General features: G+C 38.6%; 2 protein-coding genes across 2 annotated transcripts; one reads left to right on the top strand and one right to left on the bottom strand.

The window, feature by feature from the left end:
* Positions 1–12,354: 12,354 nt before the first annotated feature.
* ECI2 (enoyl-CoA delta isomerase 2) lies at positions 12,355–33,864 on the top strand. The gene is made up of 11 exons (XM_010287181.1): positions 12,355–12,372; positions 13,288–13,343; positions 18,125–18,287; positions 19,552–19,650; positions 21,668–21,859; positions 22,686–22,755; positions 24,621–24,723; positions 26,348–26,468; positions 29,631–29,720; positions 32,383–32,526; positions 33,315–33,864. The coding sequence occupies exons 1-11, from the start codon at positions 12,355–12,357 to the stop codon at positions 33,468–33,470; spliced, it is 1,212 nt and encodes a 403-aa protein (XP_010285483.1). The 3' UTR covers positions 33,471–33,864.
* Positions 33,865–52,413: 18,549 nt separating this feature from the next.
* PRPF4B (pre-mRNA processing factor 4B) lies at positions 52,414–71,767 on the bottom strand. The gene is made up of 15 exons (XM_010287193.1): positions 71,715–71,767; positions 69,533–70,726; positions 66,293–66,466; positions 65,882–66,037; positions 65,066–65,147; positions 63,254–63,464; positions 60,792–60,865; positions 59,215–59,305; positions 58,703–58,850; positions 57,315–57,452; positions 55,956–56,109; positions 54,857–54,971; positions 54,200–54,351; positions 53,646–53,732; positions 52,414–52,952 (listed from the first exon to the last, which is right to left on the bottom strand). Exons 1-15 carry the CDS (start codon positions 71,765–71,767, stop codon positions 52,749–52,751), a joined length of 3,033 nt encoding a protein of 1,010 aa, XP_010285495.1. The 3' UTR covers positions 52,414–52,748.
* Between the last annotated feature and the right edge of the window lie 322 nt (positions 71,768–72,089).

Here is a 72,089-nt window from a genome sequence, read left to right as displayed (position 1 = left end):
ATTACATATTGCTTTTAAGCTCTTTCCAAATAAAGTGGCATGTGCAGTAGTGTGCACTGTGGCAGCTCTGCACCTCCAGCATTAGTAGGGCAGTGGGACGCAGAAGGGATCGCTTGACTTGCAAGTAGACTTAGAATTGCGGGATTAATGTTTTTATTGAAAATGGTTAAATTGGAAATTCTGCTATAAAATTGCTTGTGTATGAGTAAGAATCACAAAGTATGTAAATTTGTAGAATTTCCTTTTCCTATCAAAAATAGCTTAATAAATACTCAAAGAAAAGTAAGCATTTAGTGTGTTATGTATACTCAGTAAGCAAGTTCTGAAGTACAATAGTGAAACAAGCATCATCATACCAATAGATTAAAGACCTGCGGTACTCTGATTGTTAACAACATGCAGATTTGACTGTTACAATGCACACTTACATAAGTTAAATGCTTTTACTCAAGTATCTCCATTAGTCATGAGTGCATCTTGTTGTCACTGTTGTCACTTATGCATTAAATTGTAATATTTTTCTCCCAGAGCTTTGTGAGAAATTATTTGAAGTATGTACGTGAACTTCTTAAGATACAGGGAGAAACAAGGAGAATACAAATTGTGCAATCAGAATGACTTCTGCCCATGACTTCTGCCCTCATTTCAAAAAAAGAACTCTTTAGGCAAGCTTTCTACAGGTAAATAATATTAATTTAATATAGCTAAGTTGTTACAGTGAAAGGGAGGGAAAGCAATTCTAAATTGGAAACCATGTAAAAGACTGACATGCTGGACATCAATAGGCTAGTGGAGTCAGATGTGTTTGAAATGGCAAGATTCAGTATATGAAATAAGGTCATAAATCAATATTAATAATGGCTTAATGTTTTTAATATATAATCAGGTATAATACAAAAAAAATGGTGCAGCTTTTCCAATGGTGGAACATCAGACAGGTGGGCTTTATTTTCTATATCAGCAGTATACTAGTGGAATTATGTCAAAGACACTGGCAGCCTTGCTGTGACAATGCATTTAGGAAGCTCTTTTTTTCAGTCTAAACTCAAAAAAAGAGGCATACCTTTGGAGCACTGGGAGAGGAAGACTTGTACAAATATAAGGGCAAAATGCAAGAATTTCTCTTCTTTGTTTTGTTTGTTTCTTTTTCTAACCAGGACATTCCTAATCCTTTCCGGCAGGGAGTTGTAAGTTCCACAGGCACTTCTCTCACATGCCCACTTCTTGTCCTGCCCTGTTGCAATATGTAATTTTCCCAAGTCTGAATTTGTCTGAGGAGGGGGGATGGTGAGACAAATGCACATTCAGAAGAGTCTTACTGAGGCTGTAGCCATTTGACTGGCTTTGCATTCAGCTGTTTGGGATCGGAGGCCCCACAACTCCGCTGCTGTGGGGCTGTATCTGCATTTACAGCAGGTCAGACCATGGAGCAGAACGTTTGCCGCTGGGAAAACCACATCCACACCATACTTGCTTTCGGGGTTTCCTTCAGGCGAGTTGTAGTATGATCCCAACACTGAATGCCTATCAGCGGCTGGAGAACAGCTCCTGATTTTATGTAATCTAGAAGTGATCTAACTTGTAAGTGCCAAAATGGCTCTGCAGCACAAATCAGGGGAATGGAGTTGGCAACAACTTGGAGACTTGCTCCAAGAGCACTCTCCTGGTCCAAACTAAGATGGTATCACAGTCACATCCTAACTTCCTAGTTGGTACAGTTATCTCAGCAACTTTAAAGGAGGTCACATCTTACCAAAGACCAGTCTTTTCCTGAGCTGCTCTTTTATTTCTCAGCAGCTCTGAAGAACCTTTTTCAGAGGAGCACTATTAAATGCTGGTCTTGAAATAAAATTGATTGAAAAATGGTTAATTTTCTCACTTATGTGGCCTTGTTGGTCTTTGACCGTGCCTGGAATACTTTCTGCTTACAGTAAATCTGTCTTTACTACAGTATCTGCTCTTCAGCTTGGGAGGCAACAGCCTTAAGGGTTCAAGTTCACTTCCACCTTGGCTCTTGAGCAGTGTCCCAAATCTCTTCTTGGCTTCCCTTCATCGTCTCATGACAAGACATCTGCATGTTTACAGGCCACCCACACGGCAGGAGCTCAGTTGCTGTTAAGTCCCAGCACAATATGCAACAGTCCTTATTCAGTCTCTGCAGCCCTTTTCTGTTTTGTTTTGGGAATTAATTGAACCTGCTCCCTGAATTGCTTATCCTTTACTTGGTAGTGCAGTTGCATTCTTTGGCCCTTATATCAAGGGCCCTTTGATACATTTTCAGCTAAGGAGGACATTGTAACCCTTGCATCTCTTCCTTTTTCTGTCTCTGACTGCAGACCTTATTGGCCTTTTCTGCCTACCCTCCCACTAAGCCAGTCAGATGTAAGGTCCTGGGAAAAGGCGCAGGGGGGTTGCCTTTGCCCTGGAACTGTGTGTGTTATAAGGAGTCTCCTCCATTGAGGGTGGAGGAAGAACTGATCTCTTGCAGCTGAGAGATTATTTCTGGCTTCATCGAATGGCTGTGCTCTCGGGCCTCTCTCAGTGAGAAGAGGCTCAATATTCCAGGTCATTCCCTGAAAATACTTCTTTCTTGCTGTTAACTGTTTATGGATTGCATGGTGAGTCTTTGCTTGTTTTTAGTATGTGAGGAGGATGTAAACACAGTCTTCCACTGCTACAGATACGCAATAAAGCTTCCTGCATTTGGGGATAATTGCAGATGTCAGCACACCCAAGAGTGCATGGTAAGCCTTGCCTTGTGGAAAACCTCTTTGAGGCTACTGTTATCCTCAAGATGACCAGTAAGTTTGGTGGAATTCTTTCTTCTGTCCTGTTTCTTTTTTCCACATTTGGCCATGACAAGCTAATTGGCCTCAGAGGGAGACTGCCTTGTATCCCTGTAGTGAGAAATGTCTGGTCCTTTCTGTCAGTGCTATTCAGATAACTGTGGTTGGATACGGACATACAAATTTTAGTAGCTTTGTTCTCATATTTTCCTGCCGGCTGAGCAAAAAGGATACTATTGCTTCTTTGCTTCTCATCCACTTTCCCACTGCCAGGCATTGCAGCAGCAATGTATTGTTTTGCAATTTCTATATTGCAGCAGCAGCAGCTTTCCTTCTCTTTCCTACTGTCCACTGTCACCCCCAGTCTGATCCCCTTTTGTAAGGAGGAGGACTGGATTTTTGTAGTGTTGCTTTCAAGTAATATATCAGACTATATTCTTAAAAACTCTGTTTGCTAATACTTCTGAGTCTTCTGTGGGTCTGTACCAAAACCTCTGGTGGTGGCAGTACAAGTTGCTTTTATGTCTGAAACTTTTGGCTGGATGTTAGATCTTGCCTAAGTTGGGTGTGCTTCCCCTCCTGGTCCAAGTGTGGCATAGGCAGCAGGTGTCCTGCAGCCTCCTGAATGTCTGCCCACTGACTTGCTTGCCTGTTAGCAGTTGGATGGGAATGCAGCCTGGCACGTTGACGTAGAAAATGTGTCCATGTACAGGGTTGTGTTTTATCCACAGCACAAAACGCATACTCTGATCCTACACCAGGGAGGCCCTGTGGAGTATGCTTTTTACTCCCTGTTACTGTCTTACGTGGGCTCTTGTGTTTTGGTTTCTGAGTCTCTTAAGTCATGCCTCTTGGTGGTGTGTGTTAGGCTTGCCTTGCTCAGCTGTTCGCTACTCCTGAACAGCCAGCCACACCTTTTTTCTGTGACAGGTTTCTGTCTATCAGCTCTCCTTGGCTTGTGCTGGATTCTGCAGGTCTCGGGTACTTTGCTCTGTTCCTCCTGCTGGAGATAACTGTGCTTGTCTTTTCAAACTTCCCTCTGGTAGGTCAGGCCTTCAGTTCTAGTTGATGCTTGTAAGCCAAGTTGTCTTGGCCAACCTTTGACTAACTGTGGACTGCAGATCCTTGCCTGACCACCAGAAAAGCAAGCAGAGCACATGACTGACTTGACTTTTAAACCTTTTTTTTTTGTTTGTTTGTTTTTTTTTGTTCTCTCCCAAGCTTAGTCTTTTCTGTTTTGGTGCAGGTCAATAAAAAGTTTAGAGAGCTCATCATATTTCCCTTATTTTTAAGTAGTAGTAATTTTCTCTTTATATTTAAAAACCACTTTCCTTTCTTGAAACCTTGCCCATATTGACTTTTGCAGTAACTTTTTGCAAAATACTGGTAAAATCAGCTTCCCCTAACATTGTGACTGTAAGGTAACAGAAAGGCTTTTCATACCACCAATGAATCTTCATTTTCTCCTTTTCTTTAAGGGTTAGGATTCTGAAACATAGCTATTAGAGTAAACTCATCCACTGTCTTTTGAATACTGAGCCTAACTAGTCAATGGGAAATGAACAATTAAATCTCTTAATGGCAGGCTTTTTCTGCAAATATTAATATTAGTTGCATGAGTTACTACATTGTGTTTGCACATGCTGGTTTACCAATACAACTTAGAAGACAAAAGGTAATGGTGAAGTGATTGAACAATTCTCCAGAAAAGCATCAGTATGTCCTTAAGTAGCCTCTTAAACTGTTTTGAACAGAAATAGATGCAGCAGTTAAAATCAACAAAACAAAATCTGGAGCAGCAAGCTCACTAACTGTATGTAATTGAGCCAGCTTTGACAGTTCAGAGCTAATATCACGCCAAGGTGTCTGGAAGTCTTGAAGATGGATTAGCTTGGAACACAGCTTTCTGTTGTAGTTAATTTGCTTTGAAGCAGCTGTTCATTACAGTCAGTGTGACCTTGTCAGCTTTGCCTGCTTAAGTCAGTGATCACTAGGTCTTTCTGTAGCAGCTTTGCTGCCGAGTTCAAAAGAATCTGATACTGTGAATGCAAACAAGGTGATGGTAAACTGCACTTTTTGTTGTTGAATTTTGCTAGGCTTCAACAGCCATCCTCTCCAAAGTGGGCTCTCAAGGAGCTCCCACTTGACATGAGCAACCACAGTTTCTTTCTGCCCTTGCTTTTTAAGATTTCTCTCCCCATCAGAAGTTAGTTACGAGTTTCTCAAGTAGAATGTATATACATCTTCAAATGTTTGGGGTTTTTTGAATTTATTATGGTGCTAGGAATTAATTTTGAGCTTTTGCTAAGATTGAACCAGTTATGTCAGTCTCTTGTTTTTTCCACTTTTATTGTTGTATTCAGCATAAGTATATTCGTGATTTTTTCCTATTTTCTGACTTCTATTTTAAAAGAATAATTTAAATGTTGATCAATGTGAAATAATCTGCCTAAAACTATTCTATATTGATATTCAGTTCAGATTGGATGTTTCTTCATTATTCTGATGTAGCAAATGATTGCGCCTTTCTATTGTGATGAGCACACTGATTACAGTGAACATTTTTCAGCTTCCCTTGAAGTTCATTATAATAAAATTTAGACTGTAATCAGTAAACTCCAGCAAAAACGGTGAGCTAAGATTTTAAAGGTATCATTAAACCATCCTTTATTTCACAGAGAAACAAAAACCATTGCCAAGTAATTCAGTACTAGATGCTCCACCAAAAGAGAGGAAGCAGAAACTCTTTTGGAGTGAGTTCTCATGAAGGCTTCTTTCTTCCATCAAAACTCAGCCTTTAAGTCACTGAATAAGTCACTAAATAATGTTTGTTTTGCTTTGGAGAGGTCTGGCAGTGATTAACATGTAGCAACTTGATAATTTGCCAACATCCTGGATTTTAAATTATCCTGGCGGTAGTCTTTTATCACTGAAAGCAATGATATTAAAGAAAAAAAATCACACTTACAATTGTCAGAATAGTATTTTATCAGCTAGTACTTTTAATACGAACAGTGTTAAGTAATGCAGGTTAGCTAGCCACAGAAAGGAGACTATAAGCATTATTGGGGTGCTAATAATGTCATTATTTTGTCCATAAGCTACTGACTTTTCATGTTGACATGAATACTTACAGAAAGGATAACAGCGCTAGAGAGAGATTTTTATTTGTGCTGAAATCCAGAGAGAATTTGTATAATATTTTATGTTGTTGTTTTGCTGTGTGTATGAAGCTACCTTTTTTCTCATAATGTGGAGTACTCCAAGTGGAAACTTCTGTGATCCAGTCAGTGAGTGAAGGCTATTTTAATCGAAGATTAAATGGAAATTATCACTCTGTTTGGTTTAGAAACAAGTAAACACAACTGTGCCCTCAGTGGTGTCTGAACACATAGTTCATAGTACCTTTTTGACCATGGTAGTGCAAAGCCACATTTAAAACCAAACAAATAAAAAACCCCCCACCCCCAGAACCAAAAACTTCCTCCTATCTGAATATGGTAGAGTCCTTTTAACCTGCTCACAAAAGTGTCATCTTCTATAGGTATCTGACTCCCCAGAGGGAAATGCTTTTTTTCCTCTTCTCTCTTCTTTCCTTTCCCTTCGCCTTTTTTTTTTTTTTTAATATCTTTTTCCCCAGTAATATTATTGCTCTGCCAAAACTAAGGTTGGGTAGGAGAAGGAAGCCACACAAAAGTTGTTCCTTGTAGGTCCTGGTGTCATTCTTGGTATTTCACATACTTTGTCTGTATCTACGGTAGCTTGCAGATTAACTTCTTTCCTTGTGGCAGAGGGCATGTGCACCCGCCCTTCATCCCAGCCTGGTCTGTGGTTGTCTAAGCAATGGCACAGGGAGGAACTTTGCTTTTAGCAAGTGTTACAATTTCAAGGGGTTTATAGTGTACTTTGCTCTGTGAAAGATCTCTACTAATTTAGGCTATCAGTAGTTTGGGGGATTTTTTTCTGTCATGATTCTGCAGATTGGTCTTTGAGTGGACTTCCTGGTAACAAAGACTGGATGTGTACATTCATCTCAGTCCTGTTTTTGTCCTTGAATGTAGATTGATTTACAGAGTGAGCCTGCCAGCTGAGAATTTAAACAGTCACAATTCAATAACAAATGTAGTCTTCCTATTTTCTGAGTGTCCTAGAACAGATCATTCTGATTCCTCCCCTGAAACAGACTCTGACGGGTTTCACATAAAGGCTAGAAGACCTATAGCTTCAAAGTCTAGTCTAGAGATGAATTGTTAAAGTTAGTGGGCAGCTTGTGTACTGCTTCAATATAGCTAGCAGGTTAAATGTGTTTGTTTTTCACAGACTCAGCCCGGTTGAGGATGGAAGGGTCCTCTCTCTGGAGGTCATCTGGTTCAACCCCCCTGCTCAAGCAGGGCAACCTAGAGCTGGTTGCCCAGGACCATGTCTGGACAGCTTTTTTTTAATACCTCCAAGGATGGAGGCTCTACCACCCCTCTAGGCAACCTGTGCCAGTGCTCGGTCACCCTCACAGTAAGAAAGTGTTCCCTCATGTTCAGAGGGAACCTCCTGTGTTTCAGTTTGTGCCCATTGCCTCTGGTTCTGTGGCTGGACACCACTGGAAGTAGCCTGGCTCTGTCTTACTTTTACCCTCCCTTTGGATATTTATATACGTTAATAAGATCCCCTTGAGCCTGTTCTTCTCTAGGCTGAACAGTCCCAGCTCTCTCAGCCACCCTTCATATGTGAGATGCTCCAGTGCTTCAGTCATCTTCACGGCCCTTCACTGGACTCTTTCTGGTATGTCTGGTCTCACGTATCGGGGAGCAGAGGGCTGCCATAGTAATCCAGATGTGGCCTCCCCAGTGCTGAGTAAAGGGGATTCCATTTTTAATTGGGAATAAAAATGATTTCTTGAGGATTAGATTAATTGTGTTGTATGGATTCTTTGCTGACACTCTGGCCCTCCAAAAAAGTGGCTACTGTTTTTGTAGTAATGTGCTCTGATAATATTTATTCTGAATATATGGTATAAGAGGTATATAACTTGTAGAATGCACAATAATTCTTGAATAATTTGGTCCTTGGAAGCCAACCTTTAAAACGGAGTAAAATTTTTATTTCAAATATGCTGTCATTTTATACCATGGTAAATGTGCTTGTAAAATGTTTACAGCTTCAAACACATCAGTATAGCAATGTTCCTGAAGCAAAAGAACCTTTCTGGTTGGTTTTGTGATGTTTTTCTTAATTGCCAGTAAGATGCCAGATGAAACACACTTTTATTTTGGGGAAGAACTTCCAAGTTATTTGGGTTGTCAGCCGCTTTCCCAGACCAATAGTTCTTCATAATCTTAACAATGATAGTAAAAGCCAATACGACTCTGTACATGTTGCATCCCCACTAATAACTACCACAATCCAACGTGAGCCACTGACCTCTGTCTTGAGAGCTGCTGCTATAGGTGCAGCCTTCTAAATGCCATGATTTAAGCTTTTTACGGTTTTTCAGTAAGACGTGACTTGCAGCCCCTTGGAACGTGTGTAATTTTTATTTCTAAAAGTGCCAAACATTCTCAGTGCTTTATTTCATACGCAGGGCTTAGTAGTGTGTCACATCTACAAGCTTATCTGTTTCTGTGATAAAATGAAGAGCAAGATCTATTACAGAGGCTATCTAAAGAGAAAGTTATTAGTTGGAAATTGATAAAACTTTTCAATAACATTGTTATTCATAGAGCAGCTGTAAATTCTGCTTTGACACAAATGTACTTGCAAGTCTTGCATGTATGTGAGAACTTTAGCTCTAACCCCAAGTCACCATCAGATTTTTATCGAGTAAATTGGCCCAGGTCTTTTCAGGACACCTGTAAGTTTTTCTGGTTGTGGATATTGGAAATAGTGTCAAAACCAAGAGCAGTGTTCTACTTTGTGTTTAGACCTATTTTGTTTAATTCTAAATTATCTGAAAGAGTTCTCGATTTGGACAGGATAAACCATTGACAAATACTGCTTCATTATTGTCATATAGCTTGTTGAGTATTCTTTGTGTCCATCCCCATTGTATCTAGGTGTCATGAATTCAGGAGAGAAAGTAAGCTTCAGACAAATTGTTTGTCGTCTTTCACTTGTTCAGCTGAACTAGCAATGTCAGTAGGTTTTCTAATGCGGATGGGAGATCCAGCAGCTGGTTATATCCTTGTCAGAAACCTACCTACTCTTGGCCAAAAGCCATTAACAACTAAGTGTCCACTTTCTTATTCTCCATACAGTCAGCAGGATTTGTCCCCAGAAGCCAAATAAAAACAGCTTTTTACATTATCCATTAGCAACAAAATTATTTTGAGTGTTTGTTCATAACTGTTTTGTTAAAGTGACTTTGGATAAGGATGTATAAAGAACCCATTTCAGTTTGCTGCTTTCCAAATACCACAATAAACTTTGAGTGATTCTCAGCAAAAGTCACATGTACGAGTATCACAGCTCTATATTTTTCTGCTAACATTCATGTTTATAACTTCTGAATGTGTTTCAGAGGATATCTGTCTGTAAATCTTCCTGCTTGCAGAGTTGTCTTACATGGACTGAGGATGTACAGGAAATTGTCTCATGCTTTAGTCATTCACCATGTCTAGTTAAGTCTGCTGGAAGGAGAGAGTTCTTGCAGAGATTTCAGGAGATGATCCCAGTTTCCCTCCCAGCAGCTGTGATGAGAGGATATTAACTGTGCCTGTATAGAGCACAATGAGCAGACCATTTCAGATCTCAGTGTATGGTAATCTAGATCTTTGTGTCTTAGCTATTCTTGAATATTGAAAAAATAAAACCAACTATCAAGCACAGCTGAGCCAATTACAGTAAACAACAGTGATTCAGCACTTCAATTTGCCAACAGACACATCATTATCTTCTAGTTTTTATATGTCAAAACAGTGTAGGAGTGTAAAATAGTAAAAGCTGATAAGGATTTGTACATCAAACTTGTGTTTAGAACAACCATTGAAATGTTCTAATGTGAAGGAGGAAGTAATTTGACTTTCATTTCTTTCTGTTTATTAAAGCAGCAGTAAGCAAATTGGTTATAGAGTATTTGCACTGATCTTTTCTGCTAGCTAGATATATTGGAAATCCCATAACACTAGAAACATTCCTATTACCTGATGGCAATACATTTTAATTACTCCACACTAGCTACAGTACAATGGGGTACTGCCAGGGACTGTGTAGGTAGAACAAGGAGAGTGAGTTATTTTTGTATGTTTTTTAGGAAAAATGGAGTTCTGTTTGCTGAGTCATCAACACCTCCATGTTATCACCATGGTTAATAAAACCTTGTATTTCCCCAAATGAACCAAATGTTTTGATTTCTGCAGAATAACCTTGGTTCTGATAAGACTTCCTTAGGCTACTGGTTTGTGGTCTGAGGGGTGATGCACTTGTTCCAATAGATCTGTGCAGGAGCTTGGTGAACGGTAGCGCTCCTTTACTAAACAAACATGTACATTGGTTCTTGCTGCACGAAGAAATAAAATTACTTTGGCTGCTAAGCTGGTGTTGACCTACTGCTAACCGGCTGCGACCTACTAACTTGGATTTCTACTAACTTACTGCCATGGTGTATGTTAGCAGGTGATAGCAATGCAGGGCTTATCAGAGTGAGCCTGTGAACTTAATGTGGGGAAAGTACAGACTGCTTTGTATCCAGTAGTTACTGCAAATTAGTTGAGTCGATTGTAAGGTGTAAAGGTTGCTGTCATGAAAATTGTGGGGTTTTGGTTTTAACACGAAGGAGCAACTCAACTATTTAACTATGTTCCCTTCTTTTGTAGTTGCTAGCTATTAGAAAATGTACCAGTTACTGAAATTTGAATAGGCAAAAATTGTTAGAGGCAGCCTCTGCTTCTCCATCTTCTGAATCAGGACTGAATTTCATCTGCCCATGTTCTGAATTGTTTTAGTTTTAATTAGTGGCAGAAGACTTTGAAAGAGGTGCATGCAAATAAGGGGAAGTGGAAGTTTTCATATGGGATGGTTGTGGAAGCAAATGCAGGTTTCTTCAAGACAGCAGAAGTTGCAAAGGAAGATGCTCACATGTCAAATATGGTTACTCTACATTTCCCAGTATAAGAGGAGAAACTTGAAAGGACAGCACTAGAAATTAACAGCTGAAGTAATTTGACTTTATTAGTGTAAGAACTGTCAAGCTGAGGTTTCTTTAGCATGACACTGTCACTGCTTACTACACAACTCCTGTTTGTAAGAAAGTCGTCTGTACAACTTACAGGATAGTGCTTTCCACCTAAAAGACTGACAAGATACTGTAACAGACATAATATTAATTTGATAGACACCCATGAAAAACAAAATAATTCTGCAGGGAGGGAAAAGAAAAAAAAACAAAAAACAACCCACCCTGAAAAGAGTATAAAGAGTATATTGACAAGAAATTGTGCGTATAGTCAAATGATCTGAAGTTCTTTGGGAGAAGCCTGTAACAGGATGGCATAAAGAAAGAAAGGGTTGCTTTGCTTCTACAGCCAGCAGAATCTCTGCTGTCTATTTAATTAACCGTCCACCTCTCACATACCACTCCTTTTCTTTTTTTCCTCCAACAGCAAAGGAGGAATAAGGATTGCTCCAAACATGCCACGGGCTGCTCAGCTTGCTTTAGCACTGTCATGTGCCTTTTCTTTTCCCATCTCAGTTCTAGGTGCCTCGTATGGAGAGAATAACTGAAGGACTGAGCGGTGTGGCAGAAATTTGACATTAGCCCTCTCCATCTTCAGCTATATGGGGAAAGTTCTTATATTGCTGTGTAGGTGTTAAGGCTATATGAAAATTTATGAATCCTTAATGGTACATTGTTTTGCAGGTAACTATCTGTTTGGATTCAGTAGTATATAACCAGTGGTATGATGAATGATGATTTGGGCAACATGCAGATTAAAATTTCTGATGGTTTTTGTGTTAACAGTATAGACAGTGCTTCTTCTCACTCAGCAAAATAAAGTGAAGTACAAGTTTAAATTTATTGCGTGCAGAAAATTCTGCAAGTGAATATGGAAAACAGTAAACATTATCTTCCTAGTTACCAAGAAAGCTACGAAATAGTGGTACTGCTAATGCTTTGCTCATTGCCATTATTTGGTTATCAACCTTACTTTTTCCTTTTTTTTTAATCTTCTTTTTAGAGATTTTGATATGAAGTCAGGGAGGGGGTGGGGAGAATAAGAAAGTCAATGTCTTGTGTTGAATTTCTTTTTCCAGATGGTCCACTTTTTTTTTTTTTTCATGGCTACAGTTTAAATAATGTTTTTTATTCCCCTCACATGCCTCATTTCCTAACAGTTGCTGCAACTGCCAGCGGTGGTAACCTTTCCCACCAGCTCTGCTCCTGTGTCCCTTGATGTAGTTGAACTAATGATCAAAGGTTGCTATTCCTTCTCTAGATCCCTTTGTTTCTCCTCCATGGAGAAAAATCCATATTTTTTTAATAATTTTGGAGTAATTTTGAGGAAAGATCAAGATGGGAGAAGTGCTATTAAAAAAGGGGGACTGAAGCCTGAGACTCTGCTTGGAATGGGTGTACTCCATGGCGAGGTGCCAGCAGGCAAGGACTACCCTGGTCACCCCACCAGGGAGGTCTTGTGTTTCCCTTGCTGTGGATGTGCATGTCCCAACAGCAGGAGGACAGGGAGTGCGGAGGTCTCGTTTGGTTGTTCCCCTGCTTGACTTTGGAGCAGCATCTCAGAGCAGTGGTTGCTGGTGCTGGAACAGACCCAGTGAAGCTCTTGGGATAAGTTTCAGACTCCTGAAGCTTGTAGAACAGTTGAGGCTCTGGCTGGCGCCTCAGAAGCAGTGACGGGCTGGGCAATGTGTGTTGTCTCCTTGCAGGGACTCTGGAGAGGCATGGAATCAGAAGTTTGTTTTAGGTTATAACCAAATGCTTGGCACCTTGAGGGTTGTGGGAATTGATTGTTTTGCATCCTAACTAAAAAAAAAAACTACCCACACAACTCTTTCTATGTGGCAGCAGCAAAATAGTATTTTGTTTAATTATCTCTTAAGATGGAAAGAACATGAGTAGAAATATTGACACTTTATGATGCTGTAATACCAGGGCAAGGGGCAGTTACTGTGCTGCTCACTGCTCTGCATGAGGAATGTATGGGGAGAGCAGAGCAGAAGATCGCAGCACCTTGAGATAGTGATCATGGCAAAGAGGAGATGTCGTATATATGTTATCTGAAGGATTACATGAAATGTACAAAAGATATCCACATCTTCTATTAAAGATATGTTCTGGGATTCATCTGAGTGACAGTTTAATGTAGTGCTTATTTCTGTCTGATAACACTTCCTATTCTTCTTTCGTCCTTGTATCACTAAAGCTTGTTACAATCATGTGAAATAAGCATTTTCCAGTTCTGTCAGGAATTTTAAACCCATGTGTTTCTAGCACCACCCACTACTTTTAATCCTAATAGGATTTTTAACTGCTTTTGTCTGTGCTTTATTTCCCCAGGATCTACTAATGTTTAAAAGAAAACCCTTATTAAGTAAATGGAAGATGGAGTTCAGGTATATACATCCGTTTCTTTGGCTGAGCATGTCTGATGTTTCCTATGCAAAGAGATCTTTTGGCTTGTTTAGTCTTAATGAGGAAACTGCTAAGTTGCTTTAAAAGTTAGAAAGTGAACAGCTAGCATTTTCCAAAAAGGTTGCATTTTTAACTCTATAAAAAGTCCTTATGCAAATGACAGACCTACACTGTAATGAGAGGCCCTGTCTTTAACAGGCTTTGCAGTCATTGCTAAACAGTGAGAAACTACTTTCAGTGTAATTGACTTTAAAAATCTTAATTAAGAGTCTTATGTTTAAATGTTCATAATGAAAAGAGACGTTTATGTGAACAGGTAGAATGAACAGGATGGGCTTGCAAGGTATCCAGAATAACTGAATGGGAAAAAGAGATGTCCAAGGCAAGGGAATAAATATGGCATGATTGTCAACCTGGATGTTTCAGGTTCAGGCAATGATGCCCAGGATTTATTTCTCTTTTCAGAGTGTACGGCTTGCGAAGTACCAAGTGAATGATGTTGCAGGAGTGCACAGGTATTTGTCGTAGACTTTGTGGCCGCTCTGCCAAGTTGTGACTTCTCTTGCTTCTCTCCCTCTGATGGTTTTTTTCCGCACCGCCTTTCCAGGGGTGCCAGTGCAACAAAGGTAATTTGTAGCAGTGGGGCAATGGTGGCTAATTCCAGCAAGGTGCAGGGCGATAAAGAGCGGAGGCTTTGCAAAAGAAATCGTTTAGCTTCGTTGCAGTGAGTAGATGAGTAGCAGGAATACAGAGGGGGTTTTGATTGCCTTTTTGAGATATCTTTTTCTGCTTGGATTGAAACAAGTGCAGGTTTGACACCAGTAGTTTGTAGGTCAGGTTCCAGGCTCTCTGCCTGCCTTTGTGTGGTTTCGGAAAAATCTTGTGTGGTTTCAGTGAGACCACTAAAATGAGGCACGGATTTGCTCAGGAGGGTGTAAGAAGGATTCGGTGTCAGAGCAAGGGAGCAGCAGGTGGAGGGAGTAAGTCCTCCCTGTAGTGGGCTACAGCAGCTCAGTATCAGCCCTCCTGCTCCTCAGTCTTTGGGATTGTGGCACGTCGTCACTGCGTCCCAGAGATGGCAGTGCTGTTCTGTGTGCTGACAGGTAGCAAGTCATTTCCTCCTCACTCTCTGTGTGATCTACTTGGGGTCAAGGAGTTCTGCTCCTGCTATTCGTGTCTCTCTGAAGAATGAGATCCTGCCCAAGATGAATAAATTGTAAAAAGACTTATTTTTTCCTTTGCGTTTTCATCCTTTGTTATTTTAACAGAGAAATAGTAGCAGTCCGCTTAGCCTTAGCATGTTGAGAACCGGTAATTGTCACTGATGTATAGTAAATGTCCTCTGAGATCAGAAGGCAGAGAGAAAGGAGTGAATCATAGATATCCTGCAGAGAACTGAACTACAAGCAGCAAGGAAGAACTAAAGAAAATAAGCCTTTTCCAATAAACTTCAGACTTTAATAAACAGCTAAGTTGCACAATCTCCAGTTACAAAGCAGTAGTCAAGGAGGAAAAGAAGAATGAAAGATGGATTATTTGAAGTGGATAGATAATGTATTTTACCTAAACATTTTTGTAGCTAAGAAGTAAAACTAGATATAACCAAAGAGCAAAGGAAAGTAGCTCTGAGTCTGGACTTACTGGAAGATCATTCCACTTTTGCTCAGACAGATATTTTTTTTTTTATTCACCTCATTGTTTTCTCGTCCTCTTCTAACTTGTCCAGTTTGCATCCTTAATAAGGAAGAGTATTTGTGGTCTGCTAAATGCCAAAAACCCTTAAGCTTGAATATATGTGCATAAATATGTTCAGACTGGCTGCTATGCTGTTCCTCTTTCCCCAGCTGCCCATCCTCAACTTTTATTAATTAGTCACTATCAAGTTGTTTATACAAGAGATTCCTAAAACCTATTTGCAATATTGACCATAGCCAAGCTGGAGTGAAGTGCAAATTGTCAAACATGTTGTAAACCCAAATTTCCATTTTTAAACATTGAATCCACTTCAGTATAATCACTTCCTAAGCTGACAAAAAAAATACGTACCAAATACATGGATCATCTTGGGAACAGCAGCATTCAAGTAGTTCCAAAGATGGCTAGCAAAATTGGAGGTAAAAAAAAAAATCACCAAACCAAAAGAAACCACCAGTTGTCTTCTTGTACTCTCATCTACTTCTTCCTGTAAATGTGACTTTAAAAATGTAGGATCTGAAAGTGAACACCATGTTCTGTCACTCCAGGACAAAAACTAATCAAAGAAACTCAGTATTAAAAAAACTTAATACCTCTGAAGTACCTGTAAATACCTGTATCAGTTTAGGTACACTTTTTCCTGTCAAAGGGCTTTCATGGACACTGGAGGTGAAGTCCACAAGTTGGCTAAATAGCCTCCCAGTTGGTTAAGGGATAAACTTGTTGAACTCTGACAGTCTTCTGAACACATCAGTTTGAATGTTAGTTGAACTGGCAAATGGTTAACCCATGTCTGTCTGGGTGCGCTGCTATGTTAATAGAGGTCTACAGCTGATCAATTTAGGTAAGATGACTTTCTGTTCTTGCAGCCTTTTTTGATAGCCCATTCCCTTTCGTATTGTTCAGATAGATTACTTCTTGCTAGCATAAGATTTTGAAGTAGATTCTGGAATTCTTTCTTTTTGAAAGAATTTCTTAGTATAACCAAAAATACTCTTTCCTTTTCTGTAATTCAAACTCTGTAGCCCCAAAATACCAGGAACTTAGATAATAGGACATAAAACCAATAAATCTTACAAACAGTTTTACAAGAGAGCTAAAACCTTCTATCTGCATGAAATGAAAGAGTAATAAAATTCATTGGACACAGTTGGCATTTTTCACACTTCCTGCCTGTAACTTTTAGGTTTGCAACAGAAAATACCTTTTATTTAAGACTTAAATAAGAGCAGTGAGGATGTTTTTGCAGTAGGCAGTAGAATTTCTCTAAAATTCTCATTAGGTGTGTATAAAAAGGCAGAATTTTCATGTTAGGTATGATTTTTAAATGATGGTTCTGTAACTGAAATGTTAGCAGATTAATGATTAAACATTCTATCGGTCTGTGTTTGAGATAATCATTAATTTTTCAAATGTGACTGGTTATGATGTTCTGACATGACAGCTGTGTCTGTAAGTTAGAGTGGGGAGAGTTGGGGGGTTTGTTCTTTTTTTACTAAAATAGAGAAGGAATGTTCATACATAAACTGCTAACATTTTAAAAGTAGTAAAAATACTTAACATAAATTAACCAAAGAAAGCTGAGACGACATGCTTTTGCCCTATTGAAAAAAGCCAAAATTGTTAGACTTCTTGGCTTTTGATTCCAAACTCTGTTGAAATAAACCTGCTTTTACAAAGAATTATTGAGTAGGGTTAGGTTTGGTTCTTTGGAGTGGGGTTTAGGTTTGTTGTTTTGGGTTTTTTTTATGGAATTACCTTTTTTCCTGGTGGAGTGTTCTTCTCCCAGAGTATTTCGACCACCTCTTTTTTTTCAAATGTCTACAGGCTGTTTTACAGTCAGTCTTTTTCCAAAGTGTATTTTGAAATTAGCCTTCATTTATGCTGCCCTGATCGGAAAACCAGGCTTTCAGATTGAATTGTTTCTAGATAGAAACACAGAAACTTCAAAAGATCACAAAAAACAGACAGACTGCATACTCATTTTAATTCATAAACATATAAGGCTGTTAATGTTGCTGTCGTGGTTTAGCCCCAGCCAGCAAATAAGCACCACGCAGCCACTCGCTCACTCCCCCACGGTGGAACGGGGGAGAGAACTGGAAGAGTAAAAGTGAGGAAAGTCATGGTTTGAGATAAAGACAGTTTAATAGGTAAAGCAAAAGCCGCGCACGCAAGCAAAGCAAAACAAGGAGTTCATTCACCACTCCCCATGGGCAGGCAGGAGTTCAGCCATCCCCAGGGAAGCAGGGCTCCATCACGCGTAATGGTTTCTTGGGAAGACAAATGCCGTAACTCCAAACGTCCCTCCACCCCTTCCTCCTTCTTCATCCCAGCTTTATATACCAAGCATGATGTCATATGGTATGGAATATCCCTTTGGACAGCCTGGGTCAGCTGTCCCGACTGTGTCCCATCCCAGCTTCTTGTGCACCTCCCCGCTGGCAGAGCATGGGGAGCTGAAAAGTCCTTGACTTAGTGTAAGCACTAGAACTACTTAGCCACAACCAAAAACATCGGTGTGTTATCAACATTATTCTCATACTGAATCCAAAGCACAGCACTATACCAGCTATTACGAAGAAAATTAAGTCTATCCCAGCCAAAACCAGGACAGTTGCATACAGAGTTTTAAACCATTAATAAAAAAGTTCCATATTTCTTACTTGTTTGTCATGGACAGAACCTGTAGGGCTCTGATTTATTCCAGAAAGAGTAAAACATTAGTTTACTGCTACTGCCATTTAGTGGTCTATATATGGTCATCTAGTATATTACTGCACAGTTTCTTTGTCATCTGGCATAATTAAATCTAGCACTTCACATACTAGAGAGAGATAATGTCATATTCTTCAAAGGTTAATTATGTTGTAGCTAAAGCAAACTTCTAAAGCAACTTTCTTGTAATTTTTAGTATCTTGCTTTTTGTTGTTGTTTTAACAGGTGCAGGTGCAAATATTTAATGTTTTACATTTACTTTAAATGTCTTTAAAAAGCAGCATATTTGTTTCTCCTCTAGTCTTACACAAAAACCAAGCAATAGGACTTTTTTTCTACCTACTAACAGGCGAGCGCAAGCTGTTTGCATTCCAGCAATTCACTTGCACATGACTGCAGCCAGCATGCAAGTCAGCCAGAAAGACTTTGAAAAGGCTCAAGAACAACTGAAGCTTTTGAAAAAGGATCCAGGGAATGAAACTAAGTTGAAGCTCTACGCTTTGTTTAAACAGGTAGGCTTGACTTATTTTGTTTCATAAGGGGCATTTGTAATCTGAGGGGATGGACTTGTAAAATGTTTACTTAAAACAGGGGCTGTTCCAATGTATTGTGTTTTAACAAGCTCCTCATTTCAAGTGCTCAAATTCTGTTCTTGAAATGCCAGCCTCTCGAACCCAGCCTGAATTCTGAGGGAAGCCAAACCTATTTCGCCTCATAAATCATGCTTTGAATAGAAACCTTTATTCAAAGAAATAGAGCCAATTTACATCAGTTGTGTGATGCCTTCCATATAATATAGCATATATTGATGCAGCTCGCAACATGGCTTATGCCTAGGAAAAAAGAGTATGCCACATGTTTCCTCTTAAATTTGTTGTATCTACAGTCAGTCAGCTGGGCCTATAACATAATGGTGTTGATATTTGAACGTTGATTTCTGGGGTTTTTTCTTTCTTTCTGTTTTCTTTTTTGTGTGTGTGTGTGGTCGTTGTTCCTCCGCACTTTGAGTGAAGGTTATTCTTTACTACAGCATGGAAGGAGACCTTTGTAGAAATAGCTGCAAGTCCTTAGCAGAGCTTGTACCCGTATTTGGGGAAGTATTTGTGGATCAATATTGGCTGCGGGGTCAATATAGGCTGTGGCTTGATAAGTTGAAGTAGGTAATCAATCACTCCTTTAAATAAAAACTTAGACAGCTGGCTGCTCTGGGTAATTTTACTAATTAATAATAATGAGCTCATAAATGTATTCTTTCTTTCCCACCTCCCACTTGAAATATTTCTCTCTGATGGTATGCTTTTCTTCAGGAAAACTGATCATAGAATACTTCAAGATAGCTCAGACTCTTGTGGTTCAACTGGTCCAAAGCAATTGCTCATAGTAGAGCCAACTTTGAAGTAAGATCCAGTTTAATAGATCCTGTGCAATGGTTTCTTTGTTCACACAGCTTACAAGTCTTTAACATTCTTTTAAAGTATAAAAATTCCACAGTTTTTGAGATAGGAGAACTTAACATGCATGGGCATTTTGGAAACTAGTGTCTCATACTGGTTAGGCGCTTCTGAAAACCCTGGATATTAGGAAATAGCTGACACTGAAAACTTCATAGTATGTGAACTGTCTGAATGTTGCCCAATGACTAGGTATTCCTTCTGTCTCAGAGTTGAATTCTGTACCCTGATCAGATAAATATTCCTAACAGTTGTAATCTTTTCTACCAAGGCATCTGAACTTTAATCAAAGGTTTAAATAAGTTTTGTTTCACTTTCTTTTCAGGCTACTGAAGGTCCTTGCAATTCTCCAAAACCAGGTATGCTGGACTTTGTCAAGAAAGCCAAGTGGGATGCATGGAATTCTCTTGGCAATTTGCCTCAGGTGACAATACCTATAATTTCACTTAGATAGTTTGTAGATTACTCTACTTTGAAATGTCTGGTCTGTAAGTGAATGGCTGATGTCTAAATACATTCTGTGCTAGTTGAGCAGCTCTGCTTCAGACACCAAAATGTTTTGCACTGTATTCTGCAGTCATTTCACTGCTCCAATGTTTGGCCTTTTTTTTCACTGTGTAAGTCTAGTTCTGCATTATTACTACCAGCATGTACCAGTATAAGATATCTTACGTATGTGTTGACTATAAATTAAAACTGTTTTTCACACAATGTTCTAGTCTGCTTTTCCCTTTAAGAAAGATAGATTGATCTTCTCAGTTCTTACAACAAAGAGCAAATTTGTGAATCTAGCATATTGACAAGTTTGTCATTTTAAAAAGTCAATCTCTTATGCCACTGACTAAAAGACTAGAAAAAAGTGGTCATTCTTTGTCAGTATATCTTGACATCTTTGATACCTTTCATAACCTTTAGAGAAGTCTTTACTTCAGATGAAGTGAGCAGGAAGAATATAGATGCAAAGATACATAAGCTTTTTTTCATGCAGATTGTAGTAAGTCTGACATCGCATATAGCTACCACAGTTTCTACAGCTACTATTAAACAAAGGAAATATAAGCTTTGCAAACCAGCTGTGTCACTGCTACATTAGGCCTTCTGTTCAGGGCTAGCTTCTGAGGTCAGTCAAAGATATTACTTAATACAGAGGGAGGTTTTGCATTTTTTTTCTTTAAAAGAAAACATGCTTGCATGTTGCAATGATCACAGAATCGTTGAGGTTGGAAAAGACCTTTAAGATCACCAAGTCCAACCATCAACCCAACACCACCAAGCCCACTAAACCATGTCCTGAAGTGCCATGTCCACAAGTTTTCTGAACACTTCCAGTGATGGTGACTCCACCACCTCCCTGGGCAGCCTGTTCCAATGCTTGACCACTCTCTCAGTAAAGCAGTTTTTCCTAATATCTAGTCTAAACCTCCCCGGTGCAACTTGAGGCCATTTCCTCTCGTTTTATCGCTAGTTACTTGGGAGAAGAGACCAACACCCACCTCACCACAACCCCCTTTCAGGTAATTGAAGAGAGTGATAAGGTCTTCCCTCAGCCTCCTCTTCTCCAGACTGAACATAACATATTCTTGTGCTGCTTTCGAGGTGTGTTTTGATTTTTTGGGGGTTTTTTGTTTGTTTGTTTGGGGTTTTTTTGGTTGTTGGTTTTGTTGTTTTGGTTTTTTTTTTGAGATTGCTCTGCAGCTTTTAGGAATAGCCAAGAAACACTTAAGGAAAAGAATCTGCTTTTAAATTTATAGTGGAGAAGGAATAGACAATTTCACCTGCTACAGATTGTGGATTATAGAATTGTTCAAAGTATATTATCCTTTCAAGAAAATTGGTTGTAACAACCAAGAATTTACAATTCTTTTAAATCATTGCTTACTGTCAAAATAGGGATGCAGGATTCTTTAGGCTTTTGCATGTCATGTTTGTGCTAAATGGAAACTAGTGTCTTCAAGCAATTTTAAATGCCATAGGCCCATTTCAGCACTCTTATTTTCAGCAACACATGTACTAAAACAAAAACTTTTATTTTGCTGGAGAAATGTCCAACTGGAAAGGAGAAACAAAGGATCCATAGAAATGTGTAAATGTTGGCAATATGACAAAGAACTCTCTGGTAGTCTTAGGTGTGGATGGAGGCACTTCTCCAACAAAACAAATGTCATCATCCCAGCATCTGCGCACTTCTATTTTGCAGATCCATTGCTGCTGCTTTTCAGATGACTTGAAAGCATGATCTGCAGTGTTTAAATACAGCATGTTCCTCCTCTTATCCTAATTAGAATGCTTTCTAATTGAGATTTTTTTTTTTCCTTTTGTCTTGAAGCAGAGTCCTCCCTCCCCAGCCCCAGGTACCATTTTATGAATAGCATGACAAACTGACTTCCATTTCAGCCTTTGATAATCTTCTGTGATTTTTTTTTTCTTTTCTTTCATTACAGGATAATGCTAGACAGAAATATACTGAACTTGTCTCAAGTCTGATCTCTGCAGAATCTGCTGGCAAGAAGCAAGATGCTTCTCCAGAAGAGAGCAGACATGATGGCTATGAAACACTACTAGTTACCACCAAAAACAATATCACAAAGATAATGTTTAACCGACCTGATAGGAAAAATGCCATCAACCATAAGGTAAAGAAATTAACTTTGGAAGATTAATTATTTTTTCTTTCCTGGGTAAGCTAGTTAAATTTTTAAAGAATCATTACTACAAGTTTAGGAGAACTGACTGAAGCATGGTGGTTTGAATTTTATGAGGGCTTTGTATCTTGACTCCGATGACAACCTAAGGAATAAATATGCAGTACAAAAAGAAACCATTCAGCTAAGATTTTACAGGTTGGGCTTTTCTGTGTCTTTTGGGTTTTTCCCTACTTACAGGATTACGGTCTGCACTAAACTAAAGTGGCAAATTGCAGGAAGACTAGCCTGTTTTATGGGTACAAGTTTTGATTGTAGCCTTGTGTATAACAAAGCATGTGGGCAGCGTACTTTGGCTCAGCACTGTCATGTGTATGTCTATATAGTCTTCCTGTTCCCACAGCTGTCTTCGTGAGGAAGTCCATCCTGTTGGAAACATGATCATCCCGTATCACAACTGCAAAGATAACCAGAACAGGGACTTCACCCCACTGCTGCTAATTCTTTAATATATTATTTTTCCCACTTAAACTACTTCTCAGCTTTTAAAACTAGCTGTTTCCAGTTAATGGCTATTTTGCAAAGGACCTTATTTTGTCCTTTGATTTGCATCGGAAGTCTTGAGTATTGCAAGCATGTGTCTTTATGGTCAGAAATACCTCACATGTAATACTTAACTTTGTGTGGATGCGAATTTTTTTCCATACATAAAGGGACCATAGTTAATCTGTCTTTCAAGTTCCTTGTTGTCAGTGTGAATCTCCTTTTTACAGTCTTCTGCAGCATCACATTTGTACTTTGTTGTCATTTTGTGCAGATGTACAGAGAAATTATCAAAGCGCTTGAAGAAGCTGGAAAAGATGATTCTACCATAGCAGTTATTACTGGTACCATACTTTATATGCCTTTCTTAGATTTATTTTATATTATGTCAAAGTACAGTACTGACATAAACTATCTTACCTGTATTTAGACCAAGATAGAATAGTGTAAGTGAGGAAATTCTTTCCTCTAGTATAGACCAAAGATTTTCCAAAGTGTTTTGGCAAAATTCTTTCAAGGTGGTTTTCAAATTCTTTAATGAGCTTGCTGTTACATCAAAACATCTTTCTGAAATGAGAAGATAGACATGGAATACTCCTAAGGGCTTTATTACTTTTGCATAGCTGATATATCTGCTGCACAGCATCTTCACTGCTGCTTTTGAAGTCCATTGGTATGGTTTAATCAATTTTCTTTACCTCTGTAATACATTGGAACATACTAAAAACAAGCCCCTCAAGTCCTGCACTGGCATGGCCAGTAGAAAGTTTACACGGCATACTTACCTATGATCAGTGGAAAAAACCTGATACTTTATGTTGATGGTTTTTTTCTGTGGCTGCCATAGGAAAGGATTGGCCAGGCAAACTGCAACCTAGCCCAGCTGTATACATTGCAGTCACCAAATGTGACTAGCTGGGTGACTGCAGCGACAATGTGAAAGGGCAGCCCAAACTCATGCTGCCTGTGAAGTCTAGCTGCTCTGGGGAGTCATTTGGATGCTCTAGAGGACCCTTTGGCCTGTCTCTGCTGACCGAACGACACAGTGGCAAGGGCAGGTGGAAGGGACAGAACGGCTAAGGGCAGGTGCTGTCTGTCTGGCCCACCTTGTTGCAGATAGGTGTGTGTCGAGGAAATTAGCCAAAGCTTGAGCTTTGGCTGTCAGCTAAGTAGTGTGGATGCAAGGTGAATTTGAGCTTAAGCCTGTTTACTCATTACTTCTGAGGTAATTGCATGCGTATTCTTCTCCACTGTCGTCTTTACCAACGCCTTGTATTCCCAGGATGCTGAATTTCCTTTCAGTAGCAATGACTAGGCACAACAACCCTCACAAAATGAAAGGGTAGTTCACACAACTGGAATATCTAACACATGTATAGCTAGGATTAAATAGCAAACACACGTGCACAAATGTTTCTGTTCCGTTTTACGTAGTTAATAAGAGCAGCGTAAAGTAATGGATGTGCTAACCAGTGAAAGGTCCCCTCCTGTGAATGTCCTCATTGAACAAAGGACAATTTAGACAATTAAATCATGCAGTCTAGCTTTCAAATACCCCTTGCTTTTTTGATGGTGCCTCATACTAACTTACACATTCACTAACAGGTTATCTGCTGCTTATTGAAGAATACATCTTTCAGTACAATGATTTCAATGCAGTGTGGTCAGTCTTATCCTTAAAATGCTATGCCTTTTCCTTAACTGGTCATAAAAAATGTGAAACTTCTACTACATATTTAATATGTTAAATAGGTTATTCTGCCTACTTTTGATTCCTTCATCAGTCTGAAGGGAGATGCATAAACTTACATTTCCAATTTCCTGTTTAAAAAAAAGGTTTCTCACATCTTAGTGTGTGAATGATTGTAAATTAACAGAAAAAAAACCTGAGCAAGTATGGAGGGAAATAATTATTTTTTTCCATCTGACACTGTTACAGAAAAAAGAAATGTATTTCCCGCAAATCTTTCAAATTTAATATTCTTTGGCTTTTTACCCATAATTTTTCAGTGAATTGTCAGTCAAAGCTTATTTTTAAACCATAGATATCCTTTAAGGTAGTGTGTATACCTTAGACAATCCCTCTAATTACTTAATAATGTTAGACACTTAGAATGAAATTCTTTTGTAAATGTAATAAATGGAAGCTTCTCTTATCTACTCAGAAACCATCGGTGCATTTATTCACATATTCATGTGTTCTCTGCAGGAAATGGAGACTACTATAGTAGTGGAAATGATCTGAATAATTTTACGAATATCCAACCCGGTGAAATGGAGAAGATGGCAAAAGATGGAGCAGTATTACTCAAGTAGAACATCTTGGTTTCACATATGCATAAGTTACTGTAATGGGTAAAATATAATTTGCAGGCATTGCTAGAAAACATGACAGCAGGGACCCAGTTATGCTATGATACATCCATTGAGATGATTGAGTCTAAGGGCTCAACATGTGCATAAACACAAAGATCATGCGGGAGAAGTAGTATTAATTGTGTGAAATAAATGACAAAATGAGATGAATGCTATAAATCTTTTTAAGTACAGTGATGCTAAAGACTCAATTTTATTTTTTAGTCCCCAAGTACATGCAGATATAATGACAAAAACATGATTTTGACTGTATAGTTTGTAAGCTGCAATGAAAAATTTGTGGGTTTTTTGTTATCCAACAGTGTCTACATGAGCAGGACATGCCAAAATACCTTCACTGTCAGACTTTGAATAGACAAGGTATAATGAACTTGTTCAAAATTGCCCAGAAATTCTGAGATCTTGGTTCCGTCTTTGAGTCTGAATCTACCTTATTTCCTAAGGTCAAGGAGATCAGGGGCATCATCTGACACAGTGGCTGAAATGTTTTTTTTGGGGACAAACAACTTGTTTCTTTCTTCCCTATTTAAGCAGATTTTGTCTTCTCTTTTACTTCTATGTGTGATGATTACATTTGAGAGATGCTTGCAAGTCAGATTGCTTCCTCAAGCACTTGCAATTGATGGAAAATCTAAAATACACAGAAAAGCAAACAATGTTTTTGATTCGTATTTTAAAGATGAACTGCAAGTACAGTACTCAGTTTTGCAGCTTTTACTTAGGCAAGCTGTCTGTGGGTCACAGTTGCAACGAAGTGATAATCGTGCAGTCCGAATCTGTTGCAAAGATGTTATTCAGTGGTGTCTGGCAAGCGTTCCAGCCTGCAGTGTTTTGTAGGGCGTTCAACGCAATGCATAGTCTCACATCTACTTTATGGTCTTTCATCTCGCTCCTGTGAGAAGACTGTTTGCTATGCTGCTGTTATTGCACAAGCACAGTACTTCATTACAACTGGTGCGCAGAGATTCCAGAGAAGTGGAGTTTTTACAACACTGTTCGCTTTTGAAAAATACTGTATTTTGAGAATATAGTTTGCACCTCTGATGGAGAAGTAGCTGTCAAATGAAACAAAAAACAGTTTCTCAAACCCAGGCAGCGCAGCACTAGGAAATTCTGTGTTGAGGTAGCATCACAATTTTGGTGCCTGCTGGGGCTTCACTGCAGAACAGAATCTGTGAAGAGAATGGATATCCCATGGGTGGAGTTGGGATGGATGTATAGGCAGACTGATAAACAGGGCAAAAGACTGCTCTTGTGAGCTGTATTCAGTAACTGTAGCTGAAGAGGGTGACACTTTCATAACTTAATTGCAGGAGCTAGGAAAGCTGTGCTGTCCGGTACATGTTTTGATTCTTAGTTGGAAAGGAAATGCAGGTATTTCAAATACTTCTTATTTTCTTTGTCAGAATTCATTTGGGAAAGGGACAAAAACATATACTACGTAGTGTCTAGTTCATGGGTTTTGTTATGCAGTATCTAATAATGTGTGTTGAAAGTTGTTTATATTTGATGAAAGAGGCTAGGATATGTCTCTTACATTCTGTTTTTCCTTCTGTCTAGAGAGTTCGTGGGTCATTTTATCGATTTTCCTAAACCACTGATTGCAGTTGTAAATGGCCCAGCTATTGGAATCTCTGTAACAGTCCTTGGATTGTGTGACATTGTCTATGCTTCTGACAGGGTAAGTACATAACATAGCTGATCCCAACACAGTCTTTAAGCCTCTTTCTGTAGCAAATATTATTTGGTTTGAGATAATATGACAGAAAAGAACACACAAGTGTAAAGGCTTTTTATATCACGTCAAGGAACACCTGTATTAATTACCAGCACAGGGGTGCATCAGCCAGTGGTTAACATGCATGGAATTTCCCTGCTGTAATTGTGGTTATCAGTTTAGAAACTCTTCACTGTATCATTCAGTAAAGCAAAGAGTAGCTGGTGTGAAATGGTGGTTGTAAGGCCCCTTTTGGGTGTGGGTGGGAGCACAAAAGATTGTTATGGAATGGAAGTGCAGTAACTGGCATTTTATCTAATCTGTGTTCCAAGGTAACTTTGGAAAAGCCTTGATTTAGTCAATTTAAGATTCATTTTAAGGTAACTTGCCAAATACATAACCAAAAGCTATAATAAGGCATAGCAGAGAATCCCATTATAGGGCTTATTTTTTATTTTCTGTGCTGTTCACTTGTGTAAGGTTATTAAACAGATACAGAACTTAACCCAAGGTCTTAATTAATTTTAGGCAGGCTTTTGCTTGCAGAACTGTCTATGAAGGGTGGTACTTTCACAGAATCACAGAGTCGTTAAGGCTGGAGACCCTTTGACTCCTGCTTCAGCGCTGTGTCAGATTTTTCCTCACAGTCCCTGCTGGATTGGGTTTGTCAGTGTGAGACTTAGGAAAATTGAGATGCAAGTGACCAACTCCTCCTGCTTGCCCCATAACAGGATCAGCTAGGACTCTGTCACTCCTGACATGTGCTTGTATAAGGTGCAACATTTATTCACTCTATTCTGGTCCCTAGATCTGTTCTTTTACTAGAAAATTGTTGGGTTCTCCCTCTTCCTCTCCTCCCATCTAATCTTTTTTTTGCTGCAGGGTGAACCCATTGTTTCTTGTTCCTGAATTTAAAGAGCAGACTGTTTTCATCTTCCCTTACAATAGCCGTAAGTGTCCTTGGCCATCAGTGTACTTAGACTGTTAGATGTATCTCAGGTTTACATCCACTGTCTCGATCTTTTCTTTTTTTTGAGCTAAACAGCTGCAATTAATTCAGTTTTTCTTCATGTGCTTTCTTAGGCCTGCAGGCACATTCCTGTGGACACCTTCCAGTTGTTCTGTGTCTCTTTAAGCTTAGTGGTACAAACCAGACACATCACTCCAGCGCATATCTTAACTGATGCAAAGTAGAGCGGAAGAACAGTTGTTCTTCCACATTCTGCAGTCTGTATTTCTGTTTTCAGAATTGACATCCCAGAATGTTACTTAATTTACATACTTGTGATCTGCTATAACACCCTGACCCCTTGCTGTAGAGTTGCCAGTTAAACAGTTGTCCCTATCGTGTACCGTATACTATATATCAAATTATTAGTGCCAAACTTTAACTTGTCCATATTAAATAGCATCTTCTTACTCATACCTCTCCACTTTATTGAGACTATTTTGAATTCTAATCACTTCCCTCTCGGCATAATATCTCCTACAGCCATAAGTTAGTATAGATTTAGTTGAAGTTTAATCCAAATAAGCATTACATCTTTTGACCTGTTAATAATATCCTCCTTTCTTGAAGGGTTCATACTTGAACTTCCTTTTACTGCTTGTATACATAATCATTGGTAAAGGCATCTTATTTTTGCCATGTATTTCTGTTTTTTACTCTCTGCATGCTTATGCATGCTTATATTTGTTTCATACTTGGTTATCTGACGTAGTTTTCACTTTCTGTGTGCTTGTATTTAAACTCAGTGATGAGCTTATGATTTAGCTGAGACAATCTGTTAGTACTACTACCTGCACTGGGACAACTTTTGCTTGTGCCCTTGGTAACAGTTCTTTGAGGACTTCTGTAGGGTCTAACCTAGCTTTTCACTTAGATTAGTCTTCATGAGATCTTTCCTATTAATTTCAAGTTTGTTGAAACCTTCTCAAAGGTGATTGTTCTCTATTGTTCCCTTTCCAGGATTATGAACTCCTGTGCAGTAAGGTCATTCTCATCCAAATTGCTACTTAATTTCACGTTCTCCAGTAGTTTTTTTGGAGTGCCTTAAGCATTGACTACCTACTCCAGAAGTGGCCAACTTTGCTATGTCCAGGATCTGGCTTTATTCTCAGACAGGTATTCCCAGAGCAGATCATTGCCAGCCGCATTTATGGGACACTGCACAGCCCAGTCTGACAACAGATCAGTATTTTGGGCAGTCAGTTAACATTGCCTTCTGCACTTGATTTTGCTCCAGTTCCTGGGGCACCAGTTTGTACCTCTGGTATAGTTCATCTCCCCTTGCTAAAGCAGGACCAATTACACTAGCCTGTATGCTGGCAGATGTTGTCTCATTTTTTCTTACAATGATATGTCACTTTCTGATGTCACTTTCTTCCTAGGAAGTCTGTTGATCTGTCTTACTGTATGGCTGTCTGCGGTTCAGTAAGGGATGATTACCTTCTATTGCAGTGAAAGCTGCATTGGCAACTTTTGCACTCTTTGTGTATCAGTTCATGTTTTTAACTGGAAATAAAGGCAAGCGTTTTGTCTTCCTTGCTTAAAGTTGATGTAAGTTGTCAAAACATAAAATTCTGCAGTTCAGTTCTAACTTGAGGGTATTGTTTTGTATGAACCCATGATGCATTTCTGCGACAGGTTCCTTTTAAATTTGCATAAAATTTGAGAAAATGAGATTCAATTACTTGAATTTTTCAGGAGTAGAATAAACTTAGTGTGCCTTCAGAAAGCACAATGAAACTCTTTACCTCTTAAGTTATTTGGACTATGTATTTAATAACTTTTAGCACAGATGTGTATGTGCATCTTTTCTGTAAAGATTTTGCACATGCAAATTAGTTTTTCCAAGCACTGTATTCATATAAGGTAACATCATCAATGGGGTTATGATAAGGGAATTGAATTATTCAAAGTCAGCTCTTAGGTGCATTGAGAGGATGAAGCACTGTTACTGGATGGTATTATGAAGACTATTATGGTAATAGTTAAAATGTATCTCTGGTGAACTCTGTCACAGTAGAAGCTTTAAAATGAAAACTAAATCCTAGTACTTTACTCCTGTACTCTGTTGTGAGATCTGCTTTGTTTTGTTCTTTTTTTTTTTTTTTCTTTCCCAGGCTACATTTCACAGCCCATTTAGTCAACTTGGACAGAGCCCAGAAGGATGTTCCTCTTACCTGTTTCCAAAAATCATGGGCTTAGCTAAGGTGAGAATGTCTGCACTGTATGTGGGATCATCTGACCTTTGTGTGTGTCGCGGCCCAAAAGGAGCCATTTAGGACAACCTCCCTCCCCTTGGGACCAACGACCAGGTTCGTGATCCCCCTGGACTGAATTAAGGCAAAACATCACCAGCCAACCAATTTAACAATTTAATAGTACAAAAATGCAAGGCATGAGGTTCCATGGAATAACTCAATGGCAACTACTCTAACGTTAAACAATCCAGCTAGACCAACAAGTCCCGTGCAACACGTCTTTCACAATTTGTCAAAGAGACGAGGAGACAGACACAAACAAAAAAGATATCACCATCCGTGGATCCAGCAGCATCCCATTGGTCCTCTTGATTCTTCTTGTTCCTGGGTAGTGGGGGTCCCCCCCAGCCACTGTGAGCACTGCCTTTTATACTTTTTAGTCCCGCCTTTTCACTCTGGTTCCCCGAGGAAACGGCATGCCCTTAGTGCCCACGCGACGACCGTGTTGTGTCTCGCATGCTTGGGGGGGTCATTGGTTGGGGTGCCCTCGTCAAGTTCCATATTTACCATCGTGCCTGAACCGTAGCTCTGCTCTGCAGGCCTCCGTACCAAGGAATGTTTAAGACAAAGTCCACGCGTCGGTCCGCCACAGTGTGTTGGTGTCCTCCAGCTGTAAGAGCAAGGGAAGTCACAGCAAGAGTCCTTAAAGAAAGTTCCTGTTCGCATCTTTTGAAACAAAGATCAAGTGTAATGACAGTGTCAGCACAGGCACAGTAACAGAGTACTGACCACTTGTAAAGCCACACTGTGATACTGATGAAGGTTTTCTTTCTCATGACTTCCTCCACCTTCTTGAGACAATTTCTGTGTGGCGAAAGGTTGTATCTTTCTTACAGCAATGGGAGGGGATGATGTACAGACGGATTGAAAAAGAAAGTAAGAGCACTCTTAAGAAATGCCTTGGTAGGCTGCCTGGATCAGGTAGCAAGCATTGCAACGGTTTCTGCCAACCCTGTGGGAAACCATTTTTCCAAATGTGAATGTGAAGCAATCCATTTATGTAGTTGCTTCCAAATGATTTAAATTATCTGATTTGTTCTAGTATATATTGGTCTTCTGTCCATACTCTTATTTTCTCTTCTCTAGAAAGAAGGAAACTAAATAATAGTAATTTAAAAAAAAAAAAGAAAAACAAAACAGAAAAAAAAAATAGGAGAGACAGCAGAATCTTAAGTTTTACTTTTCTTAGAACGACGTAACTCCCTTTCTGCTTCTTTTGATATCCCACAGAAAACAATGAATAGTTTCAAATACGTATACTGTTGCCTGCATTAATGTAATGTATTTTTGTTGAGCAGGGGTTAAATCTGTAAGGAGTAGAGCAAGTGCTCATAAGCATGCAAGTATCAAGGGTCCTCTATTCAGTGAGATATAATCTACCAGTATATGTTCTAGCAATCTCAGAGTCACTGCAGGAACTGAACAAACACAGTTATGATGGGGTTATTTCAGGTGACAACCTTGAAGCTTTCCTCAAAAAAACATATAGACTCTTGGTGAACTATAGGAGCTGGAGGCCAGTCACTAGTGTTGTAGCCCAGGGGTTGATACTGGGTTTAATACTTATTTAATCCCTTTATTATGGCTCGGATGATGGGACTGAGTACACCCTCAGCAGATGATACAAAACTGAGAGGAATGGTTGATACACCAGATGTGCTGCCATTCAGAGGGACCTGGACAGGCTGTAGAATTGGAGAATCTCATAGACTTCAGCAAAGGAGAAGGCAAAGTCCTGTACGTGGGAAGAAATAATCCCACGCACCAGTGCATGCTGGGGGCTTACTCTCTGGTAAGCATCTTTGCAGAGAAGGACCTGTGTGTCCTGGTGGACCACAAGTTGCCCGTGAGCCAGCAGCACACCCTTGCAGCAAAGGCGGCCAACAGTATCCTGGGTTGCATTAGACAGAGCATTGCCATCAGATTGAGGGAAGAGATTCCCCTCTGCGCAACACTGGTGAGACCACAGCTGAAGTGCTGTGTTCGGGTCTGGGCTTCAGCTACAAGAGAAACATGGACATACTGGATCAGGCCCAGCGAAGAGCCACAAAGATGATTAAGGCACTGGAGCACATTACGTGTGAGAAGAGGCTGAGCGTGCTGGGAGTGTTTTTCCTGAAGCAGAGAAGGCTTGGGGAAATCTTACCAATGTTTATCAATAACTGATGAGAGGGTGTAAGGAAGATGGAGACAGATTCTTGTCAGTGGTGCCTAGTGACAGGACAAGAGGAAAGGGGTACAAATTGAAACACAGGAAATTCCATCTGAATGTAAAAAAAAAAAAAAATTATAGTGAGGGTGGTGAAACAGTGGAACAGGTTGTGCAGAGATGCTGTGAAGTCTTCAACCTTGGAGGTACTCAAAACCCAACAGGACAGAGTCCTGGGCAGCCTACTCCAGCTGACTCTGCTTGAGCAGGGGTTTTGAACTAGACAGTATCTGAAGGTCCCTTCCAGCCTCACCTCATCTGTGAGTCTGTGTTCTTCTCAGAGGGCAGACATTAATGAGCAACAGAGTAAAATAAATGTGACTTGGAAGCTTGTACCTTTCCTGTCAAATTACTCAAGTCTTCTGTCTCACTGAATCACACTTTTTACTTTTCTTCGTATAGGCAAATGAGATTCTACTTTTCAATAAAAAGCTGACTGCAGCAGAAGCCTGTGCCCAGGGACTTGTGACTGAAGTCTTCCCTGACAGGACTTTTCAGAAGGAAGTTTGGGCAAGATTAGAAGCTTATGCAAGCCTCCCCAAAAATGTCAGTATTTTGAATTTTTCTCCGCCTTGTAAGCCTGTAGCATTCCCAATACTCCTGCCAAACCTATCCTGTTACTTGGTTTCACTTCATCCTTAATTGAAATAACAAGGCTCAATATATTTTTCTTCAGGCACGGATCTGACTGTGTCCTCCTGCTGCCTCTCTTCTACCCCGGCTGAATATAAGACAGTACACTGAGATTCAGTGGCTGAAAAGCCTTAAAAACTAATTAATCCCCTTGCAGTCTCCGTGTGTGTGCCTTGGATGCCTTCTCTTAGATTTTTACTTTGGCAATAGTTTAAGAGCCTTACCGCTGATTGTACAATATTAATTGTACAGTGTGCACTCTGGGTGCTCAAGATGACACTGGATGGCTTTACCTTTTGCTGCATTCAGTCATCCTGCTCACTAATTTAGGTTTTGCAAAACTGCTTGAGTCACAATGGTATTGAGTTACACTGGACAAGAGGAGACACTTGTGCCAACTGCTGATAACGTAGGTTGCATTTGGTACTGCAGACAGTTGAACAGGTTTCACATCTTACGCCCATCTACTCTGATTATGAGCACTTAGTGGACTGCTGTTTAACTTCCCATGAACCTCCTCCACCTTATTAGCAGTCTTAGTAATTAAATACAATAATTACTTCCAGCGAAAAGGTTGACTAAAAGCTAAAAAGTAATACAACTCTGTTTGAATTACAATGTGTTTATTGTGCTATTTTCTGAAACATTAAATTAAGGTACAGAAAACATAACTTCATAATGTTCTTTTCTTTCTCCTCCAGTCCTTGGCAGTGTCAAAGCAGCTGTTGCGAAGTATGGAAAAGGAGAAGCTCCATGCAGTCAACAGTAAAGAGTGTGAAGTCCTGAAGGAGAGGTGGTTATCTGAAGAATGTGTAAATGCTATTGTCAGCTTCTTTCAGAGGAGATCAAAACTCTAATCTTCACCAGTAGAATAATTCACCTTCTGGCAATAGCTTAATCTGCCCTTATCACTAATAAACTTTCTCTTCAAATAATAATTCTTACACCTTTTGATGTGGTATATTTCTGTTCTGAGTACCGGGTTAAAAATGGTTCATAAAATTAATACAATGTTATGTGCCTTGGATCCATTATGGATATTTAGGTTGGGGGGAAAAAAGGTTCATTATTCTGTAGGCAGCAGTGATGTTTCTAAATAATACTAAAGCAGATTGTCTTCCAGAAGAAGGAACAGATTTAATAGCACCATATTTTGATAGCTCCTCAATAAATGTATTATGAGTGATTCTTTTTATTCATCTGTGGGAAAAGAAATACTGTATTAATGAATAAATAAATAGAATTATTTAATTACTGTTGTGCTGATTCTTACTCCTTCTGTTAAACATCCCTAGTGAGAGGGAAAGTTCTTCCTGGAGGTGCATTAATATAATAGTCGTAACAAAAAGCATTCACTTGACTAACTTGGAGGATTCCTAAAGATGTTTGTTGTGAGCTTTATGGTTATAATCTTAAATACATTTTTCCATGAATTGGTTCATATGGCCCCTTTTCTGTGAAAAATCCCATTAAAGGTCATACTATCTTTTACTGTGCCCATTTTGGAGTTAAATTAACAAAACAATTATTTTTCAACAGACAATTTCTCCACTGTGGATGTCTTTGGGTAGAGTATGTACCAGGCCCGGCAGAGGACAGGGTCAGGCTGCTGAAGTAGATAAGCAGGCATTAGGCTCATGCCAACAAAAGGAAATCGTGGAGAAGCAGCAGTTACTCAAGAAAAGCTTCTCAATGACAAGGAGCTGGTTGTTGTAAAAAAAAAAAACCCCAAACCAACAAATCCTTAATTTCAGTGCTCTAGACCTTGATCTCAAGAACACTGATTGTAGGAATAGGCAGCACCAGAGGTGGGAGCTGCTGGAGCAGAGCAGGGAGCTGCGGCTGCCGTCAGCCCTCCTAGACCAAGATTTGCGGCGCTGCTGTTGAGAAGCCTCCTTCCCCCCAGGCAGCACGGGCGTGCAGGGTGGCTGCTCGGCAGTGGCACCGCTGCCTCGCGTGGTAAGCAGATCTTAAATCAGACACTTTCCCTCCAGCCTGGCCCTTGGGTTTTAACTACCGAGAAAGAAAAAGATAAATGGGATCAGAGAAAAAGAAAAGCAGCAGTGTGGGTATGCATCACTCAGCTATGCTACAGCAGTTAAATTTGATGCTAAGAAGTATTAAATGTATTTAGGGTCCTCCTTAACACTCTGTGAGAGTCGATGCTGCCAAACAGGATTGCCGGCCAAAAGATGTCTGCTGTCACACACAGGATGGCAGAAGCGGGACCAACAGAGACATGGGAGAGGTACAGGGGAGAAGGAGATGGTAAATCTGCCAGGAAGACCCAAGACCAGCCTTGGACCCAGCTGACAGGAAATTTCCTGTTACAAAATAACGTGAAAAAGGGGCAGGGAGGGCCTGCTTCCAGCAGATGTGAAACAGCCAAGGGAGAGTGGGGCTCTTCCGCCTTCCCTCCCAGCGCCCAGAGAGGCGACATGGCCCCAGGCCCTAAGGCATGGCGGTGGGAAGAAGGACATCTCTGTGGGGCGACATGCGCAGGCAGCACCACGGGGCTGGTGCGGTGGTGGGATGCAGGGGAGGCTGAGGCCCAGGGGTGGGTGGCAGGAGAGGCAATGAGAGAAGAGGCTGAGACGAAGACCCAGGTGGGAGGTGAGTGCTGCCAGCAGGCTAGTCAGGCTCAGGGCCACCGTGGTGTCCCAACCCCATGAGGCAACAGGCTCTGCCTGCCTGCCCAGGTGCACCCTGTTGTGGGCAGGGCAGCCACTGGGCTGCTGGCAAGGAGTCACCCTGAGGCAGCGGGTTGCCCAGTGGAGCCACACTGGCTCTGGGCAGGCATTGTGTGAGGGTCAATGTTGGCTGCAAAATGGCGGCAGCTGTATGGGGCAAGGAGGAGGCCAAGAGCTGTGGCCCTGGCCCAGGGCAGCCCCTGATCTTGGGGCAATGCAGGGGACGTGCCTTCAGGACAGGAGGGTGAAACATGGCTTTGTCTTGCCAAGGCTTTGGTGGCTTTTATGATTCCCCCACCCCATGTGAGCCTGAAACGCTTTCTGTGGGGTTTTTATGGCACTGTGGTGGTGGCATGGTGGTGGCATAGTGGTGGTCGTTGTTGGCATAGCCGGGGATAAACAGTTGTTCGGTCTTTTGAAAGCTCTTTATCAGTGATGACATTTAGTAGTGCATGAGCTATGTCATCGAGTCTATTTTCTGTCTCATGTGTTTGCTTTCCTCAGGGGAAAATGCAGCCATTGGTAATCTGTTGATGGATGAAATAGCAGAAACGGGGTTTCCTTGGTTGGTAGTTGCTAGCATACCACTTACAGCAATGGGAGACAAACCCCTACTGGTTTCGGAATGAATCGGATCTATTGAAATATTTTTTCCTGTTCTGACTCTCTGTGAGTAATGAGAATAAATCAACATTGCTTCTAGCGAATGGAACTTGTGGGTTTTTTTAGTTAGCTTTTTGAAAAGTTAAATCGTTTTCTCAGGTCACTTAAAAAGTTTACCCTATAACATTTGTGTTCATTGTGTTTCTGATTAGCAGCATCTTTAGTAATTTTTGCACATTTTGTAGATGTTCAGTGTTAAAACCAGCAAAACAAGTCTGATGAATCTCTTTGAACACTTTCTATGTACTCCGTACAACAAATTAGCCACTTTAGATAATTTCTTCTGAAATACAGTCACTTATTAATGATATTTATTATAATATGTATAATATTATATGATAATATATTATAATGTAATATGAGGATTACATCAAAAGTTCTTGAATGTGCCTTATGTTCCCTTCAAGGTATCACTGTTGGGTGGTGTACATCTTGCTAACATGAGGGGTGCAATGTACAGGATTCAGATCACACTTGGCACAATTATACACGTGCTTAATAATCTGCCTCTGTGTTTGTATAGAATCACAGGTAAATAACCAAATAGATCACACAGAAATACCAATGGCAAGATATCTGCACCTAGTTTCAGAAAAAAAGTTGTTCTAAGCTTACACTAGATACAAGACCTGCGACGTTCATCGATTATTTTCGTTATAGTTACTTGCTAATACAACACTTGTTTGACTAAAAACAGATTGGAGACCAGCAATTAGAAATCCAAAGTCTGTCAAAACCACAAAACTCTGCATATAAGGGCATTGTGAAACATTAGTGATACACACCACATTTTTATCATAAATTATTCAGTATTTTCAGGCTTCATCATGATGCTGGCTTTTATGTTTCTAACACTGAATTTATAGCTCAGTTGTAAATGTCCTGTAACAACTCTGATGTGTTAAAGTGCCTCTCTCTTGTTCCAGCTGAATGTGAACATGTCCGTGAGGGTAATGTGGTAGACCTCATATCTAAACAAGGACTATTTTCAAGCAAGTTAGAATTTATGATGAAAACCACTAAACCATTCTTAAAAGGTTTCCTCTGTCTATAACTTTTCCTAGATACTTAGGGACAGACAACTATGCACATTATATAATCTTCTAGTAACTAAACAAAATATTCTCATTGACAAAATTTCTCAATTCTCTTTGATTTGCAACCGAGCAAACTTTAAAACACACTCTGTGTTACCTGTAACAAGGGAAATGTAGCATCAATACATTCTAGCCCGAAGTAGGTGGACTAGAATGCAGCATCTAAAACCTGGGAAAGAAAACCCAAAACCAAATCCTTTTGTGACTTATTAACCACTTCTCCATTCAATATAATGAAGATGTGTACAGTTGAAAGCAGTTTGTACAGAGTGTTTAACATGATATTGTTTTAACTAATTAGTTGCAGTGTTCATAGCACCTGTGATAGCAGTTCAGTAGCCTCTCACCAAGAAGGCTACGCAGTGCAAGATGAGGACTAGCAGAACTGGCAGCAAAGCCTGCAGAGCTTTGCAAGGCAATCGGTTCAGGGTTTGCAGAGGGTTGGAGCAAAAAGACTAAGATTGCTATTTTCCTATACTTTGGGATTAAAATATAAATCTATACAACTGAAAATTCAATAGTAGCTTGTCAGGCAGTAGCTACTCTCTGGATCAAAGGTTTGGGGTTTTTTTTCCTTTTTTGACAAAAACGCCCAGACTCTCCTCAGGCCTTCTCTCATTGCTACCCAAAGGTCGGGTTGAGAGCTAGTAGGATGCTGATGAGGAGCTCATATTTATTAGTCTGCCACAAGTGGGTACAGGTGTGAAGCATCATTTGAAGGCGCGCCAAGCTGCATGTGGATGGTTGACCACTGCTGCAGAGGGGTTGTGGTGCAGTGTTCGTCCCTATGTGACTCTTGCTGTCCCAGGGGTGCCCTGAGCTCTGCACTTCCAGGGGAGATGTTCTTTTCTGGGACTTGCAAACCTCATGAACGAGTGCGTTTCATCAGTGCATATTATGTTAGAGGCATAATGTGCTAAGAATATAAACAAAACAAGGCTTGTGGCAAGATATCCTTTGTTAGAGCAGTTAGTGTAATGTAAAAAGTTGAAAATTTTTCTGGCACATAGCCCTTTCCTTCATGTGTCCTCGTAAGCACACCTCTTTCCTCCAAGTATGGTAGTTAGTTTTACATGAGTTTGTTCTCCCTACCTACAACGTTTGAAGTATATCATTAAAAGCCAAGTACAGCTCACTGAAAGTAACAGATACATGCTTGTATCAAGTTAAAACTTTTTAGTAAAAGATCAAAGAAAAAAAGTGATAATTTCTGAGAAGTGTTTTCACATGCACTATATCCCAAATTGGCTTGTTCTTTTTGCAGGACTCTTGCAGACTTCCAGTGGACCTATTGCTAGATTTGAGGTCATCTGAAAATAAGTGTAACACAAGCCAGGTGGACTTTGTTGACCAAATAAATTAGGTATCCTGTTCTATTTTGTATTCCTTGTGCTCATTCTGAAACAAGTTTCTGATATTTAACCAAAACTGTTTTCCTTACTTTAGCTAATATCAGCGAAGAAAGAATGTTTCACACCTGGAAGAAGACACAGAATGAAGGCAAAATTGCTGTGAGCAGGTAAAATAATGTTTTAATAATTATATCAAATTAAATTGAGTAGTTAATGTCATAGCCGTGCAGCCAGGCTGAACAGGTGAGAGCAATGCATGCAAAGACATGTTAGCACTCTGGGGAATTAAATATCAAGAGGTAATTATCAGCTTATATATTTTCTAATTGGAGCACTCAAAGGACTTTTATTAATTGATGTAAATTTGTTTTCATTAAGGCTAAGGGAGGGCACTTGGAAGGTAACAAACCATATGTTCCATTAAAAGCCTTTAGTGTCTTCTAGAGCATGTTATCTTGTACTACAGTTACACTCTGAGGATGCTTGTATGTATGCAATTCATTCAAAGTATTGTAAGTATACAATTCATTCACTGCCTTATTATTGTAATTTCTTCAGTAGGTTCTTCGTATACTCTCTCTGATGGTGGTTTTCATTATTAAAGGAGTAGTATAAAGCAGAGAGGGAGATTTTTGTTTGGCTGTTTTTCTTTTATTTGTACTGGGCTTTCTCTTCCAATTTAGTTAAGACCCTAGAGCTGTAAGAAGCATGTTAGTACTTTCGATTAAAAACATTTCTTTTGCACCACATGGTCTAATGTATAGAAAATGTTTATGCAGATTGAAAACTTCAACATGAACTTTGAATAATACATTTACCTTGTTTTCACTAAACATATCTGTAAGTAAACTGATGGTATTTCCAGTTTGTATCCCTCATGGTAGTATATCTTCACTTTAATTAACCTTTTGTGATGGGTAGGGTTTCATATTTTTCAGCCAGTACAATATCTATTGCAAATGTATTTTTTACCTGGCATTTTAGATAAAGGTAGTATAACTAATCTTACAGATATGAAATAAGGAATTCCTTACATATTGATATGAAAATTAATTTAAAAATCTAGAAAATATTTGCATAGATAAAACTTAGAAACTAAAATACTTAGAGAAATTCCATGGAGTTTGTAACAACATACCTAAAAGAAGATAAAGAAACAATCTGTTACAATTTGTATTGATTGAAGGGATATTTTTGCTGTCTCACAGCACTGCTGAGTACTGTTCTATTTCATTGTGACATTTAAAGTGATTAGATTTGAGTAACGTTTCAAAACTTTATAAAAAAAGTATCTGAGCAACAAAAGGGCAGAAGCTAACTTCTGATCAGACCGTTCCATTAACGCTGTTCTTCTAGGTATGTGTGACTTTACCTTTCTTTTGTGATACAAGGACAGACTGCTAAGTTTCTACTATTCAAGGTCTACTATTGTACAAGAAGAAGCAGAAGGTATGGTTAAGCACATAAAGTTAGCGGAGAGAGTTTCTTGGAAATCTCCCTACTTTGCAGTAATAAAACAGAACAAAGCATAGTCTGTGTTTGTCAAGGACAAACAATATCAAACTGATCTCATTTCCTTCATTAGTGTGACTGGCTTGGTGTATAAGCAAACAGCAGTGTATGTAATTTAAAGTTTAGAAAGGTTCTTGTGCTGTTCTGCTATTCAGCTGCTGTAAACAATTCCAGGAAATGTGATCTAGATTAAATCACAATTGTAGAGTTGTAGGATTATCTGAAATACTCTACTAATCAGTAGCCATCAAGCTTTCAAAGTGAGAGGGCATAGACTGGGATCTGATAGGAGTTTATTCTGGTGTTGCTTTTGCTCATTGTGTTCATGAATGAGTTGGATGCCAGGAGAAAGCATTATATTATGAAATACGTGGCTAACACCAAGTTTTAAAATCATCTTGGTGGGTTGGATTGCTCATAATCAACAGGATGAACATCAATAAAGAGCAGCATCTTTCCACTCATACTACCGCTGCTGAATTTTCTTTTGATGATTCTACTGATGATTAGATTATCTTCTACTAATGTTAAAATTAGATACCCCAAGAACTGACATAATTGCTCTAAAGTGGTTACCTCAGAACTATTTCAACAGTGATTATCTTATTTTAGCAAAACCTTAAGTAAGTATGTTAGTTTGAAATTTAGTTCTCACTAATCTACCCATCAAGGGAGAATAAATTCTGCCATATAGGTAAGAGACCAAAATACATGCAAAAGCACTTTTCTTTCCCAAGCCTTCCACTTCCTTCATAGTTCTTCATCTCTGAGAATGTGCTCTTCCTTTGTGCTTGTTGGAAAACATAGAGAAAGGTGAGACTAACGGGGTAGAGTAGGGAATGGTCCCACGCTTTGCTGCTCTGTGCTGTAGCTAGCAGAGAGCACACTGGTAAGTGTTTGAAGGGTTTTTCATATGCTTTTGCAAGCTTTTTGTAAACTATATATCTCAAAAGGTTTAGGAAGAATCTCCGTGAGATTGCACTTTCTATTACAGGACATTGCTGTAGCAGCTGTGCCATCTGCTTCCATAGGAGATCAGGAAGGCAATGAAAATATGCTTGATTGTCTCTACTGGGAGTGAACTGGAAACTAGGAGAACCATGATGGTGGCTTCTGCCAGTTTCTTCTTCCCTACTCCATAAAACCTTGTGGAAGTCCAGTGGCTTAAGCAGTGCTCAGTAAAGGCAGATGATATTTTACTTCTGTGATGGATGGTAAACCAAGAAATTACTTAAATTTTTTAAACTCCATTCACCTGAATTTGGTACAAAAAGTTTCCCTTGTTCCTTTCAAGCTTCATTTCCTTTTACCATTCCTGTTGCAGACAAACACCTTGATATCACTTTATTTTCTTCTTATGGACAGTATCTTAACACACGTAGGCATCACAGGGCACTAGGCTTCTCCTGGTTATTGGAACAACGGAGATTGGAGCTAGAATACTTTTTAAACTAAAACTCTGGTTTTAGATATTTTTGCCCAGTATCTAGCTCTGTTAGCAGCAGTTTAGATAGTTTTTAATTCATAACATTGCCACACATACTCTGAACAAGGCTGCATTTTGCCAAAGTAAAATTTTTTTCATGAAGGGTCAGTTGGAAAGAAGCAGGGCAACCTAGAAGGTGATACACAGTTTGTTACCTGTGTTTTGATGTCTTGGCCTATACTAGTGTTTGCTTTGTTCTGTAATCAGTGTGTTAGAAAAGCAAAACTACGTACTGTGTTGTGACTCTAGCAGGAACAGTACAGAAAAGACCCTCTGACCCGCCCAGCTTCCCCCTTGGCCCTAGGAGCATAAGAAGCTAAACTGGGTGTGCGTCGCCTTCTGGGAGTCCAGAAGAAATTTGGGGGTCTGTTACACAGGATTGGCTTCAGTCTTAGGAGCTGAACATGGCTCATGTAGACTACAAGAATGAATGTTCCTTTTGGGAACACCCATTTTCGTGTAGAAGATAAACAACACAGGATAACACCTTTTAAAATAAAATTCACATTACATTTTTTTACAATAGAGTGGATGAGTCGCAAGCTGAATATGTAATACCCTGAAGAGAAAAACAGAAGGCAGGTAACTCAGCATGACATTCAGCTTTTGGTATTTTAATAAAAAGATCAATTTTGCATTTATACACGAGTGAGGGAAGTAGAGTTGGTTTGTACTTGCTTGTAGGCATTTAAAAACAGTTTGAGCAGTTAGTTAGTCCACGTTTATTATATGCTTAAATTGAAAGAGCAGCAAATTGCAAATAGATCTAGTGGAGTTCTGCTTTCCTCCTTCTGACATAGAATATCAACAGCTACACCCTTTGTATACAGAATATAATGAAGGTCAAGATCTTGACTGGATTCAGCAGGGCCACTATTTTGCCTCTAGTACATGTTCTTCCTCTAAATAGCATCTCCAGTTTATTTCTGTCTTTTTTCCCTTCCTCAGACACACCAGTAAGCCTCCAGTGGAAACTCCAGCTCACTTAATTCTTAAATTTCTTTGCTGCTAATTATGCAGTTGGAGGTAATGTGAATGAATATTAAACAGCATCTTTTACCAATCTTCAGCAGACACCAATAGTAATCTGCCAGACAAAAGGAGACTGGGATGTTTTTTCAATACTAGAACTGAAGCTGTTATTTCTAACTTTCAGCCTGCTACTGAAGATACGTTCTCTGTTTCCAAATGTAGTTTTGGGCTACAAAATGGTAACATAGAGGACAGCCTTTTAATGTAAGAAAATAATGCAGCTGAGAATGAAAAGATAAAGGATGGTTTGCCTAAATACTTCAAAAGCATGAATTTGAAGTTAAAGCCATAAGCAATAGAAAACAACTGAGGAACTAATATCCAGATACGAAAACAAAATATTCCTCTCTCTTCCCTCCCCCGCCATGCATTAGTGTTTACAAAAGTGTACTGGGTTTGCGTGGCAGGGTTCTGGTACTGGGGGGCTGCAGGGGTGGTTTCTGTGAGAAACTGCTAGAAGCTTCCTTTATGTCTGATAGAGCCAATGCCAGCCGGCTTCCAGATCGCGGTAGCACCCCTGGGTTAACAGATTTAAGAAGGGGGGAAAAAATGGCAACAGCAATTGCAGCTGGAGGGAGGAGTGAGAATATATGAAAACTCTGCAGACACCAAGGTCAGTGCAGAAGGAGGGGTGGGAGTTGCTCCAGGCACTGGAGCAGAGATTCCCCTGCAGCACGTGGTCAAGACCACGGTGAGGCCGGCTGTCCCCCTGCAGCCCATGGAGCTCCATGGTGGAGCAGATCTCCACCTCCAGCCTGGAGAGGACCCCACGCTGGAGCAGGTGGATGCCCAAAGGAGGCTGTGACCCTGTGGGAAGCCCACACTGGAGCAGGCTCCTGGCAGGACCTGTGGCCCCGTGGAGAGAGGAGCCCAGGCTGGAGCAGGTTTGCTGGCAGGACTTGTGACCCCGCGGGGGACCCAGGCTGGAGCAGCCTGTTCCTGAAGGACGGCCCCCTGTGTCAGGGACCCAGGCTGGAGCAGCTGGTGAAGAACTGCAGCCTGTGGGAAGGACTTGCGTTGAGAAATTTGTGGAGGACTGTCTCCTGTGGGAGGAATCCCAGGCTGGAGCAGGGGAAGAGTGTGAGGAGTCCTTCCCCTGAGGAGGAAGGAGCAGCAGGGTCAGTGTGTGATGAACTGACCGCAACCCCCATTCCCTGTTCCCCTGCTCTGCTGCAGGGGGAGGATGTAGAAAATAAGGAGTGAAGTTGAGCCTGGCAAAAAGGGAGGAGTGGGGGGGAAGGAGTTTTAATATCTGGTTTTAGTTCTCATTATCCTGCTCTGATTTAGATTGGCAATAAATTCTGTTAATTTCCCCAAGTCGAGTCTGTTTTGCCCATGATGGTAATTGGTGACTGATCTCTCCCTGTCCTCATCTTGACCCACAAACTTCTTGTTCTATTTTCTCTCCCCTGTCCAGCTGAGAACGGGAGTGACAGAGCATCTTTGGTGGGCACCTGGCATCCAGCCAGGGTCAACCCACCACAAAAACATAGTCTTTTCAAAATAGGATAACCACAAATTAGGTTTTGATCTGTCCTCAGAAGGCTCTGATGTGAAACTGTTCTCTCATCTACTGGAAATGGAAGAAACGAGCATCTGCCTACAGGCTGGGAGAAAACCAACACCTCACAGCTTCTCCCCTGATGGTTGTCAGCAATCAACATATTCCTTCAAAGCCCATGCATCGGTCAGCCAGGACTATCATTCTCCCTATCTTCAGATAATTTTTAGTCAAGAAAAAAATCCAGCTGCTGTACATGTGAGCAGAGCTGTTCAAAATGTTTTTGCTAGTGCTGTGGGACAGGCAGAACACCCACCGCTGGCAGTTCAGTCCTGAGGGAAGTTAGAGCAGCAATGCTCCTGAGAGCTTGAAGATGCCCAGAATGTTAAACTCAAATGTGTGCTCATGAGGAGATCTCCCTCTTGCTCTGTTGCTGAACCAAGCTCTCATTCGGCTGCTGTAGTAACTTCAGAGTTCACAGTCACCAAATACAGCTGCCACCTGCTCTTTCTATACCGTTGTATATGAAAAAGATAGGACCCAAACCTCTTCAGAAAGAGCTCAGTAATGAGGAAGCTTTTGCCGTGTCAAAAAGGTAGACTTTCTCTCTTGCCATGGCAAAGCTTGAAATACACTAATACTGAAAAATACTGATTTCTTTAATTCCTGCTTGTTGGGAGTGAGTCTCATTCAGCATTGCAGATTTAGTGTAGTTTATACGTCAACAAGTGTTTTCTTACTGTTTAGAAGTGATGGGTAATACCTCATCGGAATTGAGTACAACTGTGTTATAAAAAAAAAAGTATCAAATGTCACTCACTTTATGTGCCAGGATCTTGAGACATTTTGTAAGACGTCTTTATAAAACTAGGCAGCACATAACTGTCTTCCAAAGGGTTTATCCTTGCTACAATTACAGCTTTTTTTCAAATATTTGTAAAACAGTAATAAAATGTAGCATACAGACTGCTTGTTAATTACAGCTGTATTACTTAGCATAAATACCTTGAAACAGTGTAAAAGTGGTGGTATGACTTAGATACAGTCTTTGGACCACATTCGAACTGCCTAAAACTGGTGTGGGCTGGAAGCTTTTCAGGCTCCAGTGGAATTACTCGTATTTACCTTGGTATAAATAGAATAATCTGTAAAATAGCTTACTGGTAGCTTGACTATTGCCTGAGACCAAATAGTGGGTGGCCTTATAAATTAAATACATACGTGGTTTAAGTAAATATATATATACCCTTCTCTCAGAATGTAGGGCTAGAACATGTTCCTGTGGACTCTTGGATTTTGGGGGACTATGATGACTACTCCGGGAAAACCTCCGTAAACTTTTATGAGTAAATCACATACATACTTGTTTTCATCTTTTTGTCTGTAAGAGGGTTGTTTCCATTAAATATGTCTTTAGACCGCATTCATTTCTCTGTACAGGAGCTTCCCACACATGGATTTCGCTAGTTTTGTTAAAGTTCATCTGTTGCTTCAGGTATGCAGGTCTTCTGTGAGATGTCTTTAATTGCTCTTAATTGCATATATGCAATTACTGCATAATTTACCACCTAGTGAGAGAATTTCTAGATTATTTTTAATGAAGAAAAACCTTAAGAAAAAAGCATGTTGATCTAGGCATTCTTTGGGATCCTCAGGTAAACACAGCTGAATTTTTTCTAAGCCTTTCTGAACAGAAATAGATTAATTACTTGCAAATAGGAATGGACTTGGTATATTAGCTTTAATGAGCGAGCAGAGCAATTTGGGTCAGGTTGTGAAATCCTCTCCTGTCAGAGTGCCTGAATGTTCTGTAGAAGAGGCGGGGAACTCCACACCTAAATTTGCTCTGCCAGATTTATTTAATTTAAGCCTCCTAGGGGAGGAAATTGGATAGGCATTGTGCGTGTTTCAGATTTAACTTAAAAACTCCCAGAAAGAGTGACTAAACTGCCATTTTCCTGCGTGCAGGAGACCATGCAGAGGAAGAGTGATTACAAGCAGTCCTCTTCAGCCATGATGAGACATCTTCATGCAAGAGGCTGAAGGGAATGGTGCCTTTACCGGATTCAGCCATCTGGCTTACTCTGTTTGGATATTAAATCCAGACTAAATTTTGTAAAAACATGTGTGGAATTCTGTGTGTAACCTTTCCAGATGTCTAGTAGATACACTGGTAAGCATGGCAGGAAGGTCAGCTTGGCTTTAGCTGAGCAGAACTTTGTTCTTTCCCATGGAAAGGCTGCAGCCCAAAGGTAAGGTTGTTGTATACTGAGGATCTCATCCGGATCATGTTTTTAGGATGGGCTTTATTTTAATACAGGAGATGATAGGTTTGTAGAACGTCTGAGCCTTAGGTATATTTAGGTAAGGTAAAGCTCCTTTTATATATAGCATGTGAAGTTCAGCTTCCTCTTTTGAGAACACAGTTTAGGAGCAGAAAGAATACAGATAAATTCACAGATTGGTAAGCGTGACAGCTTGAAACCACTGTCAAGATTATTTGCAGAAGAAACTTGTTTTTGTCAAGAATCATTAATATTAGTTCCAATGCTCCTTCTTGTAACGTGTTCAGAACATTTACTCTGCTACAGTTCATCTCAAATTCAATAAATTGCAGGAAGAATACTTTCCCATTTATTCTAACTGAGGTTTTTATACAATTGGGCAAGAATTATGGTAACAGTGAGGTATGGGACTTATGAAGGGATAAGATTTAAACATTTTTATTACTTTAGAACCAAAACCTCATTCACTGCAAGGAACTTAGTGTAAAAAATCAATGCTGCTAGTTTACAAACCTTTACAAATAACAGAAAAAAAACCCCAAATCATAGCAGTCCTCTCCAAGCTCTACTCTATATGTCATCTGGTCTTGCCCTGAGCTCAAAGCAGGGCCAGCTGCAGAGGTAAATTAGTTTTCTTGGCATTGCATCTTGTTCAGTGCTGACTGCCTGCAAGGATGGAAGCTTCACAGCCACCATAACCCATTCAGCACGTGCTGCTGGCCTCCCATCGCATCACCCTACTTCCCAGCAGCCTACAAGGCAGGCTGCTGCCCTCCCTCAGAGTATTTTCCTTCTGTTGTTACCTGCAGGAGAAGCTGCACCAATCCATTTTCAGACCCTTACAGTCCACTCACGATGCAAAGAACGAAGTGCCTGTATTTCTAGCTTGCGCTAACCAACACGTGCCCCCCCCCATCTAGCCAGGGAGTCTTGCTAGTGGCAGAGTTACGAGCAGCTGTGGAGGCGTTAGAAAAGCAGCTATGCAGAATGTCAAAACCAGGCTATTGGCATTTCTAGAGAGCAGATGACTTAAGGTTGTTGCCAGTCTTTCCATCAATGCAGAAATTCATATGCATCCCCGCTCTAAGAAATTGTAGTTGTGCCTGATAATGTATCAAATTCCAGGATAAATCTACCTATCCAAAGGGAGAGATTCACTGTTCCTGCAGGTCTAAACAGGCTTTCAAAGACTTGTAGAGCATGTCAAAGAGACAGTTTAACCTACAGTCTGTGAAAAGATCCATTTCCTGTAACAATACAGAATCGGGGTTTTTGACATGTTACTGGAAATCAGAGTGCTTTTTTTCCTGAAGAATTGGTTTGACCCTTATGAATACAGAGACAAGGCTGGTGGGGGCGTGCCACAGGCCCCGGGTGCTGGATTCTGCCCTTGCTCATAATAGGACCCCTTGGAGAGAAAACAGCCCCCAGAAACACTGGGCACCCTGCATGTGCAGCTGGTGGAGTTTTCTTCATCCCAGCATGACTGCTGATGCCTTCTTGTGCCAAATAACCTCCTTTACCAACTCCATGTTTCTTTTTAAAGCCATATGGACTTCTTTGCTTGTTATTCTTTGTAGCAACTACCAGTCTTGTTCTTTTAACAGGGTGTACTTTAGCCATCCTCAGTTACCCCCTCCTTGTTTCTTTTTACAAGAACACAAAACCACATTTGTTGCACTCTCACTTGAAAAGCAACACTTTTGAGACCGAACCATGAACAGTTATAAAGTAGATGGAAACTGAATCGGTATCTACTTTCTGGGTTAGGACCCATTTATTTCTACCTGCCCAGAAGCAGCTTTACGTTAGGTCTCATTAGGTTGAACTGAACACTGAAACTTTGTAAATATTATTCATGTGCATTCACTGTTTTATGAATAATTAGCTCATACCTACTTTATAGAAAGATCTGGGCCACAATCATTGAAATCAGGGTTTATGAGGAAGCAGTTGAGATCATGAAGTACTCAAAAGGTGTACCATGGAAGGAAGGGCCAAGTTTTTCATTTAGAGAAAGTAACTATTTGTCACAAGTTTAAAGTTAAGTTTTAGTGAAGTAGTTTTTTCTCACCTACGATGTGAAAGTCAGGCAACGTTTCATAGTTTTGCTTCTGTACCCACATAATCATGAATATACTTAGATTAGTAATTTGACACATAATCCACTAGTTTAGTTAAGAAATGAAAATACACACTCCCTCCCACTTCACCATGCTGCTTCTCCCATCTGACTAGCCTCAATTTTTTTCCTATAAAGATTAATCTACAAGTAAATACACCTCACTTCCCTTCACTGTAATACAATGCAATCCTTTCAACCCTGACTCAGAGAGGCTGGTACCTCTCTGTAAAAGATAAAAAGGCCTGGGGAAAAATCAAAGTGAAATACACATGAATTGGTGGATTTGGTGCTCACAGGGCTCCTAAAACCAGGAGAGGGGCAACTTAACAAAAGACAGCAGCTCCATTTTACACATATTCAAGGTGTTTTTTTCCACAGATTCTTTAATACCTCTGACACCTAAGCAGCCAACCCCATTCAAAGAACTATATTTTGGGTTTAGTGTGTTTAAAAATTGTTCATATATTTAGCAGCTTTGCAGTGTGACATTTGTAAACACAACAGAAGACCAGATGCACGTAAGTTTTAAGTATACTTTATTAATTCCAAGCAATTGCCACTTCCCAGCATCCTCCACCCGAGCTACAGGTTTGCACATACTGTAGAAGATTGCTCTATCTCCAGTAGTACCACAGACCGGTCTGCCTTCTGTGTACGGGGCACTATACACGAAAAGGTTCTTCAGAGGTTTAATGCCACTTACCCTATGTATGGAGATAAAGTACAATTAACAAGGTTTTCAAAGAATCATTATATTCTAATCAAAAACTCTTAAAACAGGTTTTAATTTTAAAATCATAGTAGTATACACCAAGGTAATAAAAACACATTCTAACTGCGTAGGGCTGGTATCTTGTGTTTTCTGAATGCTTGGCAAACTAAGTTAGTAAAGTGTGAAGCTCCTTGCCACCAGGAGGGAGAAGGAAACAGAAATTAACACAGTAATTTGGCCAAACTTTCTACATGTAGGACCTCAGGTGAAGATACAAATTACATCTTCACATACAGGAAGAAAAGATAAATTATCCTCCCTCTCAGATCAGCTGAGAAATACTTCAACATGAAAACTCTGTTGCACAACTCTCCTGTTTGCACTGAGCTGCAACCACTGGAATGCAGCTGACTGGAGTGGCACTAGCAGCTGCTCTGCTCTCCTCAGTGACCACAGGCTACTGGGACAGGTAGTGCCTAAAACTGGAGAGATTCCTTAGCACTGTCAAAAAGTCCTCAATTCCAGAGGCTTTTGAAGCCAGAACTAGAGATTTTTCTATTGCTCCCAACAAGAAGTATCAGCTGAAGCTGACAAGCTGAAGCTGAGGACTGCAACCCACTTGGTTTGAATAATTCCTGCCAGATACAGTCTCTGCATCAACAATAAAGTTTGACAGAATTAAAATAAATAATGCACTTGTTGAAGTTAAAAAAGTGCATCATCTGCTTAAATATTTACTACTTAAAACACATGTATTTTAACCAAATATAATGGCAGATTTTTTCCTAAATTTCATGGGGTTTGTATTAATCATTCTATCACTTTAAGAAAATGGCATTTAAACAGTAATGCTTATTTACCTACATTTAATCACAACTAAAAAAAAAAAAAAATCTTCAACCAGAAATGAAACAAGCAGATCTATGTAACAAATTCTAACACAGTAAGTTATGTTTCTGGAATTATCAGTACTGCAGCACTGTTAATCAATTCTAAATTGGAATGCTGGAAACCAAAAGATTAAGACAGCATTACACAAAGAGTATTTTTCATATCTTTTATAGGACAGAAACCTTTGTTCATGTCTTCTGGTAGCCATCATCTTCTTTTGAGCTGCACCTACAACACAAAGAACAAGTAAACGAGCAACTTTATGCTTCTCCAGGATAGCTTAAAACAGTTCTGTAGGCATTAAGGGGCATCTTTTCTACTGCTTTGTTTCTGTATCACCAACTCATTTCACTGTTTTATATTCCTACTTTAAAGACAAAGTACAAAGCAACAGAATACTTTCTGTAAGCTATTATTACATCTGTGTAAAACTGCCCTCAGAAGTGCTGCCTATGTTGTAAAAGTGCAAGTTACTTTCTGTATTTATCTAGCAAATAACTAGTATTTCATTAAATGTGAAAGTTAATTTTTTTTTAATTTCCTGTATGAATGAGATACCTTAACATGTGGAAGTAAGAAAAGATTACTTTTTATTAAGAATTTTACAATATAAATTGGGAAGAGACAGGTTGAAGGTTCCAAATAGGCATACAAAACCACCCATCTCCTGCTCGTTTTCGTAGTTAGTTCATTACATCTCCTTGGTGGGGTATTCCCCACCAGCAGAATGACTGCTTTGGGTCATTTTTCCATTCTTGAGTGCACTAAGAGTGCATGATTGTTGCCATTATGTACCTAGATGGATACAAAAACCCTTCTTAGTTCAAGGAAGTATTATAAAGTACGTGAAACCAGTGGGGTTTTCACAGCTTTTCAGAATATATTAATAAAAATGAAAAGATGAACCTCTTAATATTGTCAGCGAGAACATTAAAACAGCAGTAGGGACCTGCAAAGTTTGATTCTGGTTTCCTCACGCTGTATAACCAACTCAAATGTTTCAAGCCGTTTTACTTGTTGCTAAATGTTTATCTACACATGCTGTCAGAAATAACCTTGTTAGGAAGGTGAAGTTGGTGTCTCAGCAAATCAGACCCATGGAGTAGGCGTTGAGTGGCCTGTGACTCGCTTTCTTTTTTCTCTTTCAGCACCATCAAAAGGAAAAGTGAGAAAAACAGCACAAACATTAGTTAAAGCCTGAATTTAATCCTATGTCCTACAGGAATAATTTCATTACAACGAAAGCAGACAGACATTATCTGTAGGGTTTTTTGCTTTGTTTTTGTTTAAGCAGTGATAATTATATATCTAATTAACATAGCCTATAGCTCTCCCAAAGATCTTAAGGTTTAATAAGGCCTTTAATTAAATGATTAATAGGAAATGCAGGGGTGGTTCTTACAAATTACCTGATTTACCATCACTGAAGACAGATTCTTTTAAAAATGGCTACAAATGCCTTGTTCACAAAAGACTTTATTATCTAATGATGCATACTGATAACATACAGAAATCTGCATGGTCCACTTTACATGCAGCAGAACAATCTTCACTTTACAATAAGTAAGTGTCAACTGTTTTATGCAAGAGACAACACTTTAAAGTCACATTTCTTAAAGAAAAGCTTCATTTACAAAAGAAATAAAAGGTAAAGAAGCAATTACCGCTTTTAAAAAGCAGCTGCTTTGTTCAAGAGTGGAAGGTTTATGCCTGTATTGAAAGACAACATGATCACAAATAATGAAAACAATGAACAAATGAAACACTTTTAGCATAAAGCAGTACACTTTCAAAATGACATACAAATAGTTAAAAATTTCATTATGTTGTCTATCTATCCTTTAGATATAAGGTCTTTTGAATGAGATCCCAACATATGTAATTACTAAATGAAAAAACTCTTCTGTAAGTATTGGTTCTATGTCATAGTGAATTGTATTTAACAAAATGTATACAAAGTCTATAGCAAGTTGATTAAAAAAATTAAAGTAATAAGAAACAGTACACTGAAGGCGCTCTATCCATCAAGTGCGCACTCTCAAAATTTTAAATGTGATGAACAGAACAGAAGTTGTAAGTATGCCACGGTTGCAATGCCAGAAAATAAAACAAGATCATTTATCAAACATGCAGGGAATTCTGCCACAATGCTATTGTCTCTCATTTGTCAGTTGTTCCAGTAAAATAACAGCTTAAACACCGGTGATGTTGATGGGTTAGCTTACCTTCAGTGTACTGAAAGTTGTACACAACCTGCTTTAAAAGAGGAGACCATCCCTGCGGCAGGCTCAAGAAGGAACAGACCCCCTTCGGCACTGACTACACCAAGGGCATGCTGCTGTGGCCTGCACACACACACCTAGGAAAATGTGAATATAAACAGCATTTATGCTGGCCATTTTTTAAAGACAAAAATGAAGCCAAGTCTGCTAAAAACAAATCAACCACCCAGTATTACTGCTGCTCTTTTTTTTCTTTTTTTTTTTTTTATAACAGATGCTTTTTTCTTTTTATAATATATACGAACTGCAACCATATACATTAGCATTGTACTTCTGTGCAGTCTTGGCAATTAAAACAGTTCTACAGTGAAAATTTTCACATAAGACACAAAACAGAATTACTCTAACATTTCTAAAAGAAATATCAGCCTTGATGTTAATTCAAATGTATCATTTCTTCCTCAACTTTGCAGGGGAAATATTTATGTTTATATACATTAATAACTGCTGTGAAATTTCTTCAGTCTTTGTATCTTAATTACTCAAACCCTTTGAACTTCTTCATCTTTAAATTTTTTCCTGGATGAAGGCGTGCTGCAGAGCCTGGTTGATGCTAATCCGTTTAGCTGGGTCTAACATTAGAATCTGGTCCAACAAGTCCTTTAGCTGGTGTACTTTTTTACGCTGGTCTTCAGGGAGTCGTTGGCACCCAATCAAGTCTGCTAACAGGTCCTTGGTTGGATTAATGGTGCTCATAACAGTAACTTTCTCCTACAAACACAAAAACGGAACCTTGTAGAACAGAAGTAATGCACAAACCCCCTATCCCTTTTACAGAGCTTCTGCAGCAACTTTTCTGCAGGGATGTCTCTCATCTGATCAGCAATGCCCTTCGTCATCATATAGCCTCATAAATCTGCAGGCGGGCAAGACTGGAAATAGCACTGCCAGGGTAGGCCAAGGCTGCACCTTTCGCCAACAGCAGGTGCACACATGAACCTAACATCCCAGTTAACTGAGAACATCAAAGTTCCACATGGGAAGTTCCCATATCTGACCACGAATTCTGTGATTCTTGACAAATATACCATGTTAAAATGATACAGAAAGTAACAGTGACCTCCTGCAACAGGAGCACACCAGACTGAAGTTGTACGTCCTTCTCTAAAATGAAGGCAAAATTTCTTTCATTAGTAATTTAAGTATAGTTTATGTGGAGATTCCCTGTATACCTACCAAGATTAAACTTATATTTCTCTTAAATTCATTCCTAAATAGTAGGAAAAAAATACGTTGCCAGTTTATAACCATGTAACCTGTCCATTCTGCTGCAAAAGGACATTCTAATAGTTTATAAAATCTTTTTTTTTTTTTTCAGCTAGATGTCAAGACACATTTGCAAGACCAAAATAGTAGGAAAGCTTGGAAAAAAGTAATAGGTTGGTCGAGACATTAAGGACTTACCCTTTCTGTCACTTTATCTACTTCTATATACATAAAGTTGAGATTTTGATCAAAGTGCTGATCTTTGAACACACCTTTTCGAATCATCTGGAAAAGGAGGGAGAGGCAAGAGTTTCAGGCAAGTTCTCTGCGTCTTACAAATTCCACAATTAGCATCAATGTCTACTAACTTACTGCAACATGAATAATTTAACACTAATGAAAAATATATCAAAAGGACAGTAAGAAATGTGTAAACTGAATAAAAAAATACAGTTCAAATCAGTTGAAAAAGGGCACAGCATCTTCCATTGACTTACGTAATTTTTTCAGGTCAGTGCTTAGAAGGTTTCTGCGTTCACTTTATACTTAGTCTATGAAAAAGAAGCTGTATACTTTCACTTCGTAAGATTTTAAATCAATATTAATTATACAGTCAGAGCGATTTCTTAATACTTATTGCTGTTAAGAAAATATGTATATGGTAAGAAACAGAATTCAGGGAAAAGTATGTTCTACTGTTTATTACAGCAGTTTCAGATTTTAATTAAAAATCATATACTTATTTTTCTTACCTTGTTTGGCATCTTTCCTTTGAGATCCATGGCTAGTTTCAACATATGGTTATTGGTTTTGCCAGGAAAGAGTATTTTTCCTGTATAAAGTTCATATAACGTGCAGCCTACAGACCACATATCTATACCATAGTCATAGATCTTTCCTATAACTGAAACAGAGCAATTCCAGTTAATTCCATAAAGGCAGCCTTAAAAGATCTAATATTACAAAACCAGACAGATGAAAAAACTCCGATTTGTAAACTATATAGGTGCTCCTCCTCTTAGGAATAAGAAGTCACCACAAAAGAAGGATGCAAGTCTTTAAGCTTTTGCAGTATCCCTATTTTAGAAAGGGAGGTTTTTACCTAACACCCAAACTAATCAGCATGAATGAAGTTAGTAAAAAACAAGAAGTCAGAACAATACCTCTAAATTAAAACATAACTATAACCAATCAGAATGACTTCTCCCTGTCCTCACTGAGCTGACCACCAACATACATGAAGAGTCAAGCATGTTTTCAAAGTCTGAATTTTTGACTGCCATCATATTTCCAGAGTGATGTTTTGCTAAGACCAAACAGAGAGTAAATTTAAGTCAAATTCTCATTTGCTAGTACTGGTATATCCTGCTACTGCTTATGATACGTGTAGCCAATCCAAACATACTTACTGATTTCTGGAGCTCGGTAAAATCTGCTAACTAGATATGGTGTGATGTCATTATCTGCAACATGTGAAGCTGATCCAAAATCACAAAGCTTTAATATTGTTTTAGACTCATTCACCTGAAAGTTAAACATAAATATCCATTAACACTATTTGTAGACAGAATTATCAATAGCACTGTGAAAGTAACAATAAATTTAAGTCAGAGATAAGAAAAACATTCGGCCTTTAAATTGGAAGTTCTTCCCGTATTTCAATCCTTCCTTTCTGTATTCTAAGGAAACTGTAAAACCTTCTTAAATTGGAAGTGACAGTTAATGTCTTCAGATCCTAGGAAATATAAAAAAGGTCAGTTTTTCATACTTTTTCCTTACCAAAATATCGTTGGTAGACCTGGATTTCATTCCAGATACTGAAGTTATTTCAGTTTAGACTTCCAGCTCTAGTATCCAGAGTATCACTCATAAAACAGAGTATTACTCACTTATGCTTACATAGTTTTTATGCTCTGATGGCAAGAAGTGACCATTTTAATTAAAGCAAAAATCTGAGTTTTTCATGGGGATGACCACCAAGAAAACCAAAGGAAACATGTTTGATTCCTCTGATGTAGCGCTCACACTCTGCCAAGCAGAACATTTAATGGAAACAGAAATGGAAAAAAAAAAAAAAAAACCCACATTAAAAAAGGCATTAAGGACTCCTCCCCATTATCTCACTCACATAAACAAAATCTCCACCCAGACTCAAACAAACTACTTCCATTTTGCAGAAGGCAAGAACATTTTTCAACTATTGATGGAAAAAGTCCTGAGTTTTCTCCTAAGAAAGGATACTGTCTTACTTTGGAAGATCTGCTTTCTAAAAAGATACAAGTGGATGCAGGTTTGAGAAAGACTGTACTACATAAAAGATTTTATTTAAACGCTGTATTATATTTCTTACTGTTTACACCACAATATCATTTTACATCAAAAAATGAACCCTTAGCATTTCAGATAAAGTAAATTTTGACTTCACCTGAATTAACAGAACGTTACTCATTTCAAATACTTAATTTTGCGTGATAGACTGTGCAAGACAAGTTTCAATGTATTACTTACCAAAATATTATCTGGTTTAATATCTGCATGTAGGATATTGCATCTTTTAAGAAGCTTTAAAGCCAGGAACAACTGCTGGCTGTAGGACCGCACAGCTTTAATATGGAGTCCAACATCTTTCCCGTACTTTTTCAACACCTCTCGTAAATTCATACTATTAAAAGAAAGGGAGAGAGAAAGAATAGAAAACAGATTAACAAGGAAAAATATAGTGGCCTCCTAAACTGCAAGACAAACTTGAAGAAACCAGTTAGACATTTTTGGAGAAAAGCAACATTGAACTTAACATACATACCGTTCTGTTAGCTGCGGCAATGAAACAAAAATGCTGGTCAATCAGATCTATCCTATACTGTATAATTACTTACTAGACTGGACTTACTTAGTTCAGAACACATTTTTAATCAAGATTAATTTGAGCGGATTTATTTGCACATGAACAGCATTTTCTTAAAAACTGTACCACTCTTGTGCTCGTTTTCTGAAGAAATAAATCAAAAAAAGGAAGTATGCAGAGGTACAAGCTGAGGAAGTGATTTTTGGATGACTTAAACAGCAGATAAAGAGATCACAATTTCAGGACAAAACCATCATTGGATATACATAATGTACAAGTATGTTATAAAGAGAAAGTGCAGCACAAGAAAATAATTTGTTGTATGCCTTATTATGAAAATATAGTCATTTCATAAACTTGCTTTGTTTAACCATATAACTTCGCTTCACCTCAAATATGGCAAAAATTAAAAACTAACATACACAGAAAACTTAGGATACAAACAGCTGATGTCTCTAAACAGAAATGGGAACTAAGACAATTAAGATATCCATAAAAGTGTCTACAATTAACTTGTCAAAACAGCCTAATTAGTTAAAGGAAAATAATTAAACGAAAAAGCCATTGTGCAAACCACTAACTATTTTCTTCCTTAGACTGCTGTTATATACGTATTCTTCACAGAATATACAGCATTTGCTGAACCTTTCTGGGAACACATTCTTAATCCAAACCCACAAAATAAAGAATTATGAAAACAGATATTGTGACACATGCACAAAGTATCACAAGAGCAGCACTGGTGAGATGAACTATCTTTAATAATACTTATTTTGTTGCAACTGTTGTCCAGAGTTCACAACGATGTTTCAAGTTAAATCAGAAATAGTTCAGTAGTCCGTGGATTTGTGCCTCCAGGTGATATATAAATATAAATACTTTTTTTTAAAAAAACGTTTTTTGCATTCTTGAATTGTGGCAACAGAACAATGTATCAAAACAACAGCCAAGAACAAAATGGTAAAGATCACTCAGTAGTGCTTTACTTTTTTACACAGAACCCCAAACATTTGCCATCTTACCTGAGTGGTTCAAATACCAGACAGAGATGTTGTTTGTGGTAGAAATGCCTGAACAATCGTAGACAATGGAACTTGTCATCAGGATCTGCATCATTGAGCTTCTTCAAAAATTCCAGTTCTTTTAGGCCAGTTTTTTGCCTGAAAACAAAGAAATATGATTAGAAAACAAAATCGGTGAAATTCTAATATTTTTTTATAAATCTAGCCATTCAACTTGCATAGTTATAATTATCAGGAAATGAGAAGTATCTTGTCATTACTCAGTGTACCACTGCTTAAAAAAAAAAAAAATCACAACAGTGCTTTGCTGTCAGTATCTACACATTGGGAAAGTTTGTTTAATTCTTTGATTGTCACCGTGCCTTTGTAACCTACTCATCCTTTCCTCTTCCCTCCTGGTTGCATGTAAAGCTAGAATTACGATTTCCTCCTGTAATAGCAACACTTTAGTTTCTAACAGCACTCACTTGAGAAGTTTACTTAAAAAAAAAGTACTTAACCATGTACCTTATTAAAAAAGGTTTTAAGCTAAACTGACTAGAGTCAAGTACACACCCAAACTGATTATCTATACAATGTACCAAACTGAAATAGCTTATCATGTCCTCCTTGCCTTTTTTACCTTTCCTAGTTACCTATTCATATTTCTCAAAATAACCCAGTTATACACACAGCAAGACAACGTTTAAAATTTCCAAGGTAAAATGCATGGAAAATATTTTCATTTAAGTTGTCTTTAATGGAAGAGGACATAATACATGACTGAGAAACACTGCAGCAGACACTGAAAATTATTATCATAGACAAGTCCTCACATAACGTAATTTAATAATCATACTTGTTCATGTTCACTCATTCTGAAAGACTTCAAATTTTTTTTATTTCAACAGGGAGAGTCCCATCCCTTTTTATATATCTTATATACATGCAAGCATATACAGAATATACAAAAATAGTTAATGTACGGATGTCTCTCTGTAAGTTGCAGCTGATCAATTAGGATCCAACCCATCGCCTGCCAAATCGATTTGGCCCATCAAAACAAAATTTTTTACAGTCCACGAATCCCATCTCAAAAATTTTAGGGCTGGGCAGGCCTCATTAATTAACCGTAACCTTGTTTCTTGCTACCACTGTTCCCTGCAGTTTTGCAAATGAGAAAGTGCCTGATGAAAATGCAAGTACCCTTCTCCTGTGATAGCTGTAAAGAAGCGTGGATGCATAGTCCTCAAGCGCTTCCCATTATCTGGCTCATATTAGCAGAAAAGGCAGGAATCACAGCTGTAACCTGCTACTTCACTTGAAACAAAGGGAGATTCAAATCACACCATGAAAAACTTCCAACTGTTACATACGCTTTATTATTACTAAACAAAAATATTACTTACATAAGTTCATTGTTCCTGATGATTTTAACTGCTACTTCTTGGTTTGCTCTTGCCATGTCCCTGGCTCGCACTACGTTACTGAAGACTCCCTGACCAGTGTAACCATAGACATTGTAACGTTTATCTAGAACTTCACCTATATTAACACCTGAAGGATAAAATCAAGCAATTTAAAGAGTTATGAGGGATATACATAATGAAACTTCTTATGAAAAATAAACCATTCTGTGTAATTCAGAAAAACAAGATAAACAGTATAATCACTTAATTTCGTAGTGTAAAATGTTAGCTTTGTGGAAATTACGGGGAACAAAGTGTGAGTCTAAGTCTGGAGACTTTTCAGAACTGAGGTTAAGCCCCGCATGCTCATTTCATCCATTACATTACAGACTCAGTGAGGGCACTGTGGTACACTGACATTAGAATAACCTTTCAGTACTTTTTAAGTGAAGATCTTTTCCATTCAGCACCCTCATTCTAGCTGTCCTTGCAAATCAACAAATACAACTTACGGTAATAGCCTTCTGCATCAGTCCAGTTATCCCTGAGATTGGGGTTTTCTTTGAAGTCTTTTCCAAACCCGGCAGCCCTTAGACGAGCACTCTGAAATAAAAAGAAAAGTAACAGCTTTGCTTGTGTGCTCTGTTTTTCCTTGATGTTTACTTAGCAAAAGCCCTTTTTCCCTGCTGTAACACTGTTCCTCTCCACAGGACAAACACACTTATCTTTGTAGGAGAGAGAAACTACTGAACACAAAAAGCTATCTACATACCAGTATCTAAAGAATGATACAAGGAAAGAAGATGGGAACAACCAATAGAATTATTATTAAACATAAATGGGCAAAGTTTCAATTAATACCCACAAGGAATTTATACAAGTCATGTTAGAATGCACATTTTGGGCCATCTGGGTAAGAATTTTTACTTACAGTAAGTTTACAGTAAAAAAGTTTAGCAATTTGTGGGGAAAACGTAACTGTTTAAGCCTTGAATTTCTGCTCACTCAATGTCACTTCACAGATTTCATACTATTGTACTTATGATCATAAAATGACTACAACGGCTATTGACAGCTCTTAACAGAGTTAGCTCACAAATTCAAATCTATGGGTAGTAAAGAATATCTTCAACTGAACAACAGTTTCTGGAAAAGGGAACTGCTCACTTACAAGCCATTTAAATTCCTACTTGTAATTTTCAAATTTTTAAAAGCAAAACCCCCTCACTATCCTTCAAGTATTTATCTTCTTCCAGGTCAAAGGGAGGTTGACTTTTTTTAAATAATTATTTATTATTATCATCATCAGTCTTACTAGAGCAACAGCATGGCAGCATTTTGTTATGAATGTTTCTGTCATAATAGATTATGTCTACCATAAACAAAAATTAACTGGAGACTTTCTAAGTTAAGACGGAAGTTGTTGTCTTGACTTATTTCTGTGTTGTGCATCAGCAACAATGAGGTAGATTTACAGAGAATGGCAAATAAAGTCTCAAAACTAGTCATTGGGCTGCCAAGATTCACACGCCACTTCAGCACATTTAGTGAAAAGCTGCTGGAATAGTGCAAAAGTAAAACAGGAAATGCATCTCTCCATCTGGGAGAAAAACAAAAAAACCCAAGACCATCAAACAGACCATCACATTACTCCAATACAGCATCATTAGCAAATTAAAATATCTTACACAGACACTTTTTAATTAACCATACATGAACCTTTGAAAAAAGCACATATTTAGAACAGTGCAGCATGGTAACATTAACATAAAGTTTAACTTACAAATAGGTTTGTTACCGTGTGCCATTATAGGTCCTATTCAAACAGCAGATTAATTCCCTAATTGCTTACTCTGATAGAACTCCCATTAATTTCAGCCGGTTTTCTTTCACTGAAGTATTAATTAAAAACTACGTTGTCTGCCTTGGCTGATCAAAAGATTCAGAACATACCATTCACTCAGTTAGACATGCTTTCATAAATCAAAGTTCCCACAAACCTCAAGCGACAGTTAACTCTCTAACAAAAATCAAGCAAAAAAAAAAAAAAAAAAAAAAATCATATGTTTCATCTCCAAGAATTACCTACATCAAAGTATGCAGCGAACATATCATCTGATTCTGTGAACATATCAGGAGCTAGCAGTTTCTTCTGAGCTGAACCTTAAAATGAAATTTAGATTACTCAACATGAAAAAGACAACAAACTAATAACTGTTACCAATATAATTCGTGACTTGGTATCTTTACAATATCATCTTAACATCAGTGTGTTGGTAAACAGGTAGTTCTACTAATCTTTCTAGCAAATACCATTTTACCTTCTAAAAATATAGAACTCAGATTGGTGAAGTTCTTCAAAGCACTGAAAAATTTAAACCTCCTTGAAAAATTAAGTATAATAGCTTTCAAATAATTCCCACAGCAGAAACAAAAAAGTACATACTTACATGATCCCTACAGATAATGACTCTATGTTCAGGGTTTTCTGTTAATCAGAAGGTATTTTACTAAAAAACAAAACTATAAAGCCCAGAAGTTTGGAAAATGTTTTCTTCAACCCTGTCAAAAAGGACCTCATGTGCAGCTTTTAGTCAAAGACAACGTTAACTATTATGTTTAAGAGAAACATTTTAATGTGGGCAATGTTATCCCTTTCTCACCTTTTAATCATCTTTAAAGTCCCAAAGACATTTTACTTGGTTGATAAGAAAAGCAAAGAAATATAAATTAAGTGCACATTAGTGAAAGCAAGTAATCATCAAACTATTTCATAACACACATTATGGTAGCATCCCTTCGTGACCACGGTAAATCACAGACACTCCCTTTACGGTATCAAGCAATGGAGAAAATACACAACCTCAGATGCTTCATGACGCCAACCACTTTCATACAAAATAACTAGACTGAAATGTTCTGACAGCATCAAAAACTCTCATCCATCATGCTGACACTGTTGTTTCAAGGTATAGACCTGTCACCTTGACACTATGGGGGGACAGGTTACACCACTGTTTCAAGACATAGACCCTTCCAGCAACTTCCTCAAATTTTCTTTTTAGTTCCAGTTACTCACACTTGCACTGGGCTACAATGAGTTATTAACTAGTTCCTTAGCAACTTACTGTCCTGCCTCTATAAGAGGAGAGGGTATAAATAAAAGATGGCTCTTACAAAGAAAGATGATCCACTGCTTCCATCTATTGTTATTGCCACCTCCAACCCAGAATCCTACCCATATATGAAAATTCCCAGACTTGAGTGTAAGTGATCTGTTTTTAAAAAACAAACCTTTTTCATGTAGTTAAGAGTTATATTTTCCCACACTTTAGTGGACAAAATTAGAAAGCAGTACATGCCTCTAACCAAAAAGGAAAAAGATATATATTGTCTGTTACACGTAAGATAACTAAGTCTAAACTTGTGGTATGCAAATAAAGGAAAAGTGCATAGGATTGTTCTCCTGCAATGTAGGTGTAAAGAACTATTTGAAAACATACTGCTCAAGGGAACACCGGGACAAACTACAGAGCAGTACACCAGTCCCAAAGAGGTGCAGCTTTATTACTTCAAAGAGAAGCATCCACTGGAACATAGCATATTTAGCCCCCAAGGATGCATCTAGCACGTGACATGAAACACAAGCTAACTGCCCAACCATTTCCTGAGGGGTTGGGCAGGTTTCACAGCCCTTGTTAAACAGCGTGCTGTTGCAATTAAACTGTAAGGAGTTTAACTGAAGCAGTTAAAACAAGCTCAAGTACGTCCACACAGCAACTAGTTACACCTTTTGACTACTTGGAAGATGTACAGTAACCCACTTTCAAAAGACAAAAAAAAAGGCAGAATTTCAGTAATTTCAGTATTATAGGGTGCACAGGGAGATGCTCTATGTTCCTTTTGCCGCAGAAGGCACAAAGGCAGGTTTCATATCAAGTTGTATTTCATTTCATTATTGTTGTACAATAGTTTATGTGCAGGGAGGACGAAGAGGAAATAGCCATTTCTTCCGCAAGAAGTTCCGCCACCAAAACGGACTTACTAGCAATGACTCTCAAAAGCCTTAAGCATTCTAAATTACTACAGACACACCTATATTCTTCTAACACTGGCTTTGACCAAAAAAAAAGGGACGAAAGGGACATGGTTTCCAACCCACCTGAAAATAAAGACTAGGACTATATTAAGCTTCTAAGAAAACAACATGCATAAGTGAAAAGAAAAATTTGGAAGTTAAAAAGGGTGATTCTTAAAGACAGACATTGTTATTTGCTCTTACAAATTTATAGCGTGAATTTTGTTAAGCGTTATTAGAAATATAGAGAGCATGTTGCATTCGTATTATCCTCCTGAACGAGCAAGCTCTACTTTAATGTTGTAAGTACCATAATATTCGTGGAAACATTCTCAAATTCTGTCCAAAAAGTCTATCTACTTCCAAGCCTGGAAGTATATAAGGAAACTAAGCAAAATGTCTCTCTTCAAGTGCTCTGCTTAAGAGTTGAACTTTCACAAATTACACTATACAGTGAGATTTCAGATTCTTACCATTGTTCTGTTCAACTGTCATGAGGTTGTGCTTGGCTTTTACTGATGCCTCAAACGTGTCCACATTTTCCCGTTCGTACTCCTTAACATCAGCAGCTACTCTTTCTAGGATGTCATCTGGCGAATTTGAGCGACTGCGTGTACTACTTTGAGGACTGCTTGGTTCAGATGGTACAGATATATTACTGTCTTCTGTCTGGCCTTTGTATTTCTAAAAAGAAATTTAATTATTAATCTCACAATCACAGCTTATCAGAATTTAAACATTTTTATACTCACTCTTTCAATGGTTTGTGCTAAACCTTAATCTTTGCTTCTATAATCACCTACATCTCTAACAGCAACAGATTATCTGCAGAATGGGATACAGCTTTTGAAAACTCATTTTGCTACCATGCACCACAGCCCAGACCTTAAAAGAAGACTGAAACATTCATGTGTGTCCTTTAGGCTTTTACGTTTCTGCAAAAAGCTATTTTTATTGAAGACTAACTATTTTGTAGTGTGTAACAAAATGTCAGTACCAATAAATTTATTACTAAACCATTCTGGCACACAAGCAGTGAAATAAAGTCTTTAAGGAAAAATTAATAATCTTGTATCTTACATCCTAAAATATTTTCCATTTTTATTAGTGTTATGGTACAGAAAACTAGTTTTTAGATTCAAGTTCTTTTAAGTATTTTTAAATTTCAATTTTATTTTAAATTCCAATTTTAAATTTGGAAATTTTGTTTATTCATTCATTCTTTCATTTCAGATGCATTAAAAATTACTTCTTTTAACTTAAGTAGTATGTAATTATACAAATGTCACTTCCTTACCCAAAAGTTAACAATCAAACTGAATAAATGCTGATATCACTTAGTTATCAAGGTCAAACTATCTAATAATGCAAGCAGAGGTTTCCCATTTAGGGAATGAAGCTCTGGAATTTACTTCCTGCATGGACTAAACAACAGGTGTAACCGACCTTTAAAACTAGTTTACTCTATATGGTTTTGCTCACTCATAGTTCTGACAGATTTTACAATGGGCTTGCATAAAAGTCAAACGATGAACATTATTTTAGTGCTGCTTAAAATACGCAGCACAGTATAACCAGCGTTTTTATAACTAAATGTTAAGTAAATATGCTACAGCGCTTTGCTTACTACGTTCTAACACTGTGTCAAATCCCAACTTCAAAAAAAAAAAAAAGATACCTGTCTTGTGCTGTAGAATTACATCCTCTTTGGCCACAGCTCCCTTTCAGGGGTCCAAATCACATACTACCTATCACTATTATGAACTTCTTATCAGGAATAAGAAGTTCATGGGAACTCACATGTGTAACTGAATACATTATTTACTTTCATGAAGAGGGAACCCATGTCAGTGGCTTTAAGAAGTTCTGGAAATGGACAAGGACAACTTCTACTGGAAATAAACTGACCAGTTAGGTTAACTGATATGTAACTTAATGTTATATTGACATCATGATATCAATGACACAGCTATGAAGAAAACGAACAGATTAAGATATTTGAAAAACATTTTAAATGTATCATAGGACTGTCAGAGACTATTTGACTGTAGCACAAAAATGGACTCACAGAAGAGTTGCTTCAGTCTTAAAAGCACTGCGGTTGCAATAGAAGTGTAAAGTTTAACTGAGACCAACATTTACAATGAATTAATTGGAAAAAAAAAATAGTAATAGTAATTACTATCAGAATGTAGTAATAGGCTAAGAGCTTTCCTTTATCACAACATTTTACACTAAAACATAAAATTAATTTCTGTAACCCACATGATAATATAATTGTGTACCTGAACAATTGCTTGCCGCTGTAATCTTCTTTGTCTTATCTCTGCTTCTTCATCCTCTTCTTCCAAATCAAAGTCTTCAAGACTATAAAAATATAATTACTTTTTATAGAATATCATAAACATATTAGCTACTGAATTTTACCAAATGCAATTCCTTGGTGTAGAAAGCACACAATATATTAAACAATATCTGCTCAACTGACTCAGAAAGCAAAGGTGTACTAAATCCCAGTGTGTATATTTACATCTCCTTACAGGGAAAGTTTATCTTTTGACATCTCACTGGGACTTGGACCATTTAATTTTTAACAGCAAACAATTAACAGTAACTGTTTTTAAGGAGAAAAAACAAAAAACCCTTCTTAATTTTCATTTCAGCATCATTCTTCCTTCATAATTTGATTAAGAATGCATATGCTTGTGCAACTGGATTAAATAGATATTTAGCAAATATAAAAACAATTTGCAGAGAGCAATTAATCCTTTCAGCTGTTACAGTTTTTCCTGGAGCAGTAAGCCTCAGGACACAGACCAAATATTTTCACAAGATACTGATCAAGCTGAATTTAGAAACCAAACAACATATCATCCCCTCAGGTCTGCCCACTAGCCAACAGGTCTTGATATTTCTTGCATACTTCAAAGTTTTCCAGATCATCCCAACAGTAATTTGATAAGATCACAAGTACTAAAACATGATTAAGGTTTTAGGTGATAACCCAAAAACTATACCCTGAAGATAAATGTCAGTTCATTCTCCACATCAGTGGATCTGTATTTTTAGATAATCAGCACAAATTAGAAATCGATTCTTACTTTTCATCTGATGAAGACTCCTGTTCAGCTTTCATACCCTCAGAAAGACTACCTTTAAATTTGTCTTCTTTAACTTTGCTTCTGCTCCTACGTCTATGGCCACCACGTGACCTGGACCTCCTTCGAAGGCGAGATCTACTTCTTCGGCCTCTATCCCTGGTAACAATAAGAGGGGGTTGGGTTTTGGTTTTTTTGAAGAAAAGGAGGAAAACCTATTCATAAAACATAAAGGTACATAATAACTCCAAGTAATAAAACAAACGAATTAACAGAGGACAAAATGAATCCAACTCTTCTAGCATATATAAATGCGGACAAAAAATGCATCGTCTTTTTACACATAAGACAGAAATCTTTATTCTTTTAGTAGTATTTTACAAAATATATTAAAAAAAAGTAGTGTGTCTTTACCTCCTCCGAGGAGATCTACTCCGCCTTCTTGGAGATCTGCTACGTCGAAGGGGTGAACGAGACCTTCTTCTGATGGGGGACCGAGACCTTCTCCTGGATGGGGACCATCTACTGGGTGGGCTAATATCTTTTGATCTTTCACGTCTAGACAAAATATCATCTCTGGTCCGCGTTCTTAAATTAGAGGAAGAGAATGGTAGTAAAATCAGGAGCAAGCTGAAAACAAAAAAATCACAATTCCCTCTAAAAGCTCACTTTAAAATCTTACTGCAGGTGAGGGACCACCAGATGGGCTTCCGAGGGAGGGATAGATAAGCATGCTGCAGAGCTGTCTGCCCACCCTGGGAAATACGTGCCCCTACATAGGTCTAGTTCAGGACAACTCTGGAAACAGAGCTTGTTAATTACTACCACAAAGCTCAAAGAGGCTTTAAAAAAAAGCTTGTGTTTAGGTCTTACATAAATAGTGGCCTGTTTTCGTGCTTATCAGAAACAGTATTTAAACAGTAAATAAAACCCAAAAACTAATTCTGAGAATTTTCTCAGCAACATTACAACACAGTATTGAAATTTAGGACCATGCGATTCCACAGCAATGACTTTAACATCCATTTCAATTTGGGCACTAGAACTGAATGGCTTCAACATTTCACACATTCTAATACAGCAGCTGAAAACTAAATTTATTCGTTAACATGTAAACTAATCCTTCTCAAATTAAAAAATAATTCAAGTTTGACACTATACACTATTCAAGATTTGTTCATTCTTGCCTACACAGATTCACAATTATACAAGGAAAAAAATCCTTGATGGGACAACTACATTAAAAAGCTTGTGTTCCATGAAAGCAAGACTTCAATCAAAAATTGGAAAGGATAGAAGTTGAAGATATTTAACAACTATACTAATGAGGCTTCAACAGAAATTCTTGGACAATATTTCCACACCACTGTTCAGAGAAAACATTGCTACTTACTTTCCTTTCCACCAACCCCCCCTTCTTTTTTTTTTTTTTAAATCAAATTGGGGCAAGTTATTTCAGGTGTTCTCTCTCATCAATGAACAAAATCTCTTGGGTCTGAAAGATTAATTCCACCCATTCTGTAATGCTTTTTTGTTTGTTTTGAGACTGTTCTATCAGCTTCAGTTACCTTGGCTATGTATAATGACCAGGCATACAGAATTGATGCGAAATAGTAAAGAGTGGGACAGAAGGAAAATTTATGCACATGCAGAAGTACTGGCAGTTTCCACAAGAAACTACTGTGGACTCAAATGCTGGAGCAGGCTGATCCCTTTAACTCATTTAATTTACGTTATGTTCTTGTGAACAATATTACAAAAGAAGTCACAGGATGAACTGACAGTTCCAGGTTGCCTGGCTAACAAAGTGGTTGTACCGCCAAAACCCAATCAAAATATCTGTAAAAAACAATAAATCACTTCAGGGATCATAGGTGTGAGATAAAAAGTAGGATATAAAAAGTAAAAGCTGATTAAGAATTCATAGTAACACCATATAATGAGTAACTTCAGTCAGAGACCTGAGAAGTAACATACCTGATCAGGACCCTGGAAACAAACCTGAAGAATAAAATTACTGGGAATTTTTGGTTAAAACTCTTCATTAAAGCTCCTGAAGTTCTCTGGCAGCCTGGGTAATTACAGGTGGTTAAACCTCCAACATAGTTGGGAGTTAGTTCGGGATGACCCATGAAGAAAGATTATTCCTGCTGATTTGCAAACACTTTCAGCAGAAAATACTTCTTAGTAGTCCCCCACTCAACATGCTGCTCATCACGGTATTACAGAAGTATGAACTTGATAGCAACATTCTAGACACATGCATCACTTGAAATAGGGTCTAGACAACTAATTCAAACTGGCTGCAATGCAAGCTGTCATGAGAAATGAAAACTGAAAGATGCAAAAACGCTATGGAAGAAAAGTTAAATACTATGTCAAAGAAACTTAGAGGTTGTGCCAATACATTCCTGATTCACCAGAAAGCAGTCAGATAAACTGCTAGCGTTTACAATACTTGCTTAATCTGGTTAACACCACTGGGGCCACACTCCAAAGTACTGGCAGCGTTGTTAAGCAGTAGCACAGACAAACAAGCAGATAATGTGCCTGTAGAAGATAGCCCAAACTTGAAACCAGAAAAACCTTCAGTGATGCAGTAGAAAGACTTTCACATTTATTAGGTGCTTATTTACTAAGCTAGATCTTTGTGGTTCCAATACATGGTTTTAAATTCATACTTCTTCGTTTTTAATTCTCAGCATGGGTGAATCTAAACTCCATGATAAAAAGTTTTAAATTATTCATTATCCAAAAGTAATGCTGAACTCTTGTTCAGCAGCAGAAATAGTTCTGCCTGTTGAACTTCTTACACTTAATGAATTAACTTCTGAAAATGTATATGTTTATGTTGTTCTCTGCTCTGGAACTTCCCATACAAGCCTTATCAGATTCAGAGAAGGAGATGCTCGTGATTATTGTCTCATGGTTTATATTAAATTTCAAAGTTAACTGCTTTCATAGGCCAAACTGCCTTTTTAAAAAATGCAAAGACTAAAAATACATTAAAAAGAGTTCAGTCTTTCTCCTTTAAGTGTATGCAAAATATGGTAATGATATACAACAGACAATAGCGAAGCAACACTACCATACCTCTGGCAAATGAAAAATACAAAATATTTTTAAGAAAAAAAAAAGACTGCGAGAAGGACATCTTCATATGAAATATTTGCTTACATTCACACATGCTGACTCTATCATTAGGGTTTTTTGTTTGTTTGTTTTGAGAGGGAAAAGGGGTTAATCACCCACTTTTAACCAACACTGATATGTAAGAGTGGAGGGGACTCTCACTCCACAGAAATTTCTGAAAGCAACAGAACTATTAACTAAGAAACAAAATAGAAGCCAAATTCTGAATCCAACCGCCTGACAAAAAGGAGAACCTGAGCTACAAAACTTGTTCCCAGTAACAGTGTGAGCAGCAAATAACTTGACGCTTCAACAACCAGAGTTCAATTTGCATGTCTGACAGCTGGGGGGAGTATTTTTTAAAAACTGAATACATACAAAGTAAGATCATAATATAATCCACAATCCAATTACCTTTTAAAATACCTGTTTTCAGAATAAAACAAAAAGATAAACACCGACCTAGAAGATAGTTCATCCTGCAATGCATTTTTGCAATGGTTCATGACATCTTTAAGTTACCTTGGAGAAGACAGACGCCTCCTTTCTGATTCTCTTCTTTTCCTTTCCGCCGACCTACTCCTCACTCTTCTAACTGGAGACCGTGTTCGAGAGGGGGATTTACTCTGTTTAGATCTACGATCATTAAAGAGAGGGGATCTGCTTCTTCTTGACTTTTCACGCTGTTTGGGAGATAAGCTTCTTCCTTTTGGGCTACGGCCAGGTCGTCTAGGGGACCTGTTTTCTTTCCCTGAAGAAGCATCTTTAGAAGGAGATTTAATTGGCTTTTTTTCTTTGTCAGTCTCTGATCTCCTAGGTTTTCTGTCTTTGGACCGTGATCTTCTATCTTTGGATTTACTTCTTAGTTCTGTTGGAGATTTAGATTTTCTGCCACGATCTCTGCTTTTGTTGTCATTAACAACTGGAGACTTCCTGCGATCTCTTGATTTACTTTTCTCATCAGCCTTATTTCTATCCTCTGGGGGAGATTTAGACTTTCTGTTTTTCTCCTGAGATCGCCTTTTAAGCATTGGAGACCTGGATTTCCTAGTCTGATCTTGAGACTTACTTCTCTTATAGGGACTTTTGGATTTCCTCCTCTCTTTTGACTTGCTTCTAGCAGTCTTCTCTTTGATTCCATCAACTCCTACCTTGCCTTTCTTTTTGTCTGATCTGTGTCTAGTCCTTTCTTTTGATTCACTCTTACTTCCTTTCTTGGAACTAGTTTTATTGTCCACAGGTTCCAATTTCCCCTTAGTGTTTGACTTAGCTGTAGGTCTTGTTCCATTTCGCACTTTTTCATTAATCTCCCCCTCTTCTTCAGAGCCTGACTCATAACCTTGTAATATTAATCCCATCCCAGACTGGACTTTTCCTTCCATTAATTCGTTTTCAAGTTCAGCTTTCAATAACGCTCTTTGTTTCTCCAAGTCTTCCAGAGGAGCTAAAAAATCAATTTTAGTTCTTTTAGCTGGTCCATCTTCCTTGTCAGAGGCATCAGCTACCTCTTTCCGTTTATGTTTCTTATGTTTGTGTCTGTGTTTATGTTTTTTGTCCTTATCTTCTTCTGAAGAATGTTTATGTTTCTTGTGTTTACTTCGGTGTTTGTGTTTCTTTTTTTTGTGTCGGCTGTGCTTGTTCTGCAGTTGGTCTGCCTCTGATACTTCCCCATTTTCTTCATTAACACTTCTCTCAGATGCATCAGCATCCTCAACCCTGCAAAAAATAAAAACTACAGATCAGTACTATCAACTCACTGCAGTCCTTAATCTTGTGTTAAGCTGAGAGTCTTTTTTATGGTGGAAACTAACCGGCATTTAATTACCTACCACTGGGAGAATGAAAAACGTATGACTAATGTAAGTTATAACGGCAGATACATTTCCTCATGAACAGGCAGCTATGACGGCAAAAAGAAATACTACAGAAGGAAGGTACCGCAAAGGCACTAACAAGACATGTGAGTGAAATCAATACTTATGCTTTTAGGTTCAATACTGACAATATCTGTTAATAGCATACAACAGTGCTGCATATTTATGCATCCTGTCAGTCCATCATCTATCTCACCTGCTGCTCCACTCCGATGCCTAACCCAAGCTATGCCTTTTAAAAGTGTTTTCAAACGGCAGAACACAGTTGTGCTCCAAAGAGCAAAACTTATGTCACGGGATGATGCTGACCAGCTAATGAAACCATCTCGCAAAATCTCATGCAGAGTTGATTGATTCTCTGAACTGCTATTTTCTTTCTGTAAGTGTATACACCTGTTAGAAAATCAAGAACTGTTCTTATCATGCATATATATTACTTATGCAATACAGGGAACACTACTGAGGAACAGGATAAATTATGAAAGCCTAATTTCAGAAAAGCTTTCTGACAGTATAAAGCAGACCATCAGCTTCCCAAGAAAAAAAACGTAATCTTTAGACCTGTATAACAGCACTGGCCAAATAAGCAGAAAATAAGTCTACAGCAGATTATGAAAATAATCATGTATAGTGTTTCTTCTAAAAAAAAAAAAAAAAACCACCAAAAATTTTCAATTAGCTAGCCACAGCAACAAGCCATTTAAATAGTGTACTTCATAACTTCAAAAATCATAAAATTCAGTCCTGACATTATGCACTCACTTATATTATCTTCCTTAGATCCTGAAACTGGCTTACCCATAGATTTTTTTACAGTGTTTAGCAAATACCTCCTGGTCTCCCTCAGAACATCCATTAAGTTACTGTCTGTGGTAAGTCGCATATTCGTCTTTTGAAATCTGTTGCCAAACATGATAGGTGCCAGGGTTCATTCTTCTACAAACTCACCCCATCTAAGCTGCAGTTTCAGAATTTACTAGCTAACACTTTCTTTCTGTAACTCAAGCCTTGTGTGTTGAAAAGAAATTCCTTAAACATGATGGTCATGAGTGGTGGGGAGATGTACACAGAAATGCAGAGATACCTTCTGGACTCTACTAGTTCCATACAACAGATGTTTCTGAAGAATATGATCATTGATCCAATAAAATAAATATCTCAGAGGTATTCTAAGCCAAGCCTAAAGGATGGCACCTCACTATAAA

Source organism: Phaethon lepturus, unplaced genomic scaffold, assembly GCF_000687285.1.
Source record: "Phaethon lepturus isolate BGI_N335 unplaced genomic scaffold, ASM68728v1 scaffold6200, whole genome shotgun sequence".
Classification (NCBI taxonomy): domain Eukaryota; kingdom Metazoa; phylum Chordata; class Aves; order Phaethontiformes; family Phaethontidae; genus Phaethon; species Phaethon lepturus.
Note: the sequence above shows the minus strand (reverse complement) of the source record. Positions and strands in the feature narration are given on the sequence as shown.

Coding starts and splice junctions, on each gene's coding strand:
- ECI2 (XM_010287181.1), top strand. Junction 19,651..21,667: donor CTCTTGGCAATTTGCCTCAG/GTGACAATACCT, acceptor CTTTCATTACAG/GATAATGCTAGACAGAAATA. Junction 24,724..26,347: donor GATGGAGCAGTATTACTCAA/GTAGAACATCTT, acceptor CCTTCTGTCTAG/AGAGTTCGTGGGTCATTTTA.
- PRPF4B (XM_010287193.1), bottom strand. CDS start 71,767: ATGCGACTTACCACAGACAGTAACTTAATGGATGTTCTGAGGGAGACC. Junction 60,866..63,253: donor GACAGTTGAACAGAACAATG/GTAAGAATCTGA, acceptor TTTCATTTTAAG/GTTCAGCTCAGAAGAAACTG. Junction 54,972..55,955: donor TTAAACCAGATAATATTTTG/GTAAGTAATACA, acceptor TTTAACTTTCAG/GTGAATGAGTCTAAAACAAT.